Source organism: Esox lucius, chromosome 7 (assembly GCF_011004845.1).
Source record: "Esox lucius isolate fEsoLuc1 chromosome 7, fEsoLuc1.pri, whole genome shotgun sequence".
Classification (NCBI taxonomy): Eukaryota; Metazoa; Chordata; class Actinopteri; order Esociformes; family Esocidae; genus Esox; species Esox lucius.
In genome coordinates, this window is record NC_047575.1 from 16,091,287 (window position 1) to 16,163,375 (window position 72,089).

The 72,089-nt window shown below is 43.6% G+C and overlaps 1 long non-coding RNA gene across 1 annotated transcript; it reads right to left on the reverse strand.

Moving 5' to 3' along the window:
• Nucleotides 1–27,273: 27,273 nt before the first annotated feature.
• On the reverse strand, nucleotides 27,274–39,887 carry LOC109615947. Its single transcript, XR_002196947.3, has 4 exons — nucleotides 39,574–39,887; nucleotides 36,941–37,015; nucleotides 31,008–31,238; nucleotides 27,274–27,975 (listed from the first exon to the last, which is right to left on the reverse strand). It is a non-coding gene; the product is annotated as an uncharacterized LOC109615947 (long non-coding RNA).
• Between the last annotated feature and the right edge of the window lie 32,202 nt (nucleotides 39,888–72,089).

The following is a 72,089-nucleotide window of genomic DNA, read 5'->3' on the forward strand; positions in this document are numbered from 1 at the left end:
CACACTCTTCCTCCCACACACTTCCCCCTTTACTGCCTGGATGAGTCCAGCACATCTGGAGATGGGCTCAATACATTATTGTGCTGTGTTGAAATGGGCTGGGTGGGGTTGTGCAGGGTGGGGTAGAGCAGGGTGGGGTAGAGCAGGGTGGGGTAGAGCAGGGTGGGGTGGAGCAGGGTGGGGTAGAACAGGGTGGGGTAGAGCAGGGTGGGGTAGATCAGGGTGGGGTAGAGCAGGGTGGGGTGGAGCAGGGTGGGGTTGTGCAGGGTGGGGTAGAGCAGGGTGGGGTGGAGCAGGGTGGGGTAGAGCAGGGTGGGGTAGATCAGGGTGGGGTAGATCAGGGTGGGGTGGAGCAGGGTGGGGTAGATCAGGGTGGGGTGGAGCAGGGTGGGGTTGTGCAGGGTGGGGTAGAGCAGGGTAGGGTGGAGCAGGGTAGGGTGGAGCAAGGTGGGGTAGAACAGGGTGGGGTTGAGCTGGGTGGAGTGCAGCGATGTGGGGTGACAGAATAGGGAGAGGCGCTGCTGTGTTCATCCATCTGCTCCTCTGGACATCTCTGCCTCAGTTCATCTCATCAGCCCACTGACATGCAAGCTGACATCACTCAGAGCAGAGCAGCGCTTTTATTCCAGCACCACAGAACCCAGAACTGTGAAAGATGCGAGTCTGGAGGGAGGCTGTGTCAAAAACAGACATCCAACATGCTGACTGGCTGCCTCTGCTCATCTCTGCCCAGTGTGTGAGATGGCAGCATTGGGTACACAGAGAAAATGGAGGGATGGGTTGTTGCTTTTGCTCTCAGTGCATGATATCAGTTAGGTTTTGGCTCTAGGCTGTGTTCCACAGTGTGTGGGGTGCCATCTGTGAGAGCGTGTGTGTGCGTGCGTGTGCACGTGTTTGCACAAGCAACTGGATCAGACTTGCTGGCTGCCAGACAGATTCACATGCACACGCATCTGTCTCTACCTGTTTAAGCCTGATTCAGGCAGGCAGAAGAGCAGCTGCCACACACCCTTTTGCCTGTGTGTGTGTGTGTGTGTCTGTTTGTATACACGCTGCCAGGGTCCAATGGAATAAAACACTGTGCACCTTTCCTATAATAGAAATGGAAAAAGAGCAACACAAGAGAGAATTGTTCCAAAGGCATATTTAGGACCCATCTGAGATTGTCAGAACAGGGCTGGCAGAGTCGGCCAATCCTTTGACCCCACAGATGTGCCCAGATTATTATATTACAGGAAGCAATCATCTCTTAAGCCATGACCATTGTATCATGATAGGATAATAAGTGGTTTAAAACCCAGGCACTAAGTGGGAGTGTGGATAGGGCGTGTATTTGGGTTGTATTTGGGTTGTATATGCTTGTTTGTTTGCGTGTCTCTGTATCTGTGCCTGAAGACTGAAATTGTCCAAGTTTGAAGAGGATGGAGTGTGCCATACATGCTCCCTGCAGAGGTTACCTAAATGCAATGGTTTCCAACCTTCTGTGTTCCCTGGCCCACCAAATTATTGTCAACATTTATGGAGAACGACAATTTGTAAGTTGCTAAATTGTTTTTACATACAATGCTGCACTTGCAGCTCAGATTTAGAATGAATCAGTGAAAGTAAGGCTCATAATATAGTGATTATGATTTCTTTAAGTATCATCATGAAATATTGACTTATTGAATGTACAGTATCCTACTAAACAAACTAGAATATAACCATTATTAGGGAATGGAATTAGAGTTAACTGTCTAGCTCAGTGACAGAACTACAGGCATTTTCACATTCACTTGGCTCAAGGATCGTAACCAGTGACCATTCATTTACTAGGCCAGTACTCTTGACCACTAGGTTACCCTGACGCATACGCATTCCAATTACGGATTAAGAGTATGTATTTGGAAGTCATGTTACAATTTTATCGTTAGTCTTTATAAGGAAACATCCTTCTTTCACCCATGTCTCCACTTCCCTATAGCTTTTTAGTGTTTTGGTGTAAATGCTCAAGTAGTGTTCAACTGTGGCACTTACAACTGCATATCATTATGATTGGTGGACTGTAAAGATAAGTGTAAAATGTATTCTAATTAACTACAATACCACCTCTTACTAATTATGGATGCATTTCTGTTATTAATTGGGAATCACCAGCAGTGCCCTCGGATGTCATTGATGGAGTAATACATGTAGATGTATGTTGTATGGTTTATTTATGGGCCCAAAAGGTATCTGTTGGGTGTGGATAAGGCCCCAATAGATATGTTGTACGCTATTCATTTAGACCTAGGGGCTGCAACGGTACATGTATTCATAACCGGACCGTATGGGGTGCTATTCACGCTTCGCACAAGAACCCGAATACATGAAAAATGTAATACAAAATAAATAAATAGTTACTGTATGTTGAATGACTCTCTGCAATCAATCTAATTGATATTAATATATTCTGTATAATGTTATTCTGATGAAATAAGAGTCGTTGCGAATGTCGTAATTTTTCTTAAATTTTCCAAATGAGTGAGCTTAACACAGAACTCAGCTAGATCTATAATGGCGAGTGGTGGTGTTGATTCAATATTGCAAAGTCCTCCAGCTTCATTTAAATCTCCAGTTCGGCAGCATTTTGGCTTCCCGGTGGACTGGGAATTGCTATTCATTTAATCCAAATAGATAGGTTGTATGCTGTTTATTTAACCACAATATTTATGTTGTATGCTATTCATTTAACCCCAATACACACATCAGCCATAACATTATGACCCCCTGCCTAACATTGTGTAGGTCCCTTTTTTGCCACAAAAACAGCCCTGACCCGTTGAGGCATGGACTCCACTAGACCTCTGAAGGTGTGCTGTGGTATCTGGCACCAAAACGTTAGCAGCAGATCCTTTAAGTCCTGTAAGTTGCGAGGGGGGGCCTTCCATGGATCGGACCTGTTTGTCCAGCATATCCCACAGATGCTCGATTGGATTGAGATCTGGGGAATTAGAAGGCCAAGTCAACACCTTGAACTTGTTGTTGTGTTCCTCAAACCATTCTTGAATCATTTTTGCTTTGTGGCAGGGCGCATTATCCTGCTGAAAGAAGCCAATACCATCAGGGAATACCGTTGCCATGAAAGGGTGCACATGGTCTGCATCAGTACTCAAGTAGGTGGTACATGTCAACGTAACATCCACATGATTAGCAGGACCCAACGTTTCCCAGCAGGACATTGCCCAAAGCATCACACTGCCTCTGCCGGATTCATACTGCATCCTGGGGGCGTGTGTTCTCCAGGTAAATGACGCACACACAGAAAATGTGATTAATCAGATCAGGCCACCTTCTTCCATTGCTCTGTGGTTCAGTTCTGATACTCACGTGCCCATTGATACTCACGTGCCCATTGCTTTCAGCAGTGGACAGGGGTCAGCACTGCTGACCCCTGTCAGCCCCATACGCAACAAACTGTGATGCACTGTGTGTTCTGACACCTTTCTATCAGTACCAGCATTAAGGCTGGGTGTTTTGTAAAAGCACTTTGTGACAGCTGCTGATATAAAAAGGGCTTTATAAATAAACTTGATTGATTCACTTTTTCAACAATTTGAGCTACAGTAGCTCGTCTGTTGGTTTGGACCAGACGGGCCAGCCTTCGCTCCCCACGTGCATCAATGAGCCTTGGCCACCCATGACCCTGTCGCCGATTCACCAATTTTCCTTCCTTAGACCACTTTTGATAGGTACTGACCACTGCAGACTGGGAACACCCCACAAGGGCTGTATTTTTGGAGATGCTCTGACCCAGTCATCCAGCCATCACATTCTGGCCCTTGTCAAAGTTGCTCAGATCCTTACGCGTGCCCATTTTTCCTGCTTCAAACACATCAACTTTGAGGACAGAATGTTCACTTGCTGCATAATATATCTCACCCACTGACAGGTGCCATGCTAACAAGATTATCAGTGTTATTAACTTCACCTGTCAGTGGTCATAATGTTATGGCTGATCGGTGTATGTTGTATACTATTCATATAAACCAATAGATATGTTATATGCTATTCATATACCCAATAGATATGCTGTATGTTATTCATATAGCACAAATAGATTTTTGTTTAATGGCCATGATATTGACTCAATAGATATTGCATGGTATACATACAGCCCAATACTAGGATCTCCCACTATGACTCTATAACATTAGGCCTTATTCTCTTGAGCACATGAATTATGTAGGTCTAATCCCCAGGTTAGGAATCCTATTTCATTATTTATTGTACTGTATTGTATGTTGGCTACTTTAAATGGATGGATTTGAAAAGTAATGCTCTTGATGACTGTATCACTTTTACATTTCTAAATGATTGACTGTCTCTCTCTTAGACAAACCTTTCCCTGATCTATACATCTCCCACATTGCCACATTCAAAATGAATCCCATGTGGTCTCTGTCGAGGGAGGAAATCCATGTCTCAAGTATCTTCTGGATGTATCAATGTGCTGCTTTTGAAACATGTGATGGTCTTAGTTGCTAAATACTTACAGAGTAACGGCACCCTCCTGATTTGGCTGTGTTGTACATTTTGCTTGTTAAGAAATGCAGCGGCCATGAAATGCGGCCAAACAAGATTTTTCTTGGAGGTGCGGTTTAATGTGGGTGACAGGTGTGGTGTGGCAAGGACACACCCACCATTCAAAACTTTGACTTCTTGCCCACAACCAGCTGTTTCCAACCAAATCATAACAAATCATGGATAGATGTACTGTTTGCGAGGGCAGTGAATCAAGCTTTGCTTCTAATAGAAGTTCTGAAGTGGACTTCTCCCCCTTGAGTCTAATTATATACAGCCATATTGTTTTAGCCTTTGGCTGCACAGGTCCCTTAAAATCAATAAATATCTACCAATGCCAATGAAACCAGGGGAGAGGATGTGGGATGTGGAACAATGGTAGAAAGGTAGTTAGCTAGCATGTCTGGCTATCATTATGCCAGGAGCAGAAATAACGCTACCAACTATGTAATGTAATTATCAAATTAAAATCTAGTGGATCTTATGCTACAACAATTACTTTTCATTCAGTCTCAAAGACAATATCACCACAGTGCGGAGCTAGCCACAATAAGGATTAGGCACAATAGTGGAATTTGCATTTTGCCTATAAAAAGTCATGCGAGCTGGTGGTCATTAGCTGCTGTTAAGTAAATCAAGCGACACTAGCTTCACCAACGGTTGCTTGTTTATGGGAGTTCAAACAGGATTTTGCAGCATTAGCGGTTGTACTGAGTTGTAGCAATTTATCAAGTTTGTATGAAGAAAGGTCTGGCAAAATCACTGCTATTATGTACATAGAAATGCTAAAACAAACAGAAATGCAGGTCGTCACTGCCAGTGCGGTCATTAGGCCTGGGCTTACGGGGCTACTGAGCGATTTAACGAAGACCCTGGTCTATATTGAAAAGTTGCCATCCCTGTATCACATGGTTACAATCACAGGAAGTTTAAAATTTTTACAATGAGAGTGAAGAGTTGTTTCTCACTGCGTCTGCTTTTTAAGTCTATGCAACGGTCATTTTTGTAATTGCCAAATCACACCGTGGCAAAATATTATTGCTAAAACGTTCAGTTTCACTAGGTCCTGAAGAACATCTCTTAAAATGATTTTCTTGTTTGAAGGTTATTGCTATACAATGCATGGTGGCCATGGTGGCCGGGTTTTACATCCAACAAACCTCCGTGGCAGAGTAAGGAATATGATGTCACAGCTCTGACTGGTTACTACTGTTAAAAATGTAACTGTGATATTTTTGTCAGTTAGCAGATGCTTTCATCCAGTGTGACTTAAAGTTGGCTGTCTTGCTCACGGAGAGATCGACAGATTTTTCCCTTTGCCAGCTCAGAATGCGATCCAGCATCATTTTCCTTACTGATCGTATGCTCTAAACACTAAGCCATCTGCTACATGAGGCTATTTGCCACCCTCTGCTCAGCCAGTTTTTTTGTTTTTTCTCATTGGGTTTTAATGGGTCTTGTTATACTTGAAGTACTGTAGTTGGGTATACTATTTGTAGTTGGATTTTATGTATTCCATAAAACAGATCATCTCAACTACATTATTTTTGGATACATTTCTTAGCAAGCCCAATCCAAAAGCAACAAAGGACTTGGAGGAAAACATCTTATTACACTGCTCGTATTGCTGGCTAGGGCCTAAGGTTCCATGTCACTGTGAGACATTATTGAGACTAATGCTGACCCATTCTGCTATAATAATTTCTCCCTATTATTGAAAACAGCCAACCACAAGCTTTTGTGGGTAAATATCATAAAGCTGGTTTCCATCAGTAATTTAAAGATTGAATCAAACCACTGAAAATGGCCCCCGTTTGACCCACCCTGAGTAGAGCTGGTAATCTCATTCAATTTCCCTGAAGCCTCAGCCTTGCACAGGGAGCCGAGCAAAGGGAAGTTTTATAGTCTATCTTGAATCCCAGGACTTTCTCTTTTTTATCCTGCGGGCTGGTGGGGGAGTTTATTATTCAAAGAGTGATTTCCTCACATCAAGGATACCCAGGACCCCCTATCTGCTCTATATCTACAGCGCTTTGATATGAGAATGTAATTTTAGGAAATTGGAAGAGAGGAGGAAGCAGCGTGCTGCACTTTGTGAACCCTCCACATCCTGTCATAGGGCCGAGTGTTTGATTAGTATCTCCAGCTGGAAGAGAGGCTGGAAGCAGCTAACAACTCCAGTTCTGAAGACCAAGTCTCCACCACATCATCACAGTGTGACTGAGATGCAGTCAGTCAGCTCTGTTTCACTTCATTTTGTGCACAGGCCTATAATTTTGCTCTCTGGCTTTTTCCTTAAGCAAGTCTGGCTGAGGGAACATGTGTTGGGGGTAATTTGTGACTTGCTGACAGGTTAAAGGGACATGGCAGAGTGAGTGTTCAGAGCAGTGACAGGTCCGGCCGAATGTGCACGAATGTGTAGAAAGCCCAGATTCTGGACTGCCTGGCTAGTCCTAGACTATGACTATTAATTGGGGTTAACCGTGAGTGGATCGGCCCATGTGTGGCATTGTTTTTGTGGCCGTTGGTCAAAACATTAGGCTACCTCTCTGAGGAGGATTGATGAGTCATAACACATTTGGAAAAGTAGCCTTCAAGGCAGTAATGTGATGTTGTTTTCAGGGGGTTGAACATGAACTCCACACAGCTACTGTTCTCTGATCAGTTCCATATGCAGCCCTATCAAAGCACAGAATCATTCCTGTCTCTAGTTTCACAAGGAATGATTCTGGCACGCACGATAATACAAAATCATGTAGTACATTTTTTAGGAAGGGAAAATCTGCAGAACATGAGATAACAGCTTGTTGGACATCCAGGGAACTTTTTGATTTGTCAAACATAACATTGCCTCCAGAGGTAGGTAATTTTTGACTATATCAATTACATAAAGGTAGGCACCCTGCTCAGGCTTTGCAGAGTTAATTAGAGGAAAAGTATTATGTATAAGAAAAATTCTAAGGAATAATTGGACTAAGGTTTCAATTGATCTTCTCTACATTGTTCTAATTTGATGCATTTGCCACATTGCAGAGAAAGGACATGGACCTAAAGCTTGCTGGTTAAACAGTTTGTTATTAAGCGCACCACCAATTCAGCAGCATTTTACGACAGAGACAAATGTTTGCATTACGCTGGCCTTACAATTATTTTGCATTCTTCTGTTTTGTTCTTTCACCTGCATCCCTGTTGCTCTATGCTCACTGATAGCAGCTTTAATTAGCTGCAAGTCAATGCGTTAATCTGATTCCTTTCCATACAAACCAGCTCTCATTAAGGCCATTATCCACTTTGTGACACTTTGCGACTCAGAATGACCTCCGCTTTCACTATAAGTGAATTAGCTAGGCTGCCGTGTTGTCCTGTAAAGAGGGAACTGTGGTACCCGAAGGTGGACAGCTGGGTGAGTTGGGGCCCGGCAGACCAGAGGCCACATGGGTGCTGTGATCTCGTCTAATTCCTCGGTAGATGTTGGGCACTACATCATCCACTCTCTTATGGTCAACATGGCTGTGTAACAGCAAGCTACACATTGTGTTCCTCCGTCTCTGCCAGGCCTCAGCTGCCGAGGGCCTGACGGGTAGGACACTTCAGTGAATTAGCCATAATGGCTCTTTATGTGTCAGATCTGTGAAGTATCTTCCTGTGATGGGAGGCAGCTGCATTCACAATGAGTAAACATGTTAATGAGTCCAATCAAATTAGCACGCCAAGTAGCCACATTTGGGTTTAATAAGGACCTGTGAAGAATCACTATCAATGTGGTGTGTTTGGGTTTAATAAGGACCTGTGAATCATCACTATCAATGTGGTGTGTTTGGGTTTAATAAGGACCTGTGAAGCATCACTATCAATGTTCTAGAGTGGTTACAAATGGAAAAGAAAGCATGGTTCTAAAGTGGTAACAAATGGAAAAGAAAGCATGGTACTAAAGTAGTACCAAATGGAAAGAAATCATGGTTCTAGAATAGTAACAAATAGAAAAGAAAGCATGGTTTTAGAGTAGTAACAAATGGAAAAGAAAGCATGGTTCTAGAGTAGTAACAAATGGAAAAGAAAGCATGGTTCTAGAGTAGTAACAAATGGAAAAAAAAAGCATGGTACTAAAGTAGTACCAAATGGAAAGAAAGCATGGTTCTAGAATAGTAACAAATAGAAAAGAAAGCATGGTCCTAGAATAGTAACAAATAGAAAAGAAAGCATGGTTCTAGAGTAGTAACAAATGGAAAATAAAGTATGGTTCTAGAGTTGTAATAAATGGAAAAGGCATGGTTCTACAATAGTAACAAATAGAAAATAAAGCATGGTTCTAGATTAGTATACCTAACTGTTGTCACAAAAAAGGATGAGAAGTCCAATGGCTTCAAAATCTTTAAAAGTATTTTTCTCGCTTGCAAGACATCGCAGCATCTTGTCTTTGTTGTAGAGCTTTTTTTAGTTTCACCAAATCTGTTGTCATAAGTCATTAATGTATAGGGCTTGTGGAATGTGATGTTTGATCAAAGTCCATGTGCATACTATGGAAATGATACAAATGCATACATTAACTGTACACATACATACTGTATATACCGATCAGCCATAACATTATAACCACCTGCCTAATATTGTGTAGGCCCCCCTTTTGCTGCCAAAACTGACCTGTCGAGGCATGGACTCCACTAGAACTCTGAAGGTGTGCTGTGGTATCTGGCACCAAGACGTTAGCAGCAGATCCTGTAAGTCCTGTAAGTATTGCCTGATGGCATTCTCAATCAGGGAACACCGTTGCCATGAAAGGTTGCACATGGTCTGCATCAGTGCTCAGGTAGGTGGTACGTGTCAAAGTAACATCCACATGAATGGCAGGACCCAAGGTTTCCCAGCAGAACATTGCCCAAAGCATCACACTGCCTCCGCTGGCTTGCCTTCTTCCCAGTTCTGATGCTCACGTGCCCATTGTAGGCGCTTTCAGCAGTGGACAGGGGTCAGAATGGGCACCCTGTCTGGTCTGTGGTTATGCAGCCCCATACGCAACAAACTGTGACTCATTGTGTGTTCTGACACCTTTCTATCAGTACCAGCATTAACCTTTTCAGCAGTTTGAGCTACAGTAGCTCGTCTGTTGGATTGGACCACACAGGCCAGCCTTCGCTGCCCATGCGCATCAATGAGCCTTGGCCACCCATGACCCTGTTGACAGTTCACCGCTTTTCCTTCCTTGGACCCCTTTTGATAGGTACTGACCACTGCAGACTGGGAACACCCCACAAGGGCTGTAGTTTTGGAGATGCTCTGACCCAGTTGTATACTCATCACAATTTGGCCCTTGTCAAAGTCGCTCAGATCCTTACGCTTTCCCATTTTTCCTGCTTCTAACACATCAACTTTGAGGGCACAATGTTCACTTGCTGCCTAAAATATCCCACCCACTGACAGGTGCCATGATAATGAGATTATCAGTGTTATTTACATCACCTGTCAGTGGTCGTAATGTTATGGCTGATCGGTGTACATGCATGTCCGGAAAAAGGTAAGAGACCACTGCACCTTTTTCGAAAGGGAAGGTTTTGAGTGAGGATCAGAAGCGTTTAATTTGCAGTGGTCTCTTAATTTTTTCAGGAGCTATATACATACATTACGATTGCATACTCTACCTATACCTACATTACCTGTACTCATATATATGGGAATTGGGGTGCTGCTGCGCCCCCTGTTGTACCCCCCCCACCCCCTGAGAAGTCAGATTTCCATTTCCATTGTCCACTTTTGGCGCTACAAAATTTGCCCCATCACAAGCTACGCTGACAGAACAGGCACGCTGTGGGTACAAAGTAAACTAATGAAAAATCTATCTTGACATCAATTATTGTTCTAAATTATTATTCATATTATTCATTTTGAGCTGAGCTGTCATGATGTTGTGCTTGTTTGTTTTTTGCTCTTGAAGTGCTTTGAGATTCTATAAAGCACTATAGTGGTTCAGTGCATCATTAGAGTCCTTGACGGATGTGTCCGTTTTACGGTGCCTGTCCCTCTGATAGACTGGGACTAAGCAGTTGTGAAAATCGCCATTCTATTTTTATGCTGGTCCCACAATCATGGAATTGTACGCACCATGCTTTACCAACAGAGCAATATACTCTGTTACAGACAGAGAAGGCAGGACCGGCAAAGCCAGCAGACATCCTCCCCACCATCCTCTGGACAGGTACGGTAACAGAACAGCCTTTAACGGCCATGTAAAACGATCTGCATGGCCACTGACCATCATCTCTCTTCAATTATTCATCAGTGGAAACCCGATCCACTGTATGGTGCATCTGACGAAGCAACATTAGCCACAGCACTTCTCAATCATTGATTTAGTTTAATAAAATATATTGACGTTAAAAACGAGGGCAGTGTTTGACCGATTTGGTTAATGATTCGTCAGTTTCTCTGTCATTCCCGTCAGAGCCATGCTGGTGTGGTACGCTCTCTGTGTGTCTGGACCAATCAGGTTATTGGAAGTAGCAGGCCGGGCGGACCGGGCACAAAGCAAGCATTTACTAAAATGGTCATTTGTCTAATCACAGATTTTCTTCTTAAATTTGCTTAGTGGCACAAGAGATCAACATAAAAACTGATTGTTACAAATGTTATGGGTTTCACAACATTGCCATTTGAAGCTTTGAATTTCTTCGAAAATGTATCTGTCCATTAGGTACAGTCATATATCTTAACCTGGCTATACAAATGAGATGACATCATTAGTGTAGTGACTTAAAGATGGCATAATTGACACAAAGGGCATTTTAAATGTGTATATCCATCATTTTTAATACATTTATGAGCTATTTTAAATTATTCTTCAGTCAACAACCAAGATTGAGCTTGAAGTCACCAGACCTACCACTGCAAGGTCATGTGTGACCAGACAAGACAACACTGTACGACATTCTTTCAACCAAACCCCGCTGACCCCATTTGCCCCATTCTCTACAGACTCCCAGCACAGTCGGAATACTCCGTTAGGATTACAACTCCTGTTCTATTCGGGCGCCTCCCATGCTCTGTTTTGGGTTGTAATTATTGATGTGTATTGTACATGTTACTAGGAATAGAAGAAGTAAAAGTTTAAAATGTGATGCACATCACCCTGTGAATAATAATAATAATAATAATAATAATGGTAATAATGTTAATACAGAGGAAATAATACCTGTGGACTTGCAAACAGAATGATTTGTTATCTTTCCAGTCCGCTGTTACCTGTATCCTGCCCTGCTCTTTTCCCAGGTTATGGTTGTGACACCACTGAAAAAACAAACGCCTAAGCCAGTGACCCAGTGCAGTAAATCTTTTCTAATAATAGATACAAAAAAAACTGCCATTACCAAGAACGACATTTTAATATAATCTGTCTTTGGGCATGGCATCTTTAGCTTTCATGAAAGCTATAGGGAGGTTGTGTTGTGAAAAGTGCCAGCCTAGTGCGCCCCAAATAAAGAGCCCTCAATGACATCATGTGCAGTGTACTGTAAGCAGTCAGCATGGTGCAATATGTCAGGGCACCACAGGACAGAACAACTGAGGGGAGGGGGCAGACTGGCCAACATCTGGCCCCAAAGCCACAGTGACAAAACTGCAGTGACATCTGTTTATCTGCAGGGCAATGTGACACTGATGGTGTTAACGGGAAAAAAGGCAGAGACAAATCCCTCTCTGATGCTCTCTCGCTGTCACACTCTCCCTTTCTCTTTCTCACTCTCTCTCTCTCTCTCTCTCTCTCTCTCTCTCTCTCTCTCTCTCTCTCTCTGGCCTAATTTGCACATCTGCTGAGGACACATCATACAAATACAAAGTCAGAAATCTGTAAGCTGCCTTCCTGGTTTCTGATCTAATCGCCGCAGAGACACACAAGCCCGCTGAGGAAAAAACAAAAAAGCCGAAGCGATAATTATTTTATACTCCTTTTTTCAGCAGTCCGCGATGCGTGCTCTCAGCGTGAGCTTGAGTGAGTGGGTGCGTGTGCACGCGTGGGTGTGTGTGTTTTAATACACATTTCCCGTTCTGACAGTGTTAGTAGAGTGCCCAGGTCCTGGTGTACCCTGAGTGTCCCCTCCCAGCTCAAATCCCTACCATCGAAGGGCCCTGGAGATCACTGCTAACAGCACAGGACACAACACATGTTCTCTCTTTTTTTTTTTTTACACATCTACACTTCTTTCTGTGGTTGACCTATTTATTGTGACATTTAGATGATGTTTGCAGTTTGCTCTTACTCGTGTCATTTGCTCTTGTCAGTTTGTGCGGCGTTCTCGTCTTACAAGAGATTTTTCAATTGGAATAATCCCCGGTGAAATGAAATTACTTTTGTCCGTTACCCTCCCGTCCTGAAATAAGAATAGCCCATCAGCACCGTAATCGGGGATCTGTGGTGGTTGGACAGGAGATTCTCCATATGTATACATACCATGTGACCGCCAAGCCCTAGTCCGTGTGTGAATACGTGGCGTGCGTCTGTGTGTGAATATCTTCATGGCAAATAAAGAAAATCTGAACGCCGCTTACATTTACGATGTCGATTTAAAAGATCTTCGCAACGGGATCTCCTCTGTTTGTAGGCTAGGGCTCAACGACAGATGTCCCGCAACGTACGGGAATCGGGTCTATTTTGGTAAAGTATGTTGTAAACATTTATTACCTGACTTAAAACAACGCACCCCCCCCCACCCCCACCCCCCCACCCCCCCTCGCAGGGCCTCCTATCCCATTCCAGTCAGATTAAAAGCAGCCCCATTGGATCCTCTGTTGCCTTTTATGGCTCTTATCAGTCTGGGTGTGATTACTCATGGGCTCAGAGCTCCGAGCAGCGTGGCGCCGCGCCTTATCACACAGCATCACAGCAGTGGCAGCGTCTTCCTTACCTCCAGACTGACGGGACACACGCACATCTCGGTCCCTGTTGCCCGCCCATCAGAAGACTGCCCCCCCCCCCACCTCTCTCTGTCGCCCTGTGCCTTTTTGTTCAGCCCCCACTTCCTGTTTAGAGCCAGCTGCCTAGTGTCATGGCCGTTGCTGTCTCTGCCTGCCTGCCTCAGCCGACGCCGAGGACAAAAGCAGACAAGTTGAGATTACAGATCTTCCCTGATCTCATTGTCTAAAGTGAAGTCACATTGCTCCTGTTTGATTTGATTTTGTTTCCAGCTATACGGGAGCTGGTACAGCATTATCTGAGGTACACAGACAACACAGAGGAGTGACGTCTCCGGCCTGTACCACACACCGTGCCAGACTCAAGGAGACCATGTCAATGCGGGCTTTATGGAATCGCGGAGATCTGTAGCCGGGCTGGGGTCATGGCTGGTGGGGTCCCCTAGACGTCACCCCAGAGCTGTGCTGGTGCTCCCTGCTCAGGTTCAACAGCTCCGCATTCTATACACAGCATCATCATTTTAAGTTACTAGTGGAATAAGCTTTCAAATTACAACAATAAGTCTTATGTTTTCTACTCAAGACAAATCATTTTATCCCATTCATAGGTTCCTTCCGCTTGCCCTGAAAGTGTAACAGTGCCAAATAATCTTTTTGAATTCCTTTAGAAATCCCCATGGAAGTGATAAATACAATGGCTCATTCATCTTATATAAGCAAGTGTTTGTGTCCCTCACATACCAGGGATAAATATTGGCCAACGGGCATGACCATCATCATGGATTGTCTTGCCCTCAATGCAGAGGCGGTCAGCCACTGATCAAAGAGGGAGCATGGCTCGGATGACCATGCGAGGGGGCTCTGTGAAGGAGCCAGGCAGACAAAGTGGCCTCTGTGTGAGAGTGCTGAGGTGTAAAGGTGTGTGCTGCTGCTTCGGCCATCTCATTGTGGACCTGTCAGGTAACGATGCCTCAGGGCAGCCGGGGACCGGGCTTCCTTTTCCCAGCAGCACTTCCCTGGCCTCTCCTCTCCACATGGCTGAATGCAGCCCGGGCTCTGGGGCGGCGGGGCCGCTGGGCCTGGTGGCCCGGGCGCTGGCCGAAGCGGCAGTAAATGAATATGCTCGGAGCGGCCTGACCTGCGGCCTGTAATTACCCGGCCCTCTCCACATAAAGGTGGCTCGTTGTTACAGATAGTGGTCACATTCAGGCCCCACAGGGCCCCCGTTCACAAGAAAGGGATTTTTATCCACACTGATATGAGCTTTATCCAGTGACCCCCGCGCCTTTTTCTCCCCTGCTGAACAGACACAGTTCCACCTGGCCATCCCCTCCACCCACCACCACCCCCCCCCCACACACACACACACTGGGTCTTTCTTCAGCCGGTGGCCCCTGGGGGGTTCTGATCGACTCAAATTAAAAGGTGCGATTCAGGTGTTCATTTGGAGATTATGTCAGTGCTTTCCGCTCCACTGCATCCTCCCAGATACCGGCTGCAATGAAAGCCGTCATTCTCCACGCGGCGCCGCAGCCGGCAGCCCACATCTCTGTCCGGGCTCCTCTCTCTCCTCTCCTCTCTCCTTTACCGTTCCTCTCCGGTCTTCACAGCCCCACTGGGAGGAAAGCCACGTGACGGCTTCAACACATGCAATGATTCACGGAAGGCCGTGGCACGCGTGAAATCCTTCCAAATGACTGCACATGATCAGACAGGTGTACAGCGCGTGACCTTTCACGTGCCGACCGTGTTACTTGATGTCGTGTTTGCCTAGTACGCAGAAATGCAATTTGATGGTGTCATTTGGGAATGTTTAAGTATGGGTTCAACAGAGAAACGTCTTGGTCGGTACTGGAGTGGTTCTGTATTCCTGAACACGGACACTGAGGTGATCTAATAGATAATGATCCGGATAGAATATGCATGTTTCGGGAAAGGGTTAGATACCCTGGCATCATCTCCGTCCTGGGCAATTATCTGTCGACGACACCCCCTTTCCCATGAGTCCCCCAGATGTTGGGGAGACGGTGCAGACATTCAGGACTCCAACCCCTGGCCCGTCACACAGCAGGTTGGGAGGCCTGGCGGGTCATTTCCTGTGTGGTTTATTTGTGCAGATGGGTTTCGGTTTGGGAAGACGATATCAGCTCACCTGGCCGTGAGAAGGACAGAGCAGTCCTTTGTTTATTCATTCAACAGGCAGATTGACCTCGACCGATGAGCTCCGGGAGCACCCGGCAGTCACCCACTAAGCCGGGAAGACAATAGCGAGGTGAGCAGTGGGGACCCTCGGGGATGGGGAGCCCCCCCTGCTCTCCTCTCTCCGGGAGATGTCTGTCTGCACTGAAACTGGGAGTGCATCCAGGAACGAGGAATAGAACGTATACAAATCCAGTGATATTTTCCTCATTGTTGGGTCAGGCTGGATTCCCTTTCTTCAGAATTGTACTACATGAAGTTTTAATAATAGTCTTCAATGTGACCAAATGGGGATTTTTGATCATTAGGTCAATGAAAGCACTACTAACTTTTGTAGTTTTTTTTTCCAGCGTTACATTTATATCAAAGCGGCAGTATGCTGACTCTGACCACACCATAGGGAAATGTCACTAATACATATTGATCAGCTGAAACAGAACAACTGCACGTCCACAATGGTATGGTATGTTGAAACAATGTGAACCGTCTTCTTGACTCTTGTACGTGTGTAATGTTTTCCTGTAGTTGTTTGGTTGTCCCCCTCCTCCTCTCCAACTCTCTTGTAAACTGATGCGGACGTTGAATTTCTCCCCAGGCAAAGGGGCTGACAGCCTATTGCAACAGAGCTCTCAAATCGCTGTGTATATCACCCGAAATAAGCAAGGCCGGGAAATGTGTTTATAATAAACTAACAGGATGCACAAATGTAGGAATGCTGAAAGACTAATGCTTTGTTGATGGAAGCTCAGATCCTAACACATTTTCATGTTTATGGTGCTTTAAAAAATCTCTTTTTAGTGCATGCTATGACTGGGCTAGCAGCGAGCACTCTGTTAGTCTCTCACTGCTGTTTACAAAGGGAAGTGGCACTTGGAGCGAGTTGCCCTTATGTAAAGGCAGGGGAGGGGGAGATCCCTGAGAGAACATGTGTTTCTGATAAAGAATACAGTATGTCAGGGCAACTAATTCATTCTGAACATGTAGTCTGGTTATTGTTTCTATATGTACCATCTACATGTGCTTTAGGTATTGTTTCTACATGTACCATCTACATGTGCTTTAGGTATTGTTTCTACATGTACCATCTACATGTGCTTTTGGTATTGTTTCTACTACATGTGCTTTAGGTATTGTTTCTACATGTACCATCTACATGTGCTTTAGGTATTGTTTCTATATGTACCATCTACATGTGCTTTAGGTATTGTTTCTACATGTACCATCTACATGTGCTTTAGGTATTGTTTCTACATGTACCATCTACATGTGCTTTAGGTATTGTTTCTACATGTACCATCTACATGTGCTTTAGGTATTGTTTCTACATGTACCATCTACATGTGCTTTAGGTATTGTTTCTACATGTACCATCTACATGTGCTTTAGGTATTGTTTCTACATGTACCATCTACATGTGCTTTAGGTATTGTTTCTACATGTACCATCTACATGTGCTTTAGGTATTGTTTCTGCAAAAGCCAAAGGGTCTTCTTGTCGGGATGGTTTACTGTGCCAGTTTTATGCTGTCATGTCTAATGAAAAGGGTGGTTAGCATCAATCAACGGAGGACCATTCCCAGGGAAGCAACACCTGATGCAGTATGAAGGGAAGACTGTCAGAGAAAGATATATGGGGCTGATGGGAACACCTGGGAGGATTATTTCACAATCCTCACACACGATAAGCCAGTAGTGACTCAGAAAGGGATGCGCTAACAGCGAAGTTGTTCTGCAGCAGCGGCGGCAAATATTTGTGTACTATAGCTCATCCACTGAGAGTGTCATTATGCTCAGTGATGCTTGATGCTGTGGGCTTGGCATTTAGAGGACATGACATTTGTACAGTATGTATATTCTGTCCTATGCCTTACAGCTCCCCATCCCACCCCTAATTGGATACCCTGTAATTAAGATCTGAGTCTGGGTGCGTGGATACTGGGAGAACGATGACAGGCAGTGTTATAACAAGCACCATCACCCCCCCAAGGTGCCCCTGAGGACCCCCCCCCCCCCCCCCCCCACATACACCCCTACCGCGTCTCTGTCGCCTCAAACCAAGCCGGACGCCCCCGTCAGTCACACTGGTCAGCAGGACATAATCTACAAAATTAGCGACAAAACACAAACAAGGCTTAGAACCCAAACAAGCGTGCCTCCAACCCGCCCTAAACATACACCCCTGACAGCAGTTCCTGGTTTCAATACAGTCTGATGGTTTCCTTTGTGCACCAGCTAATGGTCGGGTTTCATTCAAAGACATCCCCCAAGAGTTGTAGCCAAAACCAGATTGGTACTTTTAATTGATGATTATTACCGTGTCTCACATTTAAACAGAACCATGATGAATTGATTGATTGTAGCTGAAATTAATTAGATTCTGGAATACACATAAAAAACAAACATACTTTACCATAAATTAAAAAAAAATGTCATATTACAATTAATTAAAATTACTTATACAATTTAGAAATTACAAATTCTGTTGTGACGGATTTTAATGGCTCTAGAATACATTGATAGGTGCTGCTTTCAAAACCTTAAAAAAAGAAATTGACCAAAATGAAACAAGGTTCTTCAGGGACGATAGAGTAAATATCCTGTAGACTGAAGGGCCATTTAGTATCATTGTGATGGATCAGAAACACATGTCTCTCTACTCCCTGGCTTTCTGTCTGAAGGAGCGTTGGAAATAACACACCGTTTCACTGTATGACACCAGGCACTCAGCCGCCGCTCTCCCCGTTCTCTCTCTGTCTCTCTTTAATGCTTGACTCTTCTACTGTTCTCTGCTCTTAAACATTGTTCCTAAGCTTTGGTGAGTGAGGCCACACAGGGATTAGGTCTCCCCTCTTAAATATGTGTTTACATAGTCATTGGGTGAAAGATTGCAGAGTGCTTACCACTAGTTTTGAAAATGAAGCCAGACCAGGAAAATCAGGATACAATTTGGCACTTACGGAGGCTAAATGATTTCCTCCTAGCTGCTGATTTCTACTGGGAAATCTACCCTTGGTCTGAAAATTGCATCCGGAAAAATGTTTATCTAGTGTTTTTTCACGTCTTTCTGTTGAATGAATGATTATTCTCCTGACCTTTAACACACACAAAACACAATTTCATTTCTCTCATTTCCCCCCAGTTCCTTTGCTGGATGGTACTGTATTGGGGTGTTGTAAGGCCCTGGAGGGCCATGGTCTGTTTGACAAGCATCACTGAAAATGTTTTCACTCATAATGGCAAGATGTGGTTTTTTTTTACATAATTAAAACACATAATAATACATTTTATAATAACAATCATGTTTTATTGTTCTATTTGTCAGGTTTTACAAATAATGCACATTATGAAAAAGCATTATATTTGCTGTTACCCATAATTTTTAACTAAGCTTTTTGTGAAGTACACGTGTACATGAGCTGTCTGTATAACTAACTAGCATATTAACCTTGGCTATGGACTGGTTTCTGAAAGTGTTGTGACCAGTGAGCACTGAGCAGTTCCCTGAGCAGTGAGCAATGAAGTACCATTTTACTTAAAAGTTGCATATTTGTAAGTCTAAGAAATGAAAAGATGACTAACCTCCCTATTGGAAGATGCTAAAGGTAGACCATGATAGGGCCTGTACGAGCTGCTGACGTTGAGGGGTGCCGTTTGTCTTGCCGTTTGACTAATCCAGTGAAACGGTCAGATTCCAGACAATGTAATAAAATGTTGAACATGCACACATATATTATGAATTGGTATTTTCCATCCTCTGTTAACCTTTCAGAAATACAGCTGGTGATAGCAATGCATTATAAAATACATTTTTAAATACATTTAAAAAATTTCACCTGCCAAATGCCAACAAAAGCTGTGTCAAACACGTACTAAAAATGACGGTATCGTGTTGTGGCATGTTACTGCGTTGTTGTAGCATGTTACTGTGTAGTTGTTGCATGTTATTGGGTTGTTGTAGCATGTTACTGTGTAGTTGTAGCATGTTATTGGGTTGTTGTAGCATGTTACTGCGTTGTTGTAACATGTTGCTATGTTGTTGTAACATGTTGCTATGTTGTTCTGGCATGTTACTTTGTTGTTGTAGCATGTTATTGGGTTGTTGTAGCATGTTACTGCGTTGTTGTAACATGTTGCTATGTTGTTGTAACATGTTGCTATGTTGTTGTGGCATGTTACTTTGTTGTAGCATGTTACTGCGTTGTTGTAGCATGTTACTGCGTTGTTGTAGCATGTTATTGGGTTGTTGTAACATGTTGCTCTGTTGTTGTGGCATGTTACTTTGTTGTTGTAGCATGTTACTGCATTGTTGTAGCATGTTACTGCGTTGTTGTAGCATGTTATTGGGTTTTTGTAGCATGTTACTGCTTTGTTGTAGCATGTTGCTATGTTGTTGTGGCATGTTACTCTGTTGTTGTAGCATGTTACTGCGTAGTTGTAGCATGTTGCTATGTTGTTGTGGCATGTTACTCTGTTGTTGTAGCATGTTACTGCGTAGTTGTAGCATGTTACTGCGTTGTTGTAGCGTGTTATTTGGTTGTTGTGTCATGTTACTATGTTGTTTTAATATGTTACTATGTTGTTGTTACATGTTACTGTGTTGTAGTAGCATGTTACTATGTTGTTGTAGTATTTCACTGTGTTCTAGTAGCAGGTCACTGTGTTGTAATAGCATGTTGCTATGTTGTTTTAGCATGTTAATGTGCTGTAGTAACATGTCGCTGTGTTGTAGTAGCATGTTACTATGTTGTTGTAGCATTTTACTATGTTGTTGTTGCATGCCATTGTATTGTAGTAGCATGCCACTGTGTTGTAGTAACATTAATGTGTTGTAGTAGCATGGTACTGTGTTGTTGTAGCATGTTACTGTGTTGTAGTAGCATTTTATTAATGTTTGTTAGGTAATTTCCTTAGTAGGTTACATCAGAGGAATTACGTGGAGGAAGTGGGAATTTAGGATGACAGACGAGTTTCCCATTAGTAATTACCAGATGGAGAGCCATTCAAGATTTGGGATTTTTCCCAGTTCTGTATGGTAAATTCCCACATCCTATTTGGATACAAACTCACCATAGGCTACATTGCAATGTTTTTTGGCTCATAGCCTTCCCAACTCTCAAGTTGCAGGTGTTTCTGCTTAATAAACATTACTGTGCTGCTGGGGAGTAAAATTCTAAATCAAGCCTGAAATAAAATGTAGCCTGGATGCTCACAGCATCTGTTAGGGAAAGAGATAATATCTTCCTGGAAAAATCTGAAGTGATTCTTTTCAGATTTGCCACATATAATATGATGACCTATTGATGTAACTCAATATGCAACATCAGGGTTAAACCTGTCATTCAGATAAGAACTGAGGATTTCTACTGGCATGAGACTTTAAATGTCAATCTACTCGTCCGTCTGTGTGTGAATGTGGTGTTTGTGTATACATGTGCATGCTTGGGTGTTTGTGTTATTGTGTTAGTGTGTGTTTGTATAGGAATGACTCATAGTGAACAAATGTGTTCGAAGACATTCCGCTGTGTGTGTGTGTGTATGTGTGTTTGAGTTTTCTTCACTTTATACTGCAGATCCTTGAGCAATCCTCGGTGGAGACTATCGACGTCTGAATTTCAGCATTGTCTCGTCAAACATCTGGAAATGGGCATGTTTGCAGTTCCTCCTCATGCTTCCACTTGATTATATTATCTGGTTAAAGTTTTCTTTCTCCTGCTACGGGGAAGAAAACAGAAGACTGAGACCCAAGGTCTGTCAAGGGGTCAAGTGGTGATTGCTAATGTTGTCTCCTCTAAACACATGTTTAGTCCCATAAAGCGCAAGCAGTTCCCAAAAGTTTGGTAACCATTAAGGGACTTCCTGAGTCAGTTCCGGAGTCAGGTCTCTGTGGACGGGTTCAGAGGGGGCAGGAAGGAGGGGTTTGGCCAGGGGGGACGACGAAATAAGGGGTGGAGGAGGCGTTGGCATTTAGGGGATGGCAGTGGTGTGTGCGTAGGTGGGTTTGCGTCAAGTTGCTTGTTGTTTCTTTCCACGAAGGAGATGAGTCTGGAGGGCGGAGCCAGCCGAGGGGCATCTCTCGCGAGGCCGTCCCAGACAGGGAGCCCCTGGCCCAGGCCAAGCTGTGTTATGATAGGGGATCTACAGATTGGAGGACGAGCTGTGAACTTCACATGCAATCCAGGGCACGGTGCCCAGTGTCCGCCGCGGGACAGAGGAGTCTTGGAGGAAATGAAAGGATCATTTAGTTGGGGGAAGACGGGTCAGAGGAGACTGGAGGATCGGGGCACGCCACAGACATTCATCCCAGCCCTGCACTAAGACAAACAAACAACAGCCCAGATAGGAGGAAAAACAGGAAAATCAACGCCTCGGGCAGCCCCAGTCTTACTTTCAGGCGATTTAACAAAAAACATGTCTGGTCTATTTTAAAGGATTCTCTATGGGTTGGTCATGAAATGAGAGCAGCGCGCCAGCCCCACGGTCTCATCTCCCGTCCGTCAGTGTGGAAAGGTCCCGCTGTCTGGGCCAAGGCTGTGAAATAGATTTGTGAGAGGGCAAGTGGTTTCCGCCGTCAGGGTTGCGAGGAGGTAGGTGTCTAAGTGCTGTGCTCTGATCAGGCCGCTGACAAGGAGGCTGACCCTCAGCGCCACGGTGATGAATCATTTGTGCCGTAATTCACCGGTGCACCCTTTCCTTCTCACTCCGCCTTGCTTCTTTATTAGCTGTCCTCAGCTTCTCCCGGCAAAACACAGCCGTCCACCCCGACTGAGTCTCTGTCCCCCATGAGGGCAGCAGGAGTAGAGAGGAGGTGTGAGGCTTGAGAGCCGGGTTGCCCGGAGTTTGTCTAGTGACCCACTGAGAAGCCGCGGGCACAGGAGTTTGTTCCTGTGGGCCTGGGCTGGTATAACACTAATGTGGTTCTGTTGGTCTCTTTAGAGTGAGCTGGATGGCCTGGCTGCTTTCCCGTCTCCCCCCGCTGCGACGCTTGGCTGACCCCAATTAGAGACGCTCTGTCTCTGATTAGAGAGGGCTGGGAGCGGACCATGCAGGAGAGTGGGGGGGAATCAATGCTGTGATTGTGCAGCGAGGTCTGCAGGTTTTCCTGTGAATGCTTCCACACAGACACCACTCTGCAGACACACATGCCCCCCGGCCTTCCAGGCCAGAACGCATGGCGCTGACATTATCCTCTGCCCTGCATCTACCCTCCATACCCCACTAACCCTCCAGGACAGAACGCATGGCGCTGACATTATCCTCTGCCCAGCATCTACCCTCAATACCCCACTAACCCTCCAGGACAGAACGCATGGCGCTGACATTATCCTCTGCCCTGCATCTACCCTCCATACCCCACTAACCCTCCAGGACAGAACGCATGGCGCTGACATTATCCTCTGCCCTGCATCTACCCTCCATACCCCACTAACCCTCCAGGACAGAACGCATGGCGCTGACATTATTCTCTGCCCAGCATCTACCCTCCATACCCCACTAACCCTCCAGGACAGAACGCATGGCGCTGACATTATCCTCTGCCCTGCATCTACCCTCCATACCCCACTAACCCTCCAGGACAGAACGCATGGCGCTGACACTATCCTCTGCCCCACATCTACCCTCCATACCCCACTAACCCTCCAGGCCAGTACTCTGCTTATCAAAGCCACATGTACCTCACCGGCAGCTGTGGAGGCTGCTGGCCTGGCCTGTCCCCTACCCCATCCATCTGGATCGGGCTGGGCTCCAGTTCCACCAACAGACAGAGACAAAGGGCCGGATGCTGGCACATCCCTCTCTGAATGCTGCCACTCATTCAGTCAAAAACAAAGTGAGCCAAATACAAAAGTAATTTAGTCAAATGCAAAATGTATATAGTCAAATGCAAAAGTAATTTAGTCAAATGCAAAAGTAATTTAGTCAAATGCAAAAGTAATACAGTCAAATACAATTGTAATTTTGTCAAATATAAAAGTCTTAAGTCAATTACAACCAGAGTTGGGTAGGTTACTTTTTAAATGTTATTCGTTACAGTTACAAGTAACTTGTTCACAACTGTAATTAGTAATGTAAAAATCTAACTCAGTAACCTAATCCTGTCACTTTTAGATTACCTTAATATTAAGATATTAGAAAACAAATTGGAATATAACCAATTTATAAACACATTTTGCTGGATCAATCAATGTAAGACTCTATATACCTGGCCATAAATTGATTTGGCCTTCTACCTTATGGGCTATGTACAGTGACTTTGGAATTTATTCTGACCCCTTCACTTCCAAATTTTCTTGTGTTGTGGACTAAATGTATATTTGATTAAAAACATGAAAAAATGCCTTCAATCTAAACACAGTACCTCATAATGACAAAGTGACATGTTTTGAAATTTTTGCCAATTTATATAGAAATTAAAAACTGAAACAACTTATGGATATACTGTAAGGTTGTTTCCAATCTGAATTCCCTGAATGGATTCTTATTACACCGATGGTAGAAACATCCCAACAAATACCATGCTAATTATGTCCGTTTCCATCAGTTAGGATGTCTGGTGCATGGGTGCAGAAGAGCATTTGACAGCTCTGCGGAAGGTTATTGTTATTCAGTATGTTTAAATCTAGTTTAAAATTGTTTTGCACTAATGCACCGTTATATAATTTCGCAATTGTTATTTAAAAGACAAATGTATTTCAATCACTTATTTGTCGCATCAAACATGCATATAAAATGTGCAAGAAAATGTACTTTTCGTAGCTTTGTGGTTGTGTTTTGTAAAGGGCAATTGTTAACGACATTGATTTAGCGGTAGTTCCAAAGCCAAACTGAACTGCACCGTCCTGGGCATATTTTGGTTTTAAGGTGAACCCAATAATTTTAAGGAGGCGAATTGCTAGATTTGCTCAAAAGTGCAAACACCACAAATCTGAAAAAACGTCTCCGGATCAGTCACAGGTATTTTTAGGCCTAGAATATTATTAGGCTGACACTATAATAGTAGAATATAGTTTACAATATGAATAATTAAATCATTAATCACAATTATTTGTGAGACAATTAAGAGTCAATTAAAATGTCATAATCGTGACAGCTTTAACTGTAAGTACATTCAGACCCTTTGCTATGACACACTCCGATGCATCCTGTGTCCTTCGATTGTCCTTAAGATGTCTTCAGAACATCATCTGAGTTAATCTTTTCCAAATTAAATTGGATAGACATGATTAAGACATACACCTGCCTATATAAGGTCCCCTAACCCACTACACAGGGTATGTCAGAGGAAACATGTCTCCATAGACATCCAAGATATACACTCACCTAAAGGATTATTAGGAAGACCATACTAATACTGTGTTTGACCCCCTTTCGCCTTCAGAACTGCCTTAATTCTACGTGGCATTGATTCAACAAGGTGCTGAAAGCATTCTTTAGAAATATTGAGCCATATTGTTTGGATAGCATCTTGCAGTTGATGGAGATTTGTGGGATGCACATCCTGGGCACAAAGCTCCCGTTCCACCACATCCCAAAGATGCTCTATTGGGTTGAGATCTGGTGACTGTGGGGGCCATTTTAGTACAGTGAACACATTGTCATGTTCAACCAATTTGAAATGATTCGAGCTTTGTGACATGGTGCATTATCCTGCTGGAAGTAGCCATCAGAGGATGGGTACATGGTGGTCATAAAGGGATGGACATGGTCAGAAACAATGCTCAGGTAGGCCGTGACATTTAAACAATGCCCAATTGGCACTAAGGGGCCTAAAGTGTGGCAAGAAAACATCCCCCACACCATTACACCACCACCACCAGCCTGCACAGTGGTAACAAGGCATGATGGATCCATGTTCTCATTCTGTTTACGCCAAATTCTGACTCTACCATCTGAATGTCTCAACAGAAATCGAGACTCATCAGACCAGGCAACATTCTTCCAGTCTTCAACTGTCCAATTTTGGTGAGCTCATGCAAATTGTAGCCTCTTTTTCCCATATGTAGTGGAGATGAGTGGCACCCGGTGGGGTCTTCTGCTGTTGTAGCCCATCCACCTCAAGGTTGTGCGTGTTGTGGCTTCACAAATGTTTTGCTGCATACCTCAGTTGTAACGAGTGGTTATTTCAGTTAAAGTTGCTCTTCTATCAGCTTGAATCAGTCGGCCCATTCTCCTCTGACCTCTAGCATCAACAAGGCATTTTCGCCCACAGGACTGCCGCATACTGGATGTTTTTCCCTTTTCACACCATTCCCTAGAAATGGTTGTGCGTGAAAATCCCAGTAACTGAGCAGATTGTGAAATACTCAGACCGGCCCATCTGGCACCAACAACCATGCCACGCTCAAAATTGCTTAAATCACTTTTCTTTCCCATTCTGACATTCAGTTTGGAGTTCAGGAGATTGTCTAGACCAAGACCACATCCCTAAATGCATTGAAGCAACTGCCATGTGATTGGTTGAACAGGTGTTCTTAATAATCCTTTAGGTGAGTGTATACAGTATGTCACAAATGAGAGTACACCCCTCACATTTTAGCAAATATTTGGTTATATCTTTTCATGTGACAACTCTGAAGAAATGACACTTTGCTACAATGTAAAGTAGTGAGTGAACAGCTTGTATAAAAGTGTACATTTGCTGTCTCCTCAAAATAACACAACACACAGCCATTAATGTCTAAACCGCTGGCAACAAAAGTGAAAATGTCCAAATTGGGCCCAAAGTGTCAATATTTTGCGTGGCCATTTTTTATTGTCCAGCACTGCCTTAACCCTCTTGGGCATGGAGTTCACCAGAGCTTCACAGGTTGCCACTGGAGTCCTCTTCCACTCCTTCATGACGACATCACAGAGCTGGTGGATGTTAGAGACTGTTGACATGCTTGGCCAGTCCATCACCTTAACCCTCAGCTTCTTTAGCAAAGGTCTTGGCAATCTTCTTATAGCCTAGGCCATCTTTATGTAGAGCAACAATAATTTTTTTCAGATCCTCAGTGAGTTCCTTGCCATGAGGTGACATGTTGAACTTTCAGTGACCAGTATGAGGGAGTTTGAGAGCGATGACACCAAATTGAACACACCTGCTCCCCATTCACACCTGAGACCTTGTAACACTGAGTCACATGACACCATGGAGGGAAAATTGTTAATTAGGCTCAATTTAGGGGGATACTCACTTTTGTTGCCAGCGGTTTAGACATTAATTGCTATGTGTTGAGTGATTTTGAGGGGACAGCAAATATACACTGCTACAATATAAAGTAGTGAATTTACAGCTTGTATAACAAAGTGTCATTTCTTCAGTGTTGTCACATGAAAAGATATAATCAAATATTTGATTGTAAAAATGTGAGGGGTGTACTCACTTGTGTGAGATACTGTATCTGGGGAAGGCTATAGAAAATTGACAGTGGGCTCCATCATTCTGAAAAGAAAGAAGTTTGGAACCACCAAGGCTCTTCCAAAAGCTGGCCATCCAGACAAAATAAGTAGAGAAGGTCCTTGGTCAGGGAGGTGACTAAATGCCCAAAGACCTTGGGAAAACTGTCCAGAAGGACAACCATCTTTGAATCACTCCAATAATTAGAGCTTTATGGTAGAGTGGCTAGATAAAAGACAGTCCTAAGTAAAAGGCAAATGACATGTCTTTAATCAAATTATTAGGCCTGAATACCAATAACTACCTATGGTGACAAGGTAACACTCATCACTTGACTTACACCATCCCTACGTTGAAGAATGGTAGTGGGTGCATCGTACTATGAGGATGCTTCTCAGTGGCAGGGACTGGAAGTATTGAGGGAAAGGTGAATGGAAAATACAGAGGTCTCTGAAACAAAGGATTGAGGGAAGGATGAATGGAAAATACAGAGGTCTCTGAAACAAAGAATTGAGGGAAGGATGAATGGAAAATACAGAGGTCTCTGAAACAAAGGATTGTGGGAAAAGTGAATGGAAAATACAGAGGTCTCTGAAACAAAGGATTGAGGGAAGGATGAATGGAAAATACAGAGGTCTCTGAAACAAAGGATTGAGGGAAAGGTGAATGGAAAATACAGAGGTCTCTGAAACAAAGGTTTGAGGGAAAGGTGAATGGAAAATACAGAGGTCTCTGAAACAAACATGATCCAGAGCAAGCAGGACATCAGACTGGGTCGAGATCTCATCCTTCGATCTGAAGCACACATCCGGGACAATGCTGGAGTGGCTTTCAGACAAGTCAGTGAATGTCCTTGAGTGAACTGGCCAAAAACAGATCTTGAACCCCATTAAACTGTGCGGAGAACTGAAGATCGCAGTTCGCCAACGCTCACCATCCAATCTCAAAGCCGGAGAGGATCTGCAACAGAGAATGGAAAAATGTCTCAAATTAAAAAAACAACTGGTAGACATATAAATCAAGGCATGAAGCTGTGATCACTACCAAAGTTGTGTCAACAAAGTGCTTAATAAAGGCTCTAAATAGTTTGGCACAAATCTTTCAAACATGTTTTTGCTTTTTTCATTATGGTGTATTGTGTTTCCCAAAAAGTTGTGTTGCTGCGTAGAATGCAAATAAAAACAGAATGCAATGAAGTGCAAATAATGTATCCCCATATTAAATTGAAAATAGTACAAAGACAACATATCAAATGTTGAAACTGAGAAATTGTACTGTCTTCAGAAAAATACATGCCCATGTTGAATTTGAAGCCAACAACACGTTTCAGAACAGTTGGGACTGGTGCATGTTTACCACTGTGTTGCATCAACTCTTTTAACAATACTCTGTAAGTGTTTGGGAACTGACGAGATCAACTAATGTAGTTTTGAAAACGAAATGTATTCCCATTCTTGCTTGATATAGGATTGCAACTGCTCCTTTGTCGTATTTTCGTTTCACAATGCAGCAAATGTTTTCAGTGAGTGACAGGTCTGGACTGCAGGCAGGCCAGTTTAGCACCTGGACTCTTTTACTACAGAGCCTTACTGTTGTTATATGTGCAGAATGTGGTTTGGCATTGTATATATTGTTCAGCATTAATGGTGCCTTCACAGATGTGCAAGTCAACCATGCAATCTGCACTAATGCACTGCCATACCATCATGGATGCTGGCTTTTTAACTGTGTGCTGATAACAAGCTGGATGATCCCTCTCCTCTTTAGTCCAGAGGATGCGGCATCCATGATTCCCCATCAAATTTTTATTTCTCAGACCAAAGGATCTGGACTAAAGAGCTTGGGCCCAAAGAAGATGGCGGCGGTTCTGGATCTTGTCTATATACAGTAAAGTCCAGAAATAATTGGATACTAACACAAGTTTTGTTATTTTGCCTGTTTACCAAAATATATTCAAGTTACAGTTAAATAATAAATATGGGCTTTAAGTGCAGACTCTAAACTTTAATTTGAGGGTCCCTCAGTCCAAATTGTAATTTAGGAATTACAGCTCTTTAATATGTAGCCCCAACTTTTTCAAGGGACCAAAGGTAATTGGACAATAGACTCAAAAGCTGTTTCATGGACAGGTGTGGGCTATTACTTGATTACGTTATTTCTTTATCAATTAAGCAGGTAAAAGGTCTGGAGTTGGTTCCAGGTGTTGCATTCGCATTGGGAAGCTGTTGCTGTGAAGCCACAACATGCGGTCAAAGTAGCTCTCAATGCAAGTGAAACAGGCCATCCTTAGGCTACAAAAAAAGATGCAGTAGAGGGATAGGAGGAACATTAGGAGTGGCCAAATCAACAGTTTGGCACATTGTGAGAAAAAAAGAACACGCTGGTGAGGTCTGCAACACAAAATGGCCTGGATGTCCACGGAAGACAACAGTGGCGGATGATCATAGGATCCTTTTCATGGTAAAGAAAAACCCCTTCAGAACATCCAGCCAAGTGAAGAACACTCTCCAGGAGGTAGGCATATCATTTTCCAAGTCTACCATAAAGAGAATACTTCATGAGAGCAAATACAGTGGGTTCACAACAAGGGAAGGGAAGAAAAAATTATGGAGAAGGCTCATGATCCTAAGCATACCACATAATCTGTAAAACACGGTGGAGGCTGTTTGATAGCATGGGCATGCAGGGCTTCCAATAGCACTGGATCACTAGTGTTTATTGATGATGTGACAGAAGCAGCCAGATGAATTCTGAAGTGTATAGGGAAATATTGTCTGCTCAGATTCAGCCAAATTCAGCAAAATGGATTGGACGGCACTTCACTTTACAGATGGACAATGACACGAAACATACTGCAAAAGCAACTCAGGAGTGTTTTAAGGCAAAAAGGTGTTATATTCTACAATGGCTGAGTCAACCACTTGATCTCAACCCAATCAAGCATGCATCTCACTTGCTGAAGACCAAACTTAAGGCAGAAAGACCCATGAACAAACAACTGAGTACAGCTGCAGTAAAGCCTGGCAAAGCATCACAAAGGAGGAAATCCAGCGTTTGGTGATGTCCATATGTTCCTAACATCAAGCAGTCATTGTCTGCAAAGGATTCTTAACAAAATATTAAAATGAACATTTTATTTATGATTGTGTTAATTTGTCAAATTACATTTGAGCCCCTGAAATAAGGGGACTGTGTATGAAAAGGATTGCAATTTCTAAATATTTCATACAAAAATTCTGCGCTTTCAAATCCATTGTGGTGAGGTACAGAGCCAAAATTATGAAAATTGTGTCAGTGTCCAAAATATTCACAGACAATGGTTTTCAGAAGTATTCCTGAGCCCATGTAGTGATGTCCACTAATACCCAATCATGTCACTGACCTGTTGCCAATTAACCAAATTTTTTTAGCATTACACATTAACTTTTCTAGTCTTTTGTTGCCTCTGTCCCAACCTTTTTAAATGTGTTGCTGGAATCAAATTGTGTGGGCATATATTTTTCAAGAAAACATAAAATGTCTCAGTTTAAACATTTGATATGATGTCTTTGTATTATTTTCTAGTGAATATATGGTTAAAATGATTTGCACATGATTTCATTCAGTTTTTCATTACATTTTATGCAGCGTCCCAGGGTTGTAGCTTGATGGCAAACAAATTAATTTAAACAAATTATAAATTGAGAAGAAGAAAGAAACAAGAAAATGTGGAGAAAGTAAAGAGGTCTGAATACTTTCTTTCAATGTTCCCATTGTTTTCTTCTTTAATGTAATGATAGGGCTACATGATCTGTACATTAGACCCCCCCAGTCTCAGCCCCTAGTTTTATGCTGCTAAATTATTGTGCTCCAGGACTAGGGTCAATCTGTCCTGTCTTAAGTCCCAATTGTTTACGTTGCATTAGTTTATGCGACGGGGATCAAGGGTCAGCCTGAAGAGTTTGCTTTTAAAATACAGAACTGTATATGTTCCACCCTTTCCCTCCATTAACCTTATCATTTCTACTAGTTTTCTTCCAGGACGGGATATGAGACAGCATAAACTGCCTGTCAGGAATTTGTCTGAAACTGGACCATGGGTATGTTTAACTCCACGCCAGTGACCACTGGAGATTCAGTAGTAAAGGTGTTGGTGTCACAGTCCATTGGGCCGGTTCAGTGTTTCCGTAGTATTCTGGAGGCCTCCCGAACCCCGGCAGACCATCACGTCTCGGGTCAATAGCCTAGAATGACATTGAAAACAGCCTAAAATGACTGTGGCATCAGCTGTGGAACAGATTGAGACAGGTCACCCCCCCCCCCCCCCCACCCCCCAGCAACGTTCCAGGCCATTTACACCCTCCAAAATATGCCAAACAAGTTTCTCACTAGTTGTTATACGAGCTTTCTCTCCTGTGCCGTCGTCTGCTTGTCCATGTCAGTCTACCTTGATAGTCAGTAAACGGAGTTTGTGGGTAGATATTTTTTGACGTCTTTTGAGGTTTTGAGTCATCGAGATGAACGGCAGTTTTTCCTGATCTGGTGTGTCTGATATGATTTTCTGGTGAACACAGTTGTCTGGCCTCTCGCTGAGCAGCTCATGTGGCTCATCAAGCTGTTCGACCGTTTTCCTCCCACACGCAGACGTACTACAGAGCCAGATGTCTCCACATTACGTCAGATGTCACTTGGATGCGAGGACGCCCTTCTATGTCCCTACACACAGACATGATCGGATATGGATATGACGCTGAGCACTTGCACTCAACTTCTTTGGGCGACCACGGCGAGGCCTGTTCTGAGTGGAACCTGTCCTGTTAAACCGCTGAGTGGTCTTGGCCACCATGCTGCAGCTCAGTTTCAGGGTCTTGGCAATCTTCTCATAGCCTAGGCCATCTTTATGTAGAGCAACAATACTTTTTTTCAGATCCTCAGAGAGGTGCCATGAGGTGCCATGTTGAACATCCAGTGACCAGTATGAGGGAGTGTGAGAATTTTGATAACACCAAATTTAACACACCTGCTCCCCATTCACACCTGAGACCTTGTAACACTAACGAGTCACATGACACCGGGGAGGGAAAATTGCTAATTGGGCCCAGTTTTGACATTTTCACTTAGGGGTGTACTCACTTTTGTTGCCAGCGGTTTAGACATTAATGGCTGTGTTTTGAGTTATTTTGAGGTTATTACACTGTTATACAAGCTATACACTCACTACTTTACATTGTAGCAAAGCGTCATTTCTTCAGTGTTGGCACATGAAAAGATATAATCAAATATTAGCAAAAATGTGAGGGATGTACTCACATTTGTGACATACTGTATATGCATTGACACAATTCTATCTTGGATGTGTATGGGGACATGTTTCTGCAAGCTCAGTATCTCATAAAAGTGAGGGGTGTACTCACTTTTGTGAGATACTGTATATACATAGTGTATATATACACAGTATGTAAATGTTGCATTTGAATCACAGTCAGGGGATTGCCGATTACAGACTCAGAGAATGTCTAAACACATCCACTGGCTGATAACAGTGTCTGGGGATGGAGCCCACAGGGCCCTGACAGTTGGCCTTTTGGTCTCCCGCGTCATGCCTCCCCTCCTCTCCTCTCTCCTCCCCTTGGCCTGGCACCAGGGGTGGTTTCAGGGTAGGAGAGTAGAGAGAGTGGGAGAGCTGGATCTATGACCGTGGGCTCCTTAGGGACGGTGGTGGGATGGTGGGGAATGTAGGGGATGATGTGCCACAAAGAGGCGGAGTGATAAATCACTGCTGATGGAACGTTGTGATCTCCGATAAAACAGAATGAAGATTGATGTGTGATTTGGCTTGTACTTGAGAAATTGTTGTCACTGCTCTCTCTCTCTCTCGGTGTCCCTCTGTGTCTCTGTCTCTCGTTCTTTCTCTCTTTTTCTGTCCCAGGGAACACAGGATGTTGTCTCAGTGACTCATTGACCTCTGCCTGGCCTAGTCCCACAGGTGGACAGTAGCCAACATTCCCCTGCCCCTCCGGCTGGCCCAGTCTATTCTCATGGTACTGTAGTATTGGCCAAGGCCTTCTCTGGGTGTTCCATACAAGCTCCTCCTGCTCTGCTGACGGGCAGCTCTCACGCATGGTTGCTGAGCAGCCCCATAACAAACCCCCTCGCTCACGCTGCCCTCTTTCTCACGCCATCTTTTCACCATTAACCTAGCGCTCTAACAGTGTTGACTAGAAACGTTTCACCATTAACCTAGCACTCTAAACAGTGTTGTCTAGAAACATGTTTCACCATTAACCTAGCGCTCTAAACAGTGTTGTCTAGAAACATGTTTCACCATTAACCTAGCGCTCTAAACAGTGTTGACTAGAAACATGTTTCACCATTAACCTAGCGCTCTAAACAGTGTTGACTAGAAACATGTTTCACCATTAACCTAGCACTCTAAACAGTGTTGACTAGAAACGTTTCACCATTAACCTAGCACTCTAAACAGTGTTGACTAGAAACGTTTCACCATTAACCTAGCGCTCTAAACAGTGTTGACTAGAAACATGTTTCACCATTAACTTAATGCTCTAAACAGTGTTGTCTAGAAACATGTTTCACCATTAACCTAGCACTCTAAACAGTGTTGTCTAGAAACATGTTTCACCATTAACTTAATGCTCTAAACAATGTTGACTAGAAACATGTTTCACCATTAACTTTGTGCTCTAAACATTGTTGACTAGAAACATGTTTCACCATTAATCTAGTGCTCTAAACAATGTTGACTCCTCAACTCCCCTTTGGGTAATTCCGGAGAATTCAATACAGGTAGGGTGAGAGGAGGGTGAGAGATGAAGTTCAGATTGAGTAGTGCAAAATCTTGAAACCTTGAAATAAGAGAGAGGGGTTGGTTTAAAGCTGGCTGATGGACTGACTAGCTGTTTGACTGACTGGCTGATTGAATGGCTGACTGACTGACTGGTAGACCGAATAGCTGGTTGGCTGACTGATTGAGTGGCTGAGTGTCTGACTGGCAGGCTGATCGGCTGACTGACTGGCTGACTGGCTGGCTGGCAGACTGGCAGTAGCAACATCAGTCAGACCTCATCACCATCAGCCCCTCTCTAATGATCAGCGGTGCTGGCTCAGCCGCATTAGGTAAATGTCACTACACCACAGCAGACACAGACACAGAGGCAGAGCAGGAGAGGCTCTGCTTCCAGTCTAGCCTGTTGGCACTCTCTCCTCACCACGGCTTCTGAGGATCTGCCTAACGACATCCCCGCCTGTTGTCAGGCCTCAATGTCCACTCTAAGGACACTGCAAGCTCAGTGCAAATTTACGTTCAGAAACAGATAACAGGGATTGACTAATGGTTGTTAATGTTTCGAAGGCTGTTCATTGCCAGTGTGCGGAGGTGATTTTCGGCGCAGTTCCTCTCTCTGTCACATCCTTCCATTTTGCCAGTTAGCAGGCCCGGCCGGTGGCTGAGGGCAGTGCCACTGTGGGTGGCCGTCTGCTCTGTCATGGTGTGTGAGATGACAGCTGAGCTGATGTGACGCTGAGTGCTGCGTGGGTCAGGCAAGCCCCTAGCAGTTGGCTCCCCTGTGCTGTAGCTGTGACATACCAAACCGCCAGCATTTTGGGCCTGTCAGCTCCCAACCCAGGATAGAGGACAGCACTGGATCATGTGTTGTCAGTATCAGTCTAAAGCCAGAGACAATGACAGACATTGATCACTGTGCAGTCGGTCGGCCGTCGTGAGAGGGATGACGCCGGCTTGTGCCAGTCGGGCAATTACAGTAGCAGCCAGACGCTTGAGGCTTCATGTGTCTGTTTTTCAGATTCACTGGTTAATATAAGGCATTCAATTGACAACGATAGAGGAAAAGGTCCTACTCTTTTGACTGGCTTGTCTTTGAAAAGAGAACAGTCGGCTACATGTAAATCCACAGTGAGATTGTCCGTGTGACGTGGAATTCACTCAGCAGGCTGGATCTCAGTCAAAGTGTGGGAACTTCTCAGATCTCTATCTGTTCCGAGCGCAGCTCTAATGAAACATCTCAGCTCTGCGAGCCTTGTCTAACCTAGATTTGACATCTTTCCTGAGCTCACGGCTTTGCCCGCACTCCTCTCCTCCTCACCAAGGAGCTCTGCCGAGGATGTAGTGTGTAATTGGATACAGATGTTGCCATGGCAGCTCGCTGCTAGACTGTTGTTTTAGCCTAGGCAAAGTGCTTTCCTACATACCAGTCTGACCTCCCTTTGAAACTGTCCCAAAATGACATGCCTTTGTAGCGTTTTATGGGATCCTCTGATGTGCAGTGACCAAGACAGAGAGGTGAAGTTACTTTTTCATTATATCAGGCCCCTCTCCCGTGTGTCCTCCTCTTTTTAATAATTGACCAGTTAATACACATAATACAACCATTATTGGGAGTGTTATTACTTTGCCTGAGCTGCGTCACGTATCCTGTTTTGGTGGGTGTCTGGGTGTCTGTGTACTGTGGGGCATCAGGTCATATTTATCACTGTTGTACAATCATACAGCATGCTACGCTACACGCTATATGGATGCTTTCATGTGGCGTGCAGTTTACTGACAATCCAGATAGCATGTGAGCCTCCTCCGTTTGCTTATAATAACGCAGAAAAGAAAAGAAAATGAAAAAAAGGTATCAAGCTGTGTCTCTTATTGTCTATGTCAAGTTAATCATTGTTTCCAGGACGTGCCTAAATGATCGGTTCCGATGGTCGACGGATGGACGCCGTCGTTACGCCAATAACATCACATCCTGCCTGAAAGATGCCGTAGTGTCCCGGTAAAGTCATATTACCTCACTGTGACTCTGCGGCCTCCCAGGCTGACGTCACCCCCACAGCAGACAGCCGCACACTTGTCACGTTGAGTAGGGGTATGGTGCCGCAACAAAGACGCAGGACTTCCTCATAACATGCGACCAGGGGGAAAAGGCTCTTTACTGCAACTATTCTTCAGATGTGGCAACAAGCGCCGTGATTACTTACAGCAGGGAGAATGATCCGATTGGATCGCAGGAGCGCACTCACACACAGCCCCCTTCCCCTTTTCCCCATTGGTTTATAATGATCTGTTCGCCAGCAGCACACAGCGTAGTAATAATGTTGAGACTGTCAATGGCTCTTAAGTTTCCACATCCTCCTAGGGACCTTCAAACTCCTGCTGTGTACCCGTTATTCTGGCTGGGTTCCCTGGCAGGAAATCAGCTGCTCGTGTTGGTGTGGTGATTACGTGGAACCGAGTGGCGTGGTTCAATTCTATAGGGTGTTTGGTAAAATTGCTCACATTTCCATTAGTTGAGTAATGGCGTCGGGGGGATTTTGTAGACAGAAGGTGATTCAGACTGGAGGCATCAGACTGAAATTAAATGGCTGTTTGAGTAAGGATGTGGGGGACAGAGCCTCCAGGCAGGCTGGTTCGTATAAAGAGTTCAGAAGGTCAAAGAGAAAGGACCTGTAGGTAGGTCAATGTGTCAAAACACTTGTAGTTCTCCAAATGTAATTAGACAGATTGATGGCATTGGACAGTGTGAGGACTGCATTATGGGTAAGTGTGTGACATTATTCATACTTGATCCTGTAATAGTGTCTGATGGATGAACTGGTTACACTTTATTTAGCCCCAATCACTGGGCTGCTGTCTGACTGAGACTGACTGTTGTCCTTTTGGGTTGGGACGTTGCCAGTCACCTGTCATCCACTGTGTCCATGGATGGGCTTTAAATGGTGCTGTACTAACAGCAGTAAACTTGGAACACGGATTTGTAGGCCGTCGGATCGAACTTATTCTGTGTTACTGTGTTTGGGGGGAAACATCTGATAGTGGGCATATGGTGCTGGTCTGAAGTCAGTTGTCAGCCACAGCTGATAGTGTGAGCTGGGCATATGGTGCTGGTCTGAAGTCAGTTGTTTGATGCGGTGCACTGACCTCCATTCTGGAACATTCTCCCCCCAGTGCCAATGACAGACTTCTGCCCTCAGTGTGGCGTGTCCCAGGATTTCTCTGTTCAGTAAAGGGTGAAAACACAATCTGTCAGGATTTTAGCACGTCATCATCAAATGACATTGAAAATTGTGCATTATAGCTGTTAAGATTTGCTATGTTATACCCAGCCTATTTTTATTTAGAGAAGGTATTACGTGAAAGTGAAGGATGTTTCCAAACAACTCTTAACGTTTCAAATTGCTGTAGTAATGTTAGAAAATGTGCACCACTGCATGGCTGGTCTTAAGTAAAGTGACCAGTAGTACTGATTCTATGTAAGAGCTGAGGGAGCTGTGCAGAGCCCTCTGGAGCTAGCAGCCTCTCCTCCCTCCTCCCAACGCTCCTGCTCTGGCATGATGCGGCCAGCCACAGCTTTTCCTTGATATCAAACACATGGGAGTCTTTATTAAAGCAAGTTTAAAATGAAATGTAGGGATCAAGTGTTTTTACTGTCATGACCTTGCTTTTATTTTCTCACAGAAGGGGCCAGGATAACGGAAGGTGAAGAGCTTACCAGACTGTCAGAGGCTGTGAGTAATATCTCACAAGGCAGTGGTTCTAACTTCTAATACAGACACAACCCAGCTCTCAAAATGGATGGCAAGCTCTGTGACTGTCTCTTAACGAACAGACTACAGGATTCTGGTTTGATTTAATGTATTATGGCTCTCTCTGACGCTATGAGAGGGTGACACCAGGGCGGGCAGCGGGGCCGGGGTGTCGGGTACGTATGCGTTGCCAAGTGGTACAGTGTGTAACATGCTATAATGTGGACCCACGTTGAACCCCCCCCCACACACACTCTGCACCTTCCCCTGCTGGAGTCCATCACTGCTATGTGAGCTGACAGTTCATCTCCTTAGGGGCAGAGTGAAGACAAAGCAGACCATCAAAACCTTCAAAAACCGTATGCTTTGATACGCGCCCCTCCTCCCCACCCCGTTTTAAAACGGATCCACTTGCTCTATTTCCCATTCGATGCTGCGAGGGTTAGGAGCCACTCCCATCCTACAGGATCGCCCGAGATCCACTTTGCACGGACCGAAACCGGGCACCGAACTAGATGCCAATGAAGCAGCATGAAGTTCAATGATGTGAGCGGTCAGATGGTATCAGGGAAACAGCCGGACCTCCCCAGCAGACTGTCAAGCACCCCCCCCCACCACCACCACCCCCCCACCACAAACACAGACACACACACACGTGCTCTAGAGGGGACAGGAGCATCAATAACTGCCTGCGTGATTGTTACTGTAGCAGGCGCTGATGGACGCAGTCCAGTACAGAACACAAGATGTTATTTAGGTTTTACAGTAGGTTCCTAAGTGAGGGGAGATGAAACCCTGTTGGATCAGATGGTTCCAGACGTGTTGCTGTGGTCGACTAAGTGGGACCACTGAGACACACGGTCTGTGGTTCATGGGACACGTGGAACCAATGGACCAGCCCCTGATGAAATGTTTGGAATAACAGTTTGATCTGCTCTCCATTTGATTCAGGGGGCTGATTTGGAGCATCACAGTTGTTATGTTAATTGTTTCATTGTGAAAAAATGTGCCTTTTTTTCCTCTTCTCCATTTTCACTATGCACTTTTGGCACAACCCACAGTCTTATCCTGTGCTTTCTGTGACAGTGCTGTCTGAAAACCAAGCCATGTAAACTGCATGTTGGAGACTCAGTGCATTAACTGTCTTTGGTCAAGAAGACGCTGTAAGCCCATGATTCACTGTAAACACTTTAATCCACTGTAACCAGAAGAATTATTGGATTAGTTGTAATCATCTGTGTGAAGTTGTGTGTGTGTGTGTTTTTGTAAATCATTTGTGGTTTCTACAAGAGACGCAGTGATAACAGACACAAAGTGTAATGTTCAATCAATCAATTATAATAAAATAAGGACAGTTGGAATTACAATTGGAAAATGCTTAACATAATAAAACATGACAGGAAATATGCATACTGAAATTACTGGAATATATATATATATATATATATATATATGTACTTAAAACAACATGACACTCTGCTCTGCCTCAGGCCTTGTGCCTTTTCCACCGCTGAGCTGTGCTGTAATTCCCTGGCAACACACAGTCTGGAGTGTATTAAATCGCTTAGAAAATGGATGCCAAAATGTTATTTCTTAGAATAAGAAGAGTACTATATTTAACTAAAAAAAGAGACTGGAGTTATCTTCTGAAATTAGCGTACCGTCACCACTCCTCTGACAATCACAATGCCACAGAGGAAGTGTAGACCTCATACTACCGTTTGAGACAGAACTATTATATGGTTTGCTTTAGTAATGTCATAACTAATATGTAGCCACAAGGCTACCCAGCTAAACGTGGTGGGCAGAGAGTAAAGTAGCAACAACTTGTCTGAAGCTAGCTGTTCTGAATGTTGTAAACAGCTTGCCAACCAGCTGGAGGTAGCCCATGTTGCACCAGCAGTCCCAACACGACAGGGTGTTCATGAATTAAAGACTGCTAGCACCACTGCACGTGCAAATGGTACTGTGACAACATTTTGAGGATGGATTCATTCTAAATGGAGGAACAACAATGGGGAAACGTACCTGGGTAGCTGATCATTTTGTTCTAGCATCTTGTGGAGATTTCTTTAGCTTTTTATGCTTTTCTCAGGTCTGTGTTGCAATCATGACTCAAGCTACTAACCCACATTTCTGTCTGTTATCCTAGCTTTGGAGGTCAGTGGATAAATCAGCTAGCAATACATGACTTTAACATACTTGCCTGAAAATATTGTAGTCTTGATGAAATCTGTCTGCATACATTACTTCCCAGAACGTTCATACTTTTTTAAACCAACTCTAACCTGTAACCTCTGGTGGTCCACCTGCCACCTGGATAATTGCTTTCTTGACTTTCATTGACACGTCGTTGATGCTCAGGTTGACAAACACCAATAGCGGACTCCAAATCATGACTATTCATTAACAGCTCTCTTATGCCGGCACAAATTACGTAACGGAACACACCTGATAAACAAGCCCTGTCAAGTCCTGAAACGAACAAACAATGTAATAAAAGGCGTTAGACTGCTAGGATATATAACATTAGAGGGAAGTTGGAAGATAGTATAAGTTAGGGAGAACCTTGAGGGCTTCACAAAACACAATGCTTCCTGACATGTAGAGGAATACTAATGTTAGCAATACCACACGCCACACAAAAAAGGAAAGTGGTGTTTAATTGGAGCAGATGCAGTTGACCACTGACTCAGTTGTCTAGTCAGAAACTGAACACAGAGAGAGTTGGGAGAGCTAACTCGCTTTATGTCACACCTACAGCTTGGGACTGGAGGGGTAGATAATCCTTCAAACTGCAAATGCATCCAACATGTTTGTACAGTCGCATGCCTGATGTAGTCTTTGCACAGTAGAAATATGAGACCACACTGCAAGAAATGTCTTTTCAAGGCATATTTTCTAAAAACCAAGCAGTATTACCTAATACAACTTTACCTTGTTAAGAACAATTTACCTTACTTTTTTTTTTTTATTTTGACTACTGTCTTCATACACAAGTGAACTTCACCAAATACTTTTGGACCCCAAATGATTGGGGAATATAAAGAAAAAATTGCGTGATTTCTTAACGTCAATATGCAGTCATATTCGTTGCATCATTCCAAATCCAAAAGTGCTGAAGCACAGAGCCAATACATGAAAACGTGTCCATATAGTATTGCACCTCATTCCATGTACTTTGTCTTTCCTGTGTCAGTATCTCTTGCCGATTTTGCGTGCAGTCTTCCTTCTTTCACACTCTGGGTCATCCGTTTCACCTCCTCCGTGTATCTCTGTTTCCTGTGTGTGTGTGTGTGTGTGTCTCTCTCTCTGTTCTGTGTCTCTATTTTCCCAGCGGTGGTGTTGTTTATGGACTATTATAATTTATAACCGAGCAGAGTGGATTTAATTTCAGTGAGGAGGCTGGCCAGAAGGGCGCCACGCTGCAATCAGGAGAATCAGCGATCTGCGAGCCCAGTTGAATGGAAAGTATTATCACTGACCACAAACGGACACTGTTTCCCCTCAGACTATTCCCGGGACGCTCCCAAGCCCTGCGTCTTCTCTTTCATTCATCTGCTCTGGTTACAGACCCTCAGCTCCTCCACTAGGGCTTTCTTACTCTGCCTAAAAACCCCCTCCACCTCCACTGTCTTCACTTCTCCTGTAGCTCGTCTGGCCGCCTTTGTCTTCCATTTATACCCCTGTTACTGTTAATGTTGTTGTGCATAAACACCGTGTGAATGGAGCCGACCCGAGGACATACATTTCAGTGTTCATGCCACCGACTGGTGAACTCAGTACAGTTAGTTCACAACCAGCTGTTTTGTTCCAGATAATTATTTTGTGTGTGGTTCATCTTCCTGTCGGTATTGTGCCTCCACATTCAGTGGTCTTGTGGATCTTCCTGTGTAACATGTTTTACTAGCGTAATGTCAGGGGGCCTGATGGTGATAAGTCAGTGCAGCCATCTGTTTCCACAGCTGAGCTGCAGGCACACTGTAATGGAGAGATCCTGCACCATCACACGGATGCAGAAACACATACTAATAGACCAGGCACCTACTGTAACAACACCGTTCTAATAGACCAGGCACCTACTGTAACAACATCGTTCTAATAGACCAGGCACCTACTGTAACAACACTGTTCTAATAGACCAGGCACCTACTGTAACAACACCGTTCTAATAGACCAGGCACCTACTGTAACAACACCGTTCTAATAGACCAGGCACCTACTGTAACAACACTGTTCTAATAGACCAGGCACCTACTGTAACAACACCGTTCTAATAGACCAGGCACCTACTGTAACAACACCGTTCTAATAGACCAGGCACCTACTGTAACAACACTGTTCTAATAGACCAGGCACCTACTGTAACAACACCGTTCTAATAGACCAGGCACCTACTGTAACAACACTGTTCTAATAGACCAGGCACCTACTGTAACAACACTGTTCTAATAGACCAGGCACCTACTGTAACAACACTGTTCTAATAGACCAGGCACCTACTGTAACAACACTGTTCTAATAGACCAGGCACCTACTGTAACAACACTGTTCTAATAGACCAGGCACCTACTGTAACAACACTGTTCTAATAGACCAGGCACCTACTGTAAAAACACTGTTCTAATAGACCAGGCACCTACTGTAACAACACTGATCTAATAGAACCTACTGTAACAGCAGAGCTCTTCCTCGGCACTACTGTGAGTCGCTTATAGTCTGGATGGCTTGATGATGTCATATTCGTTAATCAGGGGTTTCCCAAACGCTTTGACACGGGCTGTGACCTGTTTTTTATTAAATTATTTATTGATGAAGATTTCAAGTGACTGAAATGCATGCATCAGAAAAAAAAAATAGACCAGGCACCTACTGTAACAACATCGTTCTAATAGACCAGGCACCTACTGTAACAACACTGTTCTAATAGACCAGGCACCTACTGTAACAACACCGTTCTAATAGACCAGGCACCTACTGTAACAACACCGTTCTAATAGACCAGGCACCTACTGTAACAACACTGTTCTAATAGACCAGGCACCTACTGTAACAACACCGTTCTAATAGACCAGGCACCTACTGTAACAACACCGTTCTAATAGACCAGGCACCTACTGTAACAACACTGTTCTAATAGACCAGGCACCTACTGTAACAACACCGTTCTAATAGACCAGGCACCTACTGTAACAACACTGTTCTAATAGACCAGGCACCTACTGTAACAACACTGTTCTAATAGACCAGGCACCTACTGTAACAACACTGTTCTAATAGACCAGGCACCTACTGTAACAACACTGTTCTAATAGACCAGGCACCTACTGTAACAACACTGTTCTAATAGACCAGGCACCTACTGTAACAACACTGTTCTAATAGACCAGGCACCTACTGTAAAAACACTGTTCTAATAGACCAGGCACCTACTGTAACAACACTGATCTAATAGAACCTACTGTAACAGCAGAGCTCTTCCTCGGCACTACTGTGAGTCGCTTATAGTCTGGATGGCTTGATGATGTCATATTCGTTAATCAGGGGTTTCCCAAACGCTTTGACACGGGCTGTGACCTGTTTTTTATTAAATTATTTATTGATGAAGATTTCAAGTGACTGAAATGCATGCATCAGAAAAAAAAAAAAAATTTTTTATTCTTTGGGCCAGTTTTGCAGACAGATTACTGGCCCTTAATTAAATCTGATCTTCAACCAAAACCAACCATTTGATAAAGGAAACCAGAGTGGAAAAAGGAACAGAACATTTGTATTCAATTCAATGTCACTGTGTGGAACGGTATAGCAATTGCCCCTTATACTGCAATGACTGCAGCCAAACTCTTCCTGCAGTTGATTAGTCACTCACATTGCTATGGAGAAATGTTGGCCTACTCTTCCATGCAGAACAGCTTTAACTCAGCGATATTTGTAGGTTTTTTACTTGAATGACTAGTTTTACCTTCCGCTACAACATCTCAAATCAGTTTGTGTCTGGACCTAGACTAGGGCATTCCAAAATTATATGTTCTATTTTTTGCTTTTCAGCAAATCTACATCAGAGTTGCTTGTGTGTTTTGGATCTGTGTTTTGCTGCATGACCCAGCTTTGGTTCACAGACAGGTGGCCTGACATTCTCCTTCAGAATTCTCTGGTACAGAGCAGAATTCATGGTTCCTTCAGTGCTGGCAAGTTTTCTAGGACTGGCTACTGGCTTAACCCTGGTCCAATTTAATATGCAAAATGTTCTTGAGATCACATTTTCCAATCAGGCACGGTGTTGGAACCCCTTACTTTGAAAATGCAGCATGATATAGTCTTTGACAACCAGTATGTGCCGAAGTAATCCATGCAACACTAGCTTTAAAAATATGGTTGAAAAGGTTTATAAATCTGTGTTGACAGTGTTGCCATCGTAAAGAAATTGTGACATTTGCTTAACATCAGTTATTTTACTTTGACCATGCATTGACCTTGTTTTTCTTTTTATTGTTGGTCTGTGGAAAATATGCTCCAACTTCACCCAAATTCTGCCCACTCACCTGGTTCTGTCTCTTTTCCTCTCTTCTCTGTCTACCTGTTTTCCCATAACATCCTTCAGGCCTTGAGATGTGTGTGACACTCTCCTTTTAGGGGGGATGCTCAGACCATAAATACATTGACATTTGCTCTGTGTCTGTTTGACTGGATGTGTCTCCTGTTTTTTGTTGACATTGTAGCTCAGTTGAAGAGCAAGAGATCTTTGTGGCAATTACGGTAGAGTCCTCCGCTCTCTGGTTCACAAAGTGAAGAGTAATGATATTTAAACACTGACCCATTACCCAAGGGCATTAGTAAGCCTGCTTGCCCTTGAGGAGAGTTAAAGGTACACATCTTAATGAATCTTTTGGCTTTTTTCACTTTTAAACTGTATGAATTATGGCTACCACTGTTCACTTTGAAATATTATGTCAGCGCCTCATTGTAATTGGAGCAATATAGTGCAAGGCCCCTCGAGTCACCTTTCAGGGTTACAGAGACGTATAACCTTCACAATCATTATCATAACGATTGACAAACTGTAGCATTTATAAACACTGGATACAAATAGCTTCTCTCAAACACTAGTATTAGATTTAGGAGATCTTCTTTACAAGGGCCACCTACATTTCAAATATTCACCTACTTTAATAGTTACACATTAACAAAGGCCTGTATTTGTTACTTCTCATGGATGGTCTGATGGACATTAAGTAGATAACTACATACCCAGAGCTAATCGACATACACTCTACACTATACTTCTGTGTTAACAAGTGCCCCAGTACACACAGCAGGTAAAGCTACACAGAACGCACAGACATACTTACAGTACATGCATAAACACATAGATACGTACGCGGTCTGACCCGATCCAGGACAGCCTATGGTCTGTTGCCCCAGGTTACCTCAGGCTGTTTGATGTGGGCCCTGTGCTGCTGACACGGAGATGCCCTCTGGCCCGAGGAGCAGCCAGCTGTCCGTCACAGACACATGAGCGTTCCTCCCTGTGACCCTCCTGTAGACCCGGGCAGACAGCGCCACTTCACTTGGCCAGCACTGATTAATACCTTGCAGTGCAGCAGACGTAGATGGAGCAGTTCCTTCCCCCGTCTTTCGGTCGGTTGGAGAAGCCTGTAACAATTTGCGGGGAATCGGAGCACAGTTTATGGACTGTGAAAAATAACACGCATGCACCCACAAAAAGCAAAAAATACTTCGAGACCAGTAGATCATTGGTTTTTGCTTGTAGTTTATATATACATGAAAAGGAAATATTTATTTTTAACACATGAAGGCACTGTGGGTTTAGGGGGAAATAGATGCTAAGCTGGACACTTTTTACAGTATTACAAAGCCTCGCAAAAAAATACCCAAGGACTGTCTGGCTCCACCATGGAACCGTGGTCATCTCTGCCCTGTCCTAACGCAAAATAAAACATTGCAAAGAGCTTTTAGAAAGCAGAGTAAAGATCCAGCATCACAGCCATTTGTCAGCAAGGGACCCGTTGCACAAACCCATCCATGAAAAAAAGGGAGATAGATAGAAATCATTCATCATATTGTGGGCAGTCATTTTGAAGCAGATGTATTGGAAAGTAATCCAGTAATCTGCAGTGTCCAATCCTGTTTGTCTCCCTGGTAACCTGAGTAGCTGGGGATCAGGCTGCAAGCGAGAATATCACTTTGAAAATGTAAGTGCACCTAATGACCTCCTTTCCCTGAGTCCTGCCTCTGCATCCAGATTGGGGAGGCGTAGTGTACATGGATGTCTGTCTCAGGCCAGCCTGCCAGGGCCAGCCAGCTCCAGCCAACTTCAGCTACACAGGATGTATTTATAGTCTGAACGGTCACACTTAAGCCAAGGTTATGAAGTGTGAAGGAAAAGCAGCCTGGGAAGAGGGATTTCTCTTTAGAGTTCAACAAGATGATCAAAAAAATTATCAAGAATGCAGTGTTTGTTTGTGTGTCTGTGTGTCTGTGATGTGTAGGATGTTTTTTACTTAAAACACTAGCTTTCAGTTGTAAAAATGTGTTGCCTTTGAAAATAATTGTGGAAGGTACTCCATTTAGATTATACCTGAATAACCTCAAATCCAGCATCTGCTTAAATTGATGCACAGTATCATTAGGCTTAGTGCCATGTTTTCTAAACTCATACATTTGTAATGGGAACATGTAAAAGTGTCACCAGATTGACCTTAGACAAAGAGATGTGGTTTACTAGCACTCTGTTCAATGAAACCTGTTCACCGGTTTGACTTCGGTTCCACGGCTGACCATGTATGATGCAAACTTTGCTGTAATACTCACGAGGGTGGATTGTGGTACTTTGTGGGCTGTGACTGTGTGTGTTGTGTGCACACTGTCTGTGTGCTGTGCTTTCGTCTCTTCAAGGTCCTGGCCCCTGATTGGCTAAGCACAAGCGATTTGCCTCAGAGATCAAAAAGGCTGTGTGATGAATGACAGGGCAGAGACTGGTGCTCCCTGCTTTGAATCATTGATCAAGGTCATTCTCAGTTCATTAATTTCTGCTGAGTGGCCGGTCCTCCTCCACAACACGCACACACACGCACACACACGCACACACACGCACACACACGCACACACACGCACACACACGCGCACATACGAATATGCATGCACCTAACCACACACATATACGTAAACACTCAGGACGCGTTTACATTCCATTTGAAGTATGAATAGCCACAACAGCACAGTCTACATTGTTTCTTAAAGTCTTGAACATAACACGTTGACATGAAGGAAGCTCTGGTTGTTCAACAACTAACAGTTGTTCCCATGAAAACTATGTTCATCCAGTCTGTGTAATGTAAGCAATAATATCAGTGAGGTCATTTAATCACTTTTCTTTACACATAATAACTTTAAATTAGGTTAAGATTCTTGACGTCAATTAAATGTTACATGATTTTTTTTAAAAAGGGACAAGATTAATAGCAGGAAATTGTCTTCACACATATTTTTGGAAGGAAAGTATCTTTTTAGTAACACTGAGTTCATTCATTATCTCCTTATCGTTGTTATGAATCAAAAACGGAGAACTCCTGGCTAATGCGGTCATTGTGTCATGTTATAGAACTCAGGGAAACCCATCACAGCTACTATCAGATTTTCAAATTCTTGCTCCTTTATCTAGGTTAATAACTTTTGTATGGTAGACAAAAAGTTAGTTCTGTAAGATGAAACCAATATACATTGATTCAAAAAAATGGAAGACATTCCAGTAGGACACCCTAATGAATACAATTGTTTGGTCAGCACCCAGCAATCATTACGGTGGATTGGTAAAATGTTGGTCAAAGCCTGATTGATAAAATGACAATTTTACTTTCTTACACCTTGATGGTTCCTCAACCTAAAAGTACTATGGACGAAGAGAAACAGTAACCCGTGGTTCAGTTTACTTTAAATAGCCATAGCATACTTCAGCTAACTTTAGCCATGTAACACCTCCCCAGCCTTCCTCTGAGCGGCGGACCTGTGTACCACTGGTTCCTCGATCACAGTCCATCACACTCCACTGGACTTGAACGCAACCCTGGACTATAAATCACACCAGTCATCCATTCACAATCACCACACACACACATATACATATATATATATATATATATACAGCTCTGGAAAAAATTAAGAGATCACTGCACCTTTTTCTTTCCTTTCCAAAAAAGTTGAAAAGGAAAGTTGAGTGAGGAACAGAAGTGTTCAGTTTGCAGTGGTCTCTTAATTTTAACCCTTCTGTTCCTCCCTCTAAACCATTTTACTCTGCCTATTTTACAGGTTTTCCCCCTTACAAAGCATATAGAAGTCTGTAATTTGTATCATAGGTTCTCTTCAGCTGTGAGTGACGGAATCTAAAACAAAAATCCAGAAAATCACATTGTATGATTTTTAAGTAATGAATTTGCATTCTATTGCAAGACATAAGTATTTGATACATCAGAAAAGCAGAACTTAATATTTGGTACAGAAACCTTTGTTTGCAATTACAGAGATCTTACGTTTCCTGTAGTTCTTGACCAGGTTTGCACACACTGGATAGGCCACTCCAGGACCTTGAGATGCTTCTTACAGAGCCACTCCTTAGTTGCCCTGGGTGTTTCGGGTCGTTGTCATGCTGGAAGACCCAGCCACGACCCATCTTCAATGCTCTTACTGAGGGATGGAGGTTGTTGGCCAAGATCTTGCGATACATGGCCCCATCCGTCCTCCCCTCAATATGGTGCAGTCGTCCTGTCCCCTTTGCAGAAAAGCATCCCCAAAGAATGATGTTTCCACCTCCATGCTTCATGATTGGGATGGTGTTCTTGGGGTTGTACTCATCCTTCTTCTTCCTCCAAACACAGCGAGTAGAGTTTAGACCAAAAAGCTCTATTTTTGTCTCATTGGACCAAATTACCTTCTCCCATTCCTCCTCTGGATCATCCACATGGTCACTGGCAAACTTCAGACAGGCCTGGACATGCGCTGGCTTAAGCAGGGGGACCTTGCGTGCGCTGCAGGATTTTAATCCATGACGGCATAGTGTGTTACTAATGGTTTTCTTTGAGACTGTGGTCCCAGCTCTCTTCAGGTCATTGACCAGGTCCTGCTGTGTAGTTCTGGGCTGATCCCTCACCTTCCTCAAGATCATTGATGCCCCACGAGGTGAGATCTTGCATGGAGCCCAAGACCGAGGGAGATTGACTGTCATCTTGAACTTCTTCCATTTTCTAATAATTGCGCCAACAGTTGTTGCCTTCTCACCAAGCTGCTTGCCTATTGTCCTGTAGCCCATCCCAGCCTTGTGTAGGTCTACAATTTTATCCCTGGTGTCTTTATACAGCTCTCTGGTCTTGGCCATTGTGGAGAGGTTGGAGTCTGTTTGATTGAGTGTGTGGACAGGTGTCTTTTATACAGGTAATGAGTCCAAACAGGTGCAGTTAATACAGGTAATGAGTGGAGAACAGGAGGGCTTCTTAAATAAAAACTAACAGGTCTGTGAGAGCCGGAATTCTTACTGGTTGGTTGGTGATCAAATACTTATGTCATGCAATAAAATGCAAATTAATTATTGAAAAATCATACAATGTAGTGTACCTATGATAAACATTACAGACCTCTACATGCTTTGTAAGTAGGAAAACCTGCAAAATCAGCAGTGTATCAAATACATGTATATATATGTGTATATTTATGTATACGTGTGATGACTTCCACCCTCCGCCAGAGATTCTAAGGATGCCCCGAGAGACGCTATCGTAATCATTAACAAAAGCATGGGAAATGTGTATGCACCCGGGCTAGCCCCCCATCGCCTTCACTACCTAGCTTTTCCTCGCTAACGTACATTCACTAGCATGCAAGGCGCAGGGCACATGGGATCATCAGGGACCCTTCACACCCATGCCACTGTTTGCCCTCCTACTATCAGACAGGCAGTACTGGTTTCTTCGGTCCCGCACCAGCAGGCTCAGGAACAGTTTCTTCCCATCAACTGAAACCCTATGTGAACACTATGACTCATCACTTACCATTCCCCCCTCCCACCCCTCCTCTCAGGTCCTTGTTGCACTACTCCTTTGCACTACTCCCTTGTACTACTCTGACTCTGCCTTGTACAGCCTGATAATGGATGTTTCTCAGTTGTTGCAGGTACATGTCTACCTCAGGAACCTCGCCGCTGCTATCCCTGCATGTCAGTGGCACATGCGCCTTATACATTCAGTTTGCCTCTTTGCACATTTAGTATTGCCATTGTACTTGCATTTTTACAGTTGTTACACATATCTACCTTGAGGACCTTAGTGCTGCTATCTCTGCATCATGGTTGCTCATGCTCCTACTACATCGCTCCTTAATTTGCCTGGTTTGCATATTTTGTATGCCATTTAGAAATTGCCATTTGTACCTGAAGAACTGTTATCCCACTTGTAACATATATACCTAATACTTGTAAACTTTCTGCCCTCCTCTATTTGCCTTAATTGCACATTTAGTACTGCTAGTTGTACTGCGTTTGCCTTCATTGCACATTTACACATTCCACTTGTAATATGCATATACTTAATGCTTGTAAATACTTGTACATTTTCTGCCCTCTTTGCACTTCTGGTTAGGTTCTTACTGCATTTCGTTGTACTCTATTGTACTGTTCAATTACAATGAAGCAGAATCAAATCTAATACACAACCTCATTTTCTGTCAGTCCTTATTGAGTATTGTTTTGTAACCGTCGGTATGTAGGTTTGTTTGTTCCCATAGTTCTCTGCTCGCTGGCACAAGTTTATTAGCATCCGCTTTGTTTGGATTTCAATTCTATGTTGTTAACAAAATAGAATTACTGTAAAGTTACATTCCAATTAGATGTCAAAGCTGTAACAAAATAGACCCAATTCCTGAGACATCAACAAAGGTTATAAACAGAGACTATGCAGGTCTTATATATTGAGATTTCTGTGTCATCAGATGGGTCTAATCAAATCTCTGATGTTTTATTTATGAAGGTTTTTGATTGTACCAGAAAACATTTAATGAAAAAATTAAAATGCGTAATTGACTTTTTGGTATTTTTTGAGCATTTGATTGTCTAGGCATGAATTAGGCTAAATACCAAAAGATAATCATTCTCTTTGTGTGTTGAGTGTTTTGTTTTACCTGGAAAAAGAGAGAGGAGAGTGTAGCACCTATGTATGTAGTAAAAATATTGCCTTTGCATGCCATGTTCTGAAGGTTTTTAAAATACAAGGAAAAACCTCCAGTCACTAAAATATTTTACATTTAAGGAAAAGGTTTGATAGTCTTTGGGGTTAGTGGTTTGGATCCAGAGTTTGGGTTTGGCTTAGGGTTATGGTTAGAGTTTTGAGGTTAAGTTTAGAGTTAGGCTGAGGTTAGGTTAGGGTTACAGGATGATAGTGTTCAAAGGAAATATCTTTTGATGTCCGAAAAAGGATGGAGATACCTAAGATGAGTAAACAGCAAACTGGTTGTACTTGACATATGAAATATTGTCTGTCTTCAGTTTCTCATGGAGTCACGTTTGGCGGCACCTTATCTGAGAAGTCGCCATTGCCTTAGGGCCCTTAAGAGAATCTCCTCCTTTGTCCTTGTATGTGAGCATCAGCAGTCAACACTGACTGCTCTCCATCCATTTTGCAGATTTTTGGCATTTCGTGAATTACTTTCTTTTATTCAAGCCGCTAACTGGAGAATGGGTCAGGATGTGGCTGGATGTCACTGCAGCTCCTCTTCAGCCCTGAAGTCTTGAAGCCTCTTACACAGAATAGAAAACCCCTTCCCTGGTTCACACATGATGTGGCACACCTTTCTGGCCCATCTGTCTTCTGCTCTGATGGAAAGAGAAAAAGCTGGCTGTCATGCAAGGTTAATATCGGAGGGTGCAATTGGCCAAGTGCAAGGCATCTGGCCGTGGCCTGGGGAGTTCTGAGGGCCAGAGTGTAAAGACCTTCTTGTCGTCCTCCTCGTGGACAAGACGAGATAAGTGAGCTGTGCGTGATCTCAGACTCGCTGCTTGTGTGGAGCTAATGCTTTGCCAAGTAAATACTGTGGCTCTGTTCTGTCGGGTCACTGCAGTGGAGACCTTCTTCCCTCCAGCCTGGCTCTTCACTGTACTAGGGATGGATGTTTCTGATGGGGGCTAGATCATCATCTGATTATGGGGTTCCCTCTCTATGAAGATGTTTGCTAGAGTTTTAGTTTTAGATCAAGGTGTCTTCTGTGTTGTGTAGGGACGGACACTTCCTTATTCTGTCACTAAAACCAGAGCAATGCCAGAACAGTCTAAGACCTCCTCCTGTTTCATCTGTGTAAATTAACTGTGTTGTCGTTGTCTCTTCATTAATGCACCAGAGTTAATACATTCATACATTTTACAGCCCATTATCGTCCATACCAGTAAAATCACTTCTCTCTAAATCTCCTAACTGTAACCTCAGTGTGCAAAGCCATATGGAAGCAATTGACTGGCATAGAACCTTCAATATTACAGTAGGTTAATTGGCTATAGGTCCCTCTGTTGCAGCAGAGGTTTAATTCCGTAGAATGAAACCCCATCATAGTTTATGACCTGACCCAGAACATGGAAAAGGAGGACACAGCTCCAAGCCTGCTTACGGTCCTCTTATGCGCGTGGCATGTGTTAACGTCTATATTGTTACTGTTAATATCATTTGAATGTAGTGACAGATGCTTCATAGGACAGGCGCTGTCCATCAGGGATTCATTTGTTATTAATTCTGTGAAAAGCTGAGAAATAAAGCTTTGAACTCACACACCCGCCCAGCACCAGCGGCTACAGCTGATTGTGGAGATTATAGATTGGTGCATGCTGCCGCGTTATACGTCATGTTAATTATGAAATCAGACCGCTGGCTGAGGTGGGCTATAGTAGGATTGCCTGTTCTAACATTGGCAATGGTGGTTTGGTTTAGGAAAGACTAGGCTAGTCTGGGCTAGTTTGAGTTGCCGGGGCAAAAATTCACATTTCTGAACACCTCTAAATCCATTGTTTGGTTCTCTTTTTTGGCAGCTGTGGCATTCCATTAAATATGTAGAGGAAGTCTTTATTTGTGAGAGAGAGAATGTATAATTAGTGGGTCAGGGCCCTCTCACACATGTCTCTGCCTCGGCCCAGCGACCCCAGCCTTATGTTTAATTTAGCACACTGCTACACTGTTTCCTGGATTAGGGACAACAAACCAGCCACAGAGAGAGACAGAAAGAGAGAGACAGAAGGAGAGAGACAGAAGGAGAGAGAGCAGTCCCATGTAAACAGTGGAGAGGAAGGTAAGGGTGCAAGGCTCTCTGCCCCCACCCTCCCCCACCCCCACTTCAGACCTCTGCTTTGCCGCGTTGTGGCGCCTACCGAACAGCTAAGACAGATCGCTTGCCAGCCAGTAATATGTATTAAGCGGTTTCTCTGTGACATTTTGCTTACTGTTCGCTTCAGGCTTCCTGCCGGTCCCTAACACATTGTGTTTTTGATTTAGCCCTCAGTAATGTGGACAGAAGAAGAAGAGGGGGGAAAGGAGGAAGAAAAAGCTAAGGTTACAGGCCAGGCTAACAGTATCTCGTGTCTAGTTTTTCCATTTTGGCACAGCTACTTGGTGACGCACGGCTTATAGCTCATTAACGGAGAGGCCTGGTGTTTGTCTCTGTAATCATCAGAGCAGCCAGCCTGCCAGCCTGCCTGCCTGCCTGCCTGCCTGCCTGCCTGCCTGCCTGCCTCTGCTGTGTATGGAGAGGCCAGCTCCGCCTGGGCCGGTTGCCTCCACAATCACAGTCAGTGTTTTCAATAAAACCACTTGACTGAATTCCTCCCTCCACCGTATCAAAGGAGCCTGCAGCTACGCGGCAGGAAGGAGACCAGAGAATCACGACTGGGAAAGATTTCATAAAAGCAGAAAAGATTTGGAAATCTGCTTGCTCAAAGGTTTTATGTAGACCGGGCTCGACATTTAGTTTAGAATTACAGCGCATTAAAAGTGTGGTCCACATTTTTCTTGTTATGGCAGTGTCCGCCGACTGTCTTGAACGTAGCCTGGTGGGGGGGTGTGTGCAGGGTGGATGGGCTGGGGGCTGCTCATCTCCTGCTAGGAAACCTGGCGCTAACTCTTCCCTGCCATTCCCTGCCAGTCTCATGCAGTGGCACTCATGAATATTTGATGGCGTGCTCTGGAGAATTACACAGAGTGAAAGACAATCCAAGTAAACAAAATTCGGAGCTCTTAAAGTCATAATGGAATAAATTAAAGCATCTGTGATTCTTGGAGTAGTACCCAACCCCTTTCCATATTATAGCTGTTCACACATAACCCTGTCACCTCTACACTTAATTAGCCAGGCTTGCTCCCCTGAAATGATTATGCACTTTATTCTTATGCACATTGGCAATGACCCCAGAACAATCAAAAGGCTGTTCCAAACGCTATACATTTGAGTAGCATTATTAAGTGGTGCTTTGGATGTAACAGCTCTATACACCTGATTTACAATGGTCTCCCATTTTCATGTACATTTAATCTGGTTCATCTAATAATAATCATTGTTCCTTTATAATTATCTGTGTGTGTGTGTGTGGGGGGCGATGTGGGGGGGGGGGGGGTCAGTTGGAGCTAAAGTTTTGACCTGTTAATTCTTGGACACTCCATGCGGCAATGAGAGGCGTTGTAAAAACCTTTCAAAAGAAGCAAACTGTTTTTCTAAAACTCCTGAAGACATCGCATGGCGTCTCGTCTTGTGTATCTCAATACATTGTTTACCATAAACAGCTGTCAGGTTTCAATCAGACATTTGCTGTGCTTCATGTTCTTTGTGGGTCAAACTGAGATTCTCCCATTTCTTCTTAAACCCTGTTTATTCGCCTATGGCTTAACGCCTTGTTGTTTGGGAGATTAATTTAGCATGTTTTTATATGCTGTGCATGGGGTCGAATGGAAAAGGGGGGTGGGGGCGTCGTCCTGTTTTGTCACCTCAACTCACTCACTACAGTGCAATGGAAGTGTTGCCATGGGGATGGAAGTGTCTTAATGAGTAGCTGTTGAGGATGTGCTTTAGTCAGATGTGAGTGCGTGTTGAACGGGATGACTGCCTGCCTCTCTCATCCACCCTGCCCCTCAGCTCGCCCCGCTCATCATGTGTCTTCTACAGACTACCGTTGTGGTAATCTTTCCGTTTGGTCAGGTGGCTGGGTGTGGTTACATATGGAGCAGACACCTCGCCCTGAGGGGTTAATGCCAACCCCACAGCCTCAGTGGCCCTTAATCTGTCAGCTTGATTACCTCTCAGAACAGGCAGTGCCCCACCCCCCCACCCCCCAGCCAAGGACCGGTCGGCAGGACCTCGGCACTGTGGTGACCACGATGCTCAGGTCGGCTTACAGCGTGGGCTTACCGGGAAATCATTTCGAGGTAGAAGGCTACAACACATCAGGGGCAAGTACATGGGGACATAACGGTACGGCAAGCCTTGGTTTGTGTGGTGTCATATTATTCTGTTGTGTTCTCTCACCCACATCCCCGGCCTAGTCACTGCTACACAATGGAGCCAGTGTGGCTGGGATGAGAAAGGATGAGGAGGATGTCTGTGTGTCCTCTGCCACACACACCCTGGCCTGGAATAGTACTGTGTTTACACACACACACACACACACAAACGCTGTGTTCGTATGGCGCCCAGAGAGGCCGCAGGCTCCAGACGAGAAAACAAAGAGCACAACAGAAGTCCTCTCGTTGATCAAATGAAGCGCATTACATCATCTACACACTCAGTACCACCAAACACTAGAGCTGGTCCATTAAAACACAACCAGATAGGTGAGAACCAGTATAACCATGGTTGAAACATGGTTGGTGGCACATCTGAGGATGTTCTATGCTCCCTTGGCTGCTTAAGTCAGGACAACACGGTACAAAGTGGGAAGAGAGCAATCATCTACTGTTAAAGTTGTACATTAATAAACATCATGGCTGTCTGAGCTAGACGTTGGCCCGTCCAAGTTGATAACAACAGTTGACAAGTCAGTAAGACATTGAACACAGTGATGGTATCTTTATCATGAGGTCTCTGTGGTTTTAATGGTGCCATTGTACGAAAGTATACTGTCCTTGGCACTGGCCTCAATCTCACCATTACATCGAAACAATCCCCAACAGAAGGATTTCCCAGCCCCTGCCAAGCACTCTATACATTCATATGGAGGGGCACTGGACTTTAATTAATTATCAGTACATTTTAGAGCCCCGTGGACTGTCCTGAGCTTGTAAGCCAAACAGAGTACCGTGAACATTAGATCCCAAATGGAAGAACAAATGACAAGCGCGTAATTCCTGCTAGTCACAGAGACATCCAGAACCATTCACGCCCCATTGCCTGCCTTCTCTCCCACACATCAATGCCCATCGGACAGAGCCAATTGTGGGGACACGTTTCATGGGTTTGGAACTAGCCATTTTAGTCAAAAGTCAGCACTGCCATGCTGGTTGAAAGGCTGTGATGTTGTTCTATGCACTTTGGGGCTTTGGGTTGTGTGTGATCTGTACGTCGACATCTGAAATGTGTAATCAACTCCATCAAGAATAACGTACAAATTTGCAGTCAGAGCCAGTCTTGTGTATTTTAGGATAGTCCGGTCAGCCAAAAGCAACACCAGTCAAAACAAAGCGGGGGTTACACAGTCTTCCAGGAATCCATGCATAGCCTGCAAAGTCTTATGTTTCTCCTGTCTTCAAGTGACCTTTGCCATAACTTTACCGTGCAATTATTGCACACGCCCATTTGCTCGTCCACTGTGAGCCCAGCGTGCAGTACACAAAATGACAGACTGAACCTGGGCTTCAGCGACCGAGCACTGTGGACAGGGTGGGCCGCTCTGGGCCTCGCGTCTGTATGGTTTTGTTGCGAGCGCGTGCATGAGTGAGTTAGTGTGGCAGCACTTGTGTGTGCGCGCATTCGGGCGTGTGTGCTTGCATCTCTGCGCGTGTGCGTTTTTGATTGTCTTAGTGTGTATATGGGCACGCACCTGGCCTGGTGTTTTTTTTTCTGTTTCTGGCTCATTTCACAGACGTGAAGAAAGCCATTGTGCAGCTTTCCAGTGGCGGTGGGACTGGCTGGTGCGGATGAGGGAAGTGTTTCTACAACAGGTCTGTTTGGCAGGCTGCTGTGTGGCGATCACCTAAGGATGCAGAAACATGAATTATATAGCCTCATGAATATAGGAAGAGCCCTAACTACCCGGCCTAACGCGCCACCCAGTGTGTCACGATACAACACACATGAAGCCAAAGGCCAAAGGATTTACATTTAATCCAACTGGAGATTTTGCAGGCTAGTGAAAAGCTGTAAGGAGAAAATGTAGCTCGTCCTGCGTTTGTTCCACCACCCCTGGGTTGCCTCCTCGTTGTCCATTCATGTCTCTAGCTCTTTCTTTGCCGGGCTGTATTTGACAATTTCACCATTGTATTGAGTTAAAGGAAATTTGCCAATTAACTTGAAAAGGTAAATTTTTTGGGGGAATTGCATTCGACAACAAGAGTAGGTGTTGCGAAGGGGGGTGATAGATGGTGCACAAAAATGGTTCATACACAACACGGCCTAAATACTAGCCTAGCTTATGAAGCCTCGTGAAGTGACGTTTTTGCTAAATGGATAAACGTATTATGGGGCATTCATGCTGACAGGCCGACCGTGGAAGCATTTTTGTCCTGTGAGATAGTGATTTCTTTGCGCAGCCTTGTGTGTGAAAGGTGTGATTTTCGCCTGTTGAGCTCTGCTGGGGTAACAACCTATCATATTAGCAAAGTCATGACAGTTTTATCAGAAATCTGAAATATACAGCATGATTAAAGTTGGGACGTTTATTTTCCAACCAGCAGCTGCTGTTTTGGAATAATAAATGTGTCATGATTGTGTCTATATTTTGGCTCGGTTTCCTTGGCTAATAGTGGGCCATTTAGAATATATTGAAGTCCCCAATCAATCTATTCTGGTGTCAAATTGTAAAAGGGAAAACATAAGGAACACTTATTTGTCTACTTTCTTTTCATGTTTTCTTTCTGCACATTAACTTTAAGCTCACAACTCAAACACAGGCCAAAAGAAAACAAATGCTCAATACAGGCTATCTGATAGTTTTAAATAAAATATTTTGGACTTTCTAATGCTGCTAACTGAATGTCTGAAGTCTCATTATGAAGATAATAACACTCGGTTGAACTGTAAACATTTAACTGTGATTTTAAATATGTACATAGTCCAAGTTGAGGAATGAGTAGCCAAAACATATGACTTTGTAACACAGAACAATATCCCCCAAAAATCAGTTGCTTGTGAGTGCAGGACCAATACATTTACATTTGAAAAAATCACAGTTAGGTGAGCAAAATTAGAGTAGGTGTTAAATGTTTTTTTTGTTGCAATAGTGAGTTTCAGTAGTAAGGTATTCTATGCATTGTATGAACATTCATGAATATGATTAGGTGGCTTATATTTCTGCCCACTCAAATGTCTGCATTATCCGTGCCCAGCCCCAGCTGCCAACAGATGTCTCTGGTTCTAATATAAGATACATGAGAAATCTTTAAGTCAGCCAAGATAATTTAATAGGTTTGGTATGATTGACATTGTTTCAATGTATTAATGTTTCTTGAGAGAAAGTGCTTTAGGCACTATGTATAACCTCAGTGGCAAGTCAGAGCCACAGAAACGTTTGTTTAGCCCAATTCGGATCCGGCATTAAGTCTTCTGACCAATCAGATCAGCTATTTTGCCAGTAATTGAGTAATTCAGAATTAGTTGTAAATGCAGCCAGAGTTGTTTGTCATTTATATTGTTTCTATTCCATTGTGACCTCCACCAAAAAGCATCCAGGCTAGCGCCAGCCTTCTCCTGGGCTGAAGGGGATTAATGACCCTTACCTTGTCCATTAGGCCCAGTTCGTGCTGCGGGGATGGGAGGCTGCCTGCAGGCCAAGGTGGTGGGGGACTGGGTTAATAGACAGTCCCATTTGGGCAGCAGCATTAGTCCCCCCAGTGAGACCTGTCACAGCTTTAACACGTCGAGCTGTCAGAGTGGCGCAGCAGCTCGGACCAGGGTCAACCCTGCCCAGTTCCCTCACAGTAAATAGAACCCAGATGACCGCTTAGGTGGACAGCAGTCCAGTCAGCAACTAGTGGGAGACCGTCTGAGACTGTTCTTTAGATGAACAGGCCTGTGTCTCTGTGGAAGCCCTGTGTCCCCAGTAACAAAGCCTGGCACCCCCCTCCAGATGGGCCAGGTTAGACCAGGGCTAGCTACCAGAGGTGCATTACTAAAACTTCCGATTCCCATTAGGCAGTTAGGGGAATGGGGGATTTTTGAGAAAATGTGGAAGGGGAAAAGCAAATGGGGCATGTCTGCTCTCCTTTTCACCTTTCTGAAACAAATAAAGAGGGCAGCTATGGAGACAAAGTCAAATGTATTCATAATAATGTGCTCAGATTTTGTTCATTTAATTTCATTACCGCAACAATATTTGGCACCGTCAATCCTTGGACCAATCGACCTGTTTAAATATTTGATTTTTGGAAATATTTACATCATGTTTCATTGCCCCTGGGTTGATTAGACACAGTAAGCAAGATACCCACCAGGATATTTAGTTACCCAAGGCTAGAATGTTAAGGGGAAACCATAGCAACACAGGCTTCTCTTCGCTTTTTTAAGAATAAAGTTAACTTTGCAGTTATAGGCTTTTCTTCATGGTGCACGCCATTGCATTATCCATGCCCAGGCCCTCTGCGTGCGAGTGCCAAAAGTTAGTTCCTGTGCACTATAGCTATATCCCTTTGAGGCAGCCAGGCCGACAGAGAAACAGAGAGAGCTGGGGCCTAATAGTGATGTATGAACATTCAGCCGTACTCAGAAAGCAACCGTCAAGGCACTTCAGATTATGTTACTCCGTTATTCTTCCTGCTGCACTGCGGTCTGCGAATCGCGGTTCTGACTTCTTCCCCGTCCTGCTTTCTCACATCAGAGTCAGTTTCAACTTGCTCCCTCAAAACTGAAGAATCCAATTAAATCATGTTCTGTCTTCCCAAAGGACAAACCGCATGTATTAGTTTTTGAAATCAGAGGGAATTTGAGTTTGTAGAAAGATGGAGGGAATGTAATATGAAGCACAGGCCATGAATTCCACATGTTGAAATTGTTGCCTGGCAAAGCATTGCACATGCATTATAGGATTCAGTTTAACCATGAAATATAGATGCATACAGAAATAAAGAAACCATACACACAGAAACCTGGGTAGGGTAGAGCATGATTTGCAAAATGATGGTATTATTATGTTTTCCATCCATTCAATACCACAGACACATTATGGATGTGCTTGCTTTTCATTATGACACATTGGCAGCTTTTAAATAGTTATTTGGACACAGAATGTTCCAGATGAATGGATATAATCACAGGAAACAAAGCCACAGAGGTAATCCAAAACTACCTGCCGCCATTCATCCTCCCCCTCTATGGCTCGTCTCCATCGCCAGTCCCAGGTCGTGACCCCGTCCTGAGGTTCAGGGAGGTTTGGATGCCCGTCCCCCTGTTAGGCCCAAATGCCTGCAGGGTCATTGACCCATGTCAAGACATTTCAGCCATGTTGCTATCGGAAATTGACAATTGACCACACAACTCCAAACAGGAGGCACACTACTCAAGCCAATCGTCAAGCTAAATATCTGGAGGCTTCGAAGTTGCGAGCAGAGCCAAGTCATTCCTGTGATGTAAGAGATGCTGTGATTATAAAAATGCCATCATTCTTCATCTTTAAGGTCTATATCACACATTATGCCAGGCTACCTAACCTCTAACCCTAACCCCAGGTGTGATCGGTTTGACACATAAGTCCATCCTGGTTAAATAAGTTTCTCCTAAGTTGTCAAGTACACTGGCCTGGCCTATATTATAGAATATGTCTGTTTCTGTGTATATCTCTGCCTCACTGCCTTTCTGTCTGTCTGTCCCTCTCTCTGTCTTTCCATCTCTGTCTGTCTATCCATCTCTGTCTGTCTGTCTCTATCTCTCAAATTGTCTGTCTGTTTCTCTCTCTCTGTCTATCAGTCTCTATCTCTCTGTCAGTGTGTCTGTTTCTCTGTCTGTCTCTATCCCTCCGTCTGTCTGTCTGTTGGTTAGACATTGTGCAGCTGGGTTCTTGACTCCTGATGGCTGGATGGGACAGAAGCCTTGCCTGTTGGTCTTGTTACCCCTCAGCCCTGCTGGCTGCAACACAGTTTACACATTAGACAGGGGGAACAAGGGCAGGAGGGGTCGACGGGACGGCAGGGGGAACTCTGGAGCCAGGCCTCCCTGTGTTTATCGGCCCTCCGGAAACTCTCTGAGGAACCAAGTCTCTCTCAGTGTCCTATTTTTATATCAACACTGCCATGTTTATTTGTGGAGAACTCATCTGGCAAGAATCATGGCAACTAAAGAGAGCAGCTTCATCTCAGCAAATAAAACTGGATATCTGCTTGTAGTATAAACTGCTGAATAAATTAGACTGATAGAGAGAAATGTGGGGCTCTTACTCCAAATATTTTGTACTAAGTGCGTCGTAGAGTAGCCCAGAGTCTGCCAGAAAAGCACTCAAAAATATATTACTTGCAACCTACTTGCACTATACCTCTTCATGTTCACCCCTAGAATGAGAATCTCATCGTAGTTTAGTCTATATATTTTAGAGGGGTTATCTAACTGGGGTCCCCGGACCCCCATGGTCCACAGTGAAGTGCAAGTCAGAAAATGTGGGGTACTACGATCTAGATTAAAACAAATAAAAATCTCTCCTATCCATCTCCACTTACAATCCCATTTTTCCTATCCAGCAGATTTTTTATATGTTCTGATTTTGTGAGAGTGGAATGCGTTGTGTGCAATAGGACTAGTTGAGTTATAGGTCTAGTTGTAATTAGACTTGTTCTGCTATAGGACTAGTAGTGTTATAGGTTTAGTTGTGCGATAGAACTAGTTGTGTTAAATAACTAGTTGTGCTACAGGACTAGTTGTGCTATAGTATTTGTTGGGCTATAGGAGTAGTTGTGCTATAGTACTTGCTGTACAAAAGTACTAGTTGTGCTATAGGACTAGTTGTGCTATAGGTTTAGTTGTGCTATAGTATTTGTTGTGCTACAGGACTAGTTGTGCTATATTATCTGTTATGCTATAGGACTAGTTGTGTGATAGGAGTAATTGTGCTATAGAACTAGTTGTGTTACAGGACTAGTTGTGCTATAGGACTACTTGTCAGTGGACTAGTTGTGCTATAAGACTAGTTGTGTTATAGGACTAGTTGTTCTATAGGACTACTTGTCAGTGGACTCGTTGTGCTATAAGACTAGTTGTGTTATAGGACTAGTTGTTCTATAGGACTAGTTCTGTTATAAGACCGGTTGTGCTATAGAACTAGTTATGCTACAGGAATAGTTGTGCTATAGTATTTGTTGTGCTATAGAACTAGTTGTGATATAGTATTTGTTGTGCTAAAGGGCTAGTTATGCTATAGGAATAGTTGTGCAATTGGACTACTGTAGTTGTTTGCGCCTGCTGCAGTAAAATCACACCATAAGGATTTTGGGATGAAAACTCTTAATGTTTGCTTCATTTTAAAGGGGAGGGTGAGGTTAATGCTACAGCTACGTGGACATAGATATGAAGAGTGAGGTTAATGCTACAGCTATATGGATATAGAGATAAAGGCTGAGGTCAGTGCCACAGCTATATGAACATAGATATAAAGGGTGAGGTTAATGCTACAGCAATATGGGCATAGATATAAAGGGTGAGGTTAATGCTACAGCAATATGGGCATAGATATTGAGGGTGAGGTTAATGGTATAGCTATATGAACATATATATAAAGGGTGAGGTTAATGCTACAGCTATATGGACATGTATATAAAGGGTGAGGTTAATGCTACAGCTATATGGACATGTATATAAAGGGTGAGGTTAATGCTACAGCTACGTGGACATAGATATAATTAATAATCCTGCTTCAGGAATATTTATATCAGAATTTAGGCCTCCTAACATTTTGGAGCAGGGTGGAATTAATTCGGATATACATTATTTTTAAATGTAATAATGATTGATGTCAAAATTCATAAAGTTATAGGGTAGACCTATAAAATTTATGTTTACGTTGATGCTCATTCTTTTTTGTCACTTTTGGCATATGTTGTAGATTACACAAATTGCACATCATATGAAAGCAGGAAGTCAGGGCTACAAGATGGTTTTGTTCAGATTCTCTTATTGCAATACTGACTGTTGAACAAACCACTCGGTCTACACACAAAACACACAGCCTATTACACTCAGTGGATTCTCAAGAATACGGAGGTGTTGTTTTTATTTGTGATGCACACAAGCTTCAGAAGAGCCACTGGAAGGTAGGCATGTGTTTCAATGCAGACATTTACTGTTACTGTTTACTGTCATTTACTGTCAATTACTGTTAAAAGAATGAAAACAGGAACATTATGAAATATGGGTATAGAGAAGTTTATAAGTTTAAATGCTTTATATAATCAAGGTATATTGATTTTATTTTGTTTAGGGCATAGCCTTTTGGCTTTGTTCAGTCAAAGGGCTTAATGTTGGATATTCCTTGATATTTAAGAGTTTGAAAATCAACACGGCTGTATATGGGATTTACAGTCTATGGTATACATATTCTTGATGAATTTCTCTGTTCCTGACACCAAACAGCCGACAATTTCAATGGGTGTTTGTTATCATATTGAAGGATACTCTCCAAATTTTAGCAATTATCTTACATAACCACCACCAATGGTATACTATGATTCAATGGTAACTTTGCATGTATTTTGTGAATTCTATCTCTCGGTGTTGTCAACCACTAAATGTACAATTACACCAAATAGAATTCTGCAGATTCTTAAAATGTTCTTTGTTTTTACCTAACTGTTAATGCTTTTTTACTATTCAGGCTGTCAATCCCAAACAAACAGATACGTTTTTACATTGGTGCATAAAATAACTCAGCCACTGACATTCTAAACCATTCAAGCTAGAGACACCAAACCAACTATCACACTTTGAGGCTCTCTCGTCATTCCACCAGACAAACTCACATTCTGTCATCTTAAATAATAATAAAATATTGGTTAATCTGGGATATATGAGATGCTGTGCAGGCATAGGAGCAAAAACTATAGCAGTGCTATGAACGTCAAAGACATGTAAAACTGTTGGTCACATTGTAAGTGTTTATGAATTGTGAATCATCCTTCATAGTGCCCGGAGCTCCGTTAGAGTGAAGGAAGACAAAGGGGATAGATCAGGGCAGATGACATGTTGAGGCAGTGAACAGTTTAAAAGGAATAATGACAGAGTAATAGAAGTTGATTGGTTTTAGACCTGGGCATTGAGCATTTACAACAACCACACTGGTTGTGAATGATACTTTTCACACTCCAGCCCAGTCAGCTGTTTCCAGTGGTGATGGTATGATGCAACGCTGGCACACTAAATGTCAAGATAAAGTGTGAAATGACTTGGTTCTTTCAGGAAAGCAGTAGCAGCCCTTCTGCCAACACACACGTTTTCCAATGCACACCTACTTCGATATATTGTATAATTACTTGAAGATGTGAAGACTTGAGATGTGGCCTTTAGAATGAAACAGGAGAAAATGAGCTGGGGAATTGTCTGCAGTGCTGTTTCACACAGGGAATGAGTCAAACTCAGTGGGCACGATGGAAATGGAAATTCATATTTTCTAGTTATGGTTTGTTCAGAAAGGCTAGAGAGAGGGGGAAGGCTGGAAGGTTAATTGGGAATCTCTGGGGGGTAGGGGGACATGTGTGGGGGGCTTTGTCCTTGTAGTGCAAAGGTTAATTTGACATGATGAAGGTCCACCCATTCAAACGGCTTGATAAGAAATGGGTGATTGCATTACCCTTCCAGAATGCATCATGCTCTGGCTTTCACCATTTGACCATATTGTGATGTCCACTGTGAATATTTTTTTTATGTTCAATGCTGCATCTCAGCCTTTCAGAGTTGGTGGTTAGCCAAGAGAGACTGATACAGGTACATGTATATGTATATTTCTATCTGCACAGAGCCAGGAAGGACACAGCAGCAGTAAATGAAAACAGAACAGAAATGGCCCAGAGGAAAGACACGAGGAATGAAAATAAAGATCTTCCTCTTTCTCCTCCACTGTGTGGAGAGAACACGACCACAATGCTTCACTGTAAACTTTTGAACTTTAGTTCCTTAACAGCCAGCATGGGATCCTAGCTCATACAATCCATTGGCTTCCCTGCAGAGACAATGCGAGACCTGCGTCGGTTTTAATTGACTTTTGAATAGGTTGTAAGAGGCTAAAAGATAGCCACCGATCTCCATTCCTTGCCAAAGCCTGTTTCGGAGGCATTAGATCTATGATACCAGTGTGCTGCATTCAATATTTCATCGACTGTCTGCCTGGCCCGTGCTGACCTGCCTGACATGCTAAGTTCCCCTCTCACTGGAGACGGCCTGTCGCTGCAGATCAGCCAGCCAAGCATGAATCGCCCTCCCCTCCTCTTTTTCTCCCCCTCCTCTCCCTGTCTCCTCCTGTCCCTCCCCTCATATTTTCACTGAATAAGCCTCATCACAGCGGGCCAGCAGGGATCGGGGGAGAGCAGAACACAGTAAATAAAGATACATGCAAGCAGTCAGCTCTCCCTCACACCCTGGCATGGACCCGGACGCCTTCCCTGGCCCAAAATGGCCCGGCTAGACAGGGGGACACAGGCAGACCAACACTCTCACATGTATTCTGTGTATTCAGTGTATTCATGTTCAACTGAAACACGTAATCAACAATGTGCTTTCATCTGAGCTGTCGACACCTGGCACCGATTCAATCATTAGGGGTGGCTGTAATAACTGTTCCACCAGCCCTGCTTGTCAGACAAAGATGCCCATTATGTTTTCAGGAAAATTGTATTTTTGTGTGAAGTCTCAGTTACTCTGTTGGAGTATGTGTGTATAAGGGCTTGTCCATGGGCATCTTTAAGGAGGACAGTCATAGATGATGGTCTAATTCTGAAGCAAAGACCATACTGAGGGCCTCTTCTCTCTATAAGAGATTATCTAGAGATTCAGTGAAAATACCCTTGGCTGTTGCTGTAGCGCAAGGGCATTCAATTACATCAAGCAGCAAGCTGATTTTTCACTTAGCATATGTTTGGAATGCCATCATAAAACCAAATTACCATTTGGCCACTAAATTGAAAATGCTTTGCAAAATTCCTAATGTTTTTATTAACACAAAGATAAAATAAACAACAGTCATTCAGACGACAGTTTCAAGAGAGAAACATTTTACTTGGCACCTGTTGCCGAGCCCTGTTGTAAGGTGAAAATGTCACGTCTCAACCGCTACTCCGGAGGTCACACATAACTCTCCAGACAGCTGCCCCACCTGAAGCAGTGTGAGCAGATGTCTTACTGAGACCAACACTCCTACACAACTTTTATTTTGTTAGCTGAGCGTTTTCTCAAACAATTTCAAACAGCAGCATTTTCCCGCCATTCAAGGCCAATGAGGGCTCAGGTCGAACTGGTCGCCACCACCTCCAGGTGAAGTCACTACTCGGTCTTGACCTCATCGATCCTTTGCTCTTCATTTCAACTCGACGAAAGCTTTTCTGAAACAAAATGAGCTTTTACCTCGGGGCTGTTCCTCACCACTTGTTTTTCTTGTTAGGATAGTCTCGACAATGGTTTGAAGCCCCAGCCAGTACAAGCCAATGCAAATAAAGGCTTTGTGTTCCAGAGCATGTGCTCATGCAGTTACACTTGAGAGAAAAGTTGTGTCCCTGTGAACATTGAAGTCAGTTGTTACAGGCGAGGTAGGCCGGTAGTCGTTGAGAATTTTGGAGTGGAACTCTTTGTATTCTTCTGTCGGTGAAGTGGGATACTGCCCTAGTGAGCAACAAGACTGATTTAGTCTTTGCTGCAAACAACTAATCATCCGTGGGTTGAATGGCTGTTATAAGTCCTCAGTGTAAGCAGAGTTAATGCGTCTGTACACTGGGAATGTTAATGGAAATACGTATGGCTTGGCTGCATGGACAGCTACACGTCCCCAGTGGAGGATATTTCTGGGTGTTTTTAACAATTTTCACCGATGGCGGTGTATTTTGGGTGGTTGTCCTGCTGCATAGTCAAGCACCAGCCAATGAGTTAGGTATCATTTCGTACATTGGTAGCCAAGATGCTCCTGTAAACGTCTGAATTCATTCTGCTGGTGACATCTTATGTTGCCTCATCAATATAGATGAGTGAGCCCGTTCCAGAGGCAGCCATGCGTGGCCATGCCTTGACACTACCTCAGCCAGGTTTCACAGACCAGGTGGGATCATCCTGCACATTCCACACTGTTGCCTTTCCATCACTTTGATGGATTCACCTTTGTCTCATATATAAAACTGTTTTCTAAAACTGGATGATCTCTATACTTTTTAGCAAACTGACAGGATGTGACGTTTTGTGTCATATTTATCTTTTAATCATATTTTCATATGCCTTGTGTGTACAGCAAAAGCAGCAATTGCATTGTGTTAAACTCTATGCTATTTTTTGTATTCATATTGTTGCGGGCTTGTTTTGATGGGTATGGAAGGCCACATTTTGACGGTAGGGCGACCGTCTTCTCTCAGCTTTCCTCTGGCCAGGCCGAACCTGCTGAACAGGTGCAAAGTAGACAGCAGCCCTCTTGGATAGGCAGCCTGCGTATTCCATGATTCCTTAGCGGATTACTTGCGAATCTTTATGTATCCTTTGGTTAGGCTCCACGTTCTGTCATGTTCAGTGCTTTGCCTGGCCGGATGAGGCATGATTTCTTAACCACGTATGTGTTGTACCAAAGTGACTGAATGAGTGGGAGCTTATAACCCTGGTTCCCTGAAGTAGGGGATGAGGCAAGACACACCCAAGGCGGTCAACTAGCGATGGATAGCAGATCTGAATGAATGGTCAGAGCTTTACACCTGGAAGGTAAGGCTTCCAGTAAGACTCAAGCCCTATTTGGCCTTCAGGTTGTACATGCGTTGAAAGCATGTGCCCCACATGTGGTGTACGATGTTCCCTGCTTTAGGGAACTATAGTTGCAGACATAAACTAAAGTTTATGTGAATCAAATAAAATGTCTCAGCAGTTATTCGATTTTGTTCCTGATACGTATTAGTTTATATAGAGTTCCGGGTAGCCACAGCCTTAAAAATATAAGGCCATATGCCACTAATTTTCATGTGACATCCTACTCTGTGGCACAGTTTTACGGTTTGACCACTTACGAGTATAGGAAGAGATTTAATTTTGGTTTAACAGAATACTTTCAAAAGTTCGATTTTTTTATTGGGCAGTTATTTTAAGGAAATCAGAAGGACTGCAAGTCAGAATGCGGGCACTAAATGTGGGACGTTGCATTGCTAATGTAAACTGAAAGATTTATGTATACACTGTATGATTTAATTAGATATTTCTTCCAAATGCCTCTTCCAACTTTGGTCAGTCTGAATAAGCGCTAACTTTCACATCACACAAGCTTTCTTTCACTCGCTCCCACTTTCTTTCTCTTTCTATCTCACTCACTCAAACACACGCAGGCACTCATCGTGCGCCTCCGAGCAGCTCATAACATTTTGATGGTGAAATTACGTTGATGCTCATCTGGCACCTGGAGGCTCCTGGCTGGACGGTGATGGTGAGGGCTGCCGGAGAGATGCTGGAAGGGAAACCCAGAGTGTCTGGCTGATCTGACGGCTGAGGCGCTCTGTCCTACTTGGCCATGGTCCTCTGACAACATCCGAAGTGTTTTAACAGGGCAGCCTCCACTCCACTACTCCTGGGAGGCTTCAGAGTATTTGCTGTGCTGTGAGAGGAGAGGGAAGCTTCTCTGGCTGATGGGAGGTGACATGCCCTCCTTTTACTCCTCTCTCTTGCTGCCGGGCTGGGTGACACTGAGAGATCCCCAAATAATTCATTTAGCCTTTCGGGGAATCGAGCTGTGCTCCTCCTCTGCCCCCTGCTCTTAGAGAGCAGAGCGTTTAGGGCTTGGGCTCGGGTGGTTACTGCACATGGGTATGGGGGAGTTGGTTCCAGACAGAGTACCTGATTCTCATAAGGGGCCACCTTTGCAGCAGGGTTGTGCATTTTTCATATAAATTTGATAGGTGTGATGATTCTACACTGACTCATACTGTCAGCTCTGTTCTATGCCACACACCATGGACAGCAGGCTAAGTGTAGCCACAGTGTGAATGTCCATGGTATTACTGATAGAAATGCTTCTGGTGTTCATTACTTACATGCAGACACATATTTCAGAAGGCTGCGACAATTGTTTACTTTGTTTCTTGGGTGAGAAGCGGCACAGTGTCTGGCGTGACACATCTTCTGTCAGACCTCCCCCTCTGCTTCTTCCCGTCTCTGTCTGTATTGCTCTCGCTCGCTTCTCCAGTCCGTCAGTATATATCTCAGTCTCTCACCCATATCTCCTATTTTGTACATAGATGCATCTAGTAGAACTGTAAATATGTACATTAACTATAAATTAATGTATAGGATATACCCATCCCTCGCATCCCTCTATCTTATATGCCCATCACCACCCAATGTATATAGTATATATATGCCCATCACCACCCAATGTATATAGTATATATATATATATATATATATATATATATATATATATATATATATGCCCATTGCCACCCAGTGTATATAGTATATATATATATATATATATATATATATATATATATATATATATATATATGCCCATCACCACCCAGTATGTTTAGTATATATATATATATATGCCCATCACCACCCAGTATGTTTAGTATATATATATATATATATATATATATATATATATATATACCCATCACCACCCAGTATGTTTAGTATATATATATATATATATATGCCCATCACCACCCAGTATGTTTAGTATATATATATATATATATATATGCCCATCACCACCCAGTATGTTTAGTATATATATATATATATATATATGCCCATCACCATCCAGTGTATATAGTATATATATACCCATCACCACCCAGTATGTTTAGTATATATATATATATATGCCCATCACCACCCAGTATGTTTAGTATATATATATATATATATGCCTATCACCACCCAGTATGTTTAGTATATATATATATATATATATACCCATCACCACCCAGTATGTATTGTATATATATATATATATACCCATCACCACCCAGTATGTTTAGTATATATATATATATATATATATGCCCATCACCATCCAGTGTATATAGTATATATATACCCATCACCACCCAGTATGTTTAGTATATATATATATATATATATATGCCCATCACCATCCAGTGTATATAGTATATATATACCCATCCCCACCCAGTATGTTTAGTATATACATGTATTTATCTGGGCTTGGTGTGTTCTGTCCCTGTTCACCACCAACAACACCCTTACACAAATTCCTATAGTGACTGTGATCTTTTCCTCCCTGTTTCCTTGACCGTGTCACTCCACCTCTCCCTCTCTGCCTCAGTGTTTCTGGCCTGCAGTGTGGCTGTGGCCTGGTTGGGGACTGGATCCTGTGCTGGGGCGCGGAGCTGCTGGGCACGCTCATTAGCAGAACGCAGTCACACACTGGTGCTGAATAGAGGGACTTGTTTCTGCACAATGGTTTGTCCTGGAGGTGGACCCTGAGGCCTGGCTCCACGCTGACGCCTTCATGGGCCAAACTGGTCGGGTGTGTCCGTCGGTGTGGGTTGGTGTGTTCCAGTGACTGGGTCAGGGAGAAAGGGCCTGTGTTGTTGGCCCCGGCGTGTCACATGGTGCTTCCTGGGTCTGCCGGCGGTAAGGGGGGGGGACAAGGCTCCCCAGCCACACGGACACACTGTTAATCAGATCAGAGTCGCTCATGTAGACCTCTACACCCCTTACACACACACACACACACATACACACAAAAACACCGACGAGCACTTACACAAGCATACACGCGTGCATCAACACACGAATACCCACACACGCTTTCTGAAATGTTCACACAATTCAGCCTCACTCACTCCGGTCCCAGCCTCTCCCTCTCTCTCTCCCTCTCTCTCTCCCCCTCTCTGTCGCTCTCTCTTTCTTTCTTTCATACACTTTCTCTCATATTCACACACAGTCTGAAAAACACTCACGCATGCAGCCTGCAGCACTGAGTCACATATTCATCTCACTGGAGTACAAACGCAAGGAGTGTGAGTAATCTGCCAGAAAGCATCATCTAAGAAAGGAAAGATATTTCTGGCCACAGCATTCACACCCCGACTGTTACCACACAGCAGGAGGCCCAGGTTTGTTGTTCGCGTTGGGTTTTATTTCATTGTACACCAAACACCAAATATCAGTACTGTTGCATCAGAAACTTTTGACAGCACAGGTGTGCATACAGTTGTGCCATCTCACTGTGTATCCCATTACATTTCTGGCTTCATACCTAGTCATCCGTGAACCACAAACAGTTGTAAGCAAGTACCACAAAGTTAGCCTGGATAACAAGATTACAGGGCTTATTGCAAGTTAACTGCTACATTAGAACTGAAGTATCTGCTTGTTTGCATTTTGTATCACAGTCACATTTCAAACTTGAAACTTTCTCTGAATGACAAGTCGGGGATGGGACCTATCAGAGCGTATTATCCCCGCAGTGTTGTAGAGAAAGGCCATGCCCTCTGTCAAACGCTGAAAGTTCGTACTCCCATGAACTCTGTCTGTGCATGTGCGCATGAGTTGTTGCATATGTGTTTTCTTCTTTGAGGGAAATGAATATCATCTCCCGGAGCCTGACTTTCATGTGTTCTTACCTCATCCTTCTGAAGTGTGTTCAGAGCTGTGAAAGTTTACCTCCATTATCTCCTATTATCTCAGCTAATCCCGTCCCTGTGTTTGATCAGGGAGAGGCTGCAGCTCTGCAGAGGGAGGGGCCGGCCCAGGAGCTTTCATGTAGCCCATGCCCTGATAACTACAAGTAGGTGTGTGGGCCTGTTGGTTTGAAGACTGTTCACTACTCTTGGTTTGAAGACAGTTCACACCTCTTGGTTTGAAGACAGTTCACTCCTCTTGGTTTGAAGACAGTTCACTCCTCTTGGTTTGAAGACAGTTCATTCCTCTTGGTTTGAAGACAGTTCACACCTCTTGGTTTGAAGACAGTTCACTCCTCTTGGTTTGAAGACAGTTCACTCCTCTTGGTTTGAAGACAGTTCACTCCTCTTGGTTTGAAGACAGTTCACTCCTCTTGGTTTGAAGACAGTTCACTCCTCTTGGTTTGAAGACAGTTCACTCCTCTTGGTTTGAAGACTGTTCACTCCTCTTGGTTTGAAGACAGTTCACACCTCTTGGTTTGAAGACAGTTCACACCTCTTGGTTTGAAG